Raw genomic sequence first — 72,089 nt, forward strand, 5'->3', positions numbered from 1 at the left:
TTGTCAATTAAATTTAGACCACAACAACAATAATATTAAAAATAAATTTCCAACAGATTTGATTGGATTAGAGGGTAGAAATATACATGTCAAGGGGAGGTTGAAATATCTCTGTGAGTCTTCGTGCCCCCAGAAATGTTAGATAATCGTGGCTTGCCACCAGTTGTCCCCCTTTTTTAAAAAGGAAAAAAAAAACATTTTATATTAACTTTAAAAAAAATAAAATAAAACAACCTAAAATTGAGTTTATCTCCTAAATTTAAGGCAATTAATTATCAATCTAAATTTATTATATTCTTAAACGTTACATTCTATTTCTCACGTTCGTTTTGAATGTAACGTTTAAGAATATAATAAATTTAGATTGATAATTAATTGCCTTAAATTTAGGTGATAAACTCAATTTTAGGTTGTTTTTTTTTTTTTAAAGTTAATATAAAATGTTTTTTTTTCCTTTTTAAAAAAGGGAGACAACTGGTGGCAAGCCAGTTTCTCTACACTTATATATTACGGGTACAATTCAGTTTCTCTATACATATATTTCTTCGGATGCAATTTTCTTTTATTGCTTAAATTTCATTATACATATTCTATGGGTACAATGTTTTTGGGTTGTTTTAGTATATGTTCCACATAATACAGGTACATTTCATTTGGTTCTTGCATTTTATGTACCCATATCCCGACATATCATTATATGTATATTGTTTTTCATTGTAAAATGCATCCATTTGTCAATAGATCACTTTTGGTACATTTTTATCCATTTTTTTATGCGGATTATAGGTAGCTTACGTATACTTTCGTGGGCACTATATTTGTTAGAATGTATATGGGTACATTCTTTTTTGTTAATTTGAGAACGTATCCATGTGGAGTTTGTTATTAGGTTCATTCTTTCTTTTTTTCCAAGATTGTATCCATGTTTTTGGGTTTGAAGAATCTACCAATGTTTTCTGGTTCTTTTTCGTTGATTTGAGAATGTATCCATGTGGAGTTTGTTATTAGATTTTTTTTTTTTTTTTTTTTAAAGTATGTATCCATGTTTTTGGGGTTTGAAGAATCTATCGATGTTTTGTGGTATATTATTTTTTTTCGGTGATTAGATGAATGTATCCATAGTTATATATGTATCAATTATTTTTCTTATATGTAAACTTCTTTATGGCAGACCATGATCTTGTAGTCACTTCTAAGTTGTGGTTTTTATATCTATAATTTTTTATAGGTAATTGCAAATTATGATTTTTAAATTTTTAAAAAAAATAAAATTGGTGATACAAAAATACATTTAATACTAGTATGCGTTGAGGTGTAGAAAAGTCAAGGACCTTGACAAAAAAAACTGAAAACTAATATAGTTTTAGTCCAAGAACGGTGGCTAGGGACCACATTCAAAGTATCTCTTGTTTTTATTCTGACTTTATGGTTCACAAAGTCTGTCTTGGGTACAAACTATAAAGGAAACAAAATAGCTTGAATTGGAGGGCTGACATTTAGGAATTTCAGTTGCAGTACTCTCCAATTATTTTGGTGTGAAAATGAGTGACATGAGGAATAATTTACAAATTAAAAATTTTAGTAAGTAAAATAAAAGGTTGACATGGAAATATGTGAATAATAAAATGCTGATGGGTACAAAGCCTAAGGACCTTGATCAGAAACTGAAATTCAATATGGTTTCAATCAAAGAATTATAACAACTAAGGACCGGATACAAAGTGTCCCATAAATAAATAAAACATAGACAACATATTAAATTTAGTTTACAAATTTTGTCTATTTAACATTACTCTTATTATCTTGTATTGATTGAAAAACAAATCAAGAAGATTATTAAACCGGGCACAAACGAAAAGCTATATTTTGACAAACTTATTTTTTCGAAACAATAAACAAACTTACAATATTAATATTTTTCATTGGGTTTAGGGTTCTACATACGGATAGTGCTAAGGAAACTAAATTTGTAAACCAAATGATTTGGAAGTTGATAATTGAATTATTACTTACGTGTTAATTAGTGTGCTTATTTCTTTTTGGTGACACATCATTTAGTTTGCATATTTAGTCTATCTAACATACATCTTGATGTATAAAAAAATTCTTGGGTGCCTAGGAGTATCTGCTACTCAGGGTATTTTAGTTGTTAGATCTTGATTTTTGTATTTAAAATAAAGATTTAACGATTAAAACATCCAAAATACCGGTTATTATGAAGCACCCAAGAAAGTCTCTTTGATGTATATTCTCTCTACATAATTCTAGTGTCTTGTCACATAACTTGTTTGCGAGTATAAAAGCATCAGAGTTTTTCCGTCATATAACTCTAAGGTCTTGATATATAGTCCCTGCATATATCATACATCGAGTTTTTGTCATACATACTATGTCTAGCCACAAAATCTTTCTTCTCACACCTTGATATTTGATTCATGTCCATGTTGTTAAAACTTTCAGTCTGGTGGTATTCCTCTTAGCTTAAAAGTGAGAGGTCTTAGGCTCAAATCTCATGAATGGCAAATTCGATACCAAATTAGGCTGTTCATTGTTTGGCTTAGCTGAACTCCCCTTCCTCCTAATATAAAAAAAATCGATGTACTCAAAAAAAGAAAAAACTTATGCGTATGTTTCACTTGAACCCTAATTTTATTAGATGTTAAATAGTTGAGGTATTTGGAACGTAAATAGAGATGGCAATGTTGAACCCCAAATAGTTTTGTGTATTTGTTTTTTACCTTATATGAGCATTTGAACATATACTTAGTGCCAAATCGCTCAATTCAAAGCATATATAAAGGAGATATCAAATTTAAAATATCAAAATAATATGTGATGGCTTATGTGGTAGTATGACATTATGTACAATTTTTTACTCCACTATGTTAAGTAATATTGTTATTTTATAATTTTTTTCATCTCTTTGTGGGGTCCAATTATTGAGACTAGGAACCAAACACTTAAATCACACAACATTTATTATACATTGTTGTTGTGACATATGTTCTAATGCATATTGTGATTGTGTAAATCCTACGTAGAGATAGATTAGGAATCCTTTGGAGAGAGATTAGGAATCCTTTGGGATCTAGAAGATCTTTCCTAATAGACTTTGTATTACTTGGAGAGCAAGTTTCTCTCTTCCTTATTACTATAAATAAAGGCACAAAGGCTAGGGAATTAGCACACAATTCCTCAAGCCCATTATCCACTCTCTTTCTCTCCATGCCGCACCTCTCAATTAAATATAGGCCACAACACATTATCAGCATGGTTTTCACGCTGTGCTAAAGAGAATTTATTTGTCTTCAATCAAGGGAGTATTAAGTTTCAATTATTTTTAATTGATTAAATTTTGATTTTATTGAATTCATATGCTTTTATTGATTCAATTTATTTTTTTCGTGAACGTGATACAAGCTTTGGAGATAGAAAGCCAAAATTGAAGAAATAATTTTTTGCATCAAACCAGTTCACCAATATCATCACACAATCAGGTTCTTCCAAAACAACAATTTTTATCTTGAAATTTTTGCAGCCCTGATAGCATAAACATTCACACTAATGCATAGCCAACTTTACGTTTTTCAAATTTTAGATTCTACATAAATTATGAATGCATTATAATCATAATCCTGTTGAAGTATATGAATTGATATTGCTATGAATTATATTGAATATGCATAAATTAAATTATATATATATAAATCTGGAAATTAAAAAAACAATAAATAAATAAATTAGGGTTTGACAACCCCTCCCACTGAGCGAGCCGTAGCCTTCGAGCCGCCGAGCCCAGCATGCCAGGCCAGCAACCTAAGCTGCTGAAGCTGAGCCAAGCCACGGAGCTAAGTGCTCCACGCCTGAACCCAGACCCGACGCCATGAATGGGGTCGCCATCACCAAAACCACGGCCAAGTCCGGTCTGTAGCCACAATACTGCCATAGGTCAACATCCCCGATGAAGCGGCGGCGCTGATTTTCTTCTTCGGTGAGCACACCCAACAGCGGTTTGGATGTTTTCTTGGTCCACCCGAGACCAGTTGGGCCTTGGTTTCTTTTCGACCTGGAAAAAAAAACGTTTTTTGTTCCTTTGGGCTCGCGTGCTATGGCCCATTTCTTAGGCTTGGCCTGCGTGACATCAGCCCATGAGGCTATGGTGTCTTAGTGCACTGCGAAGCACATGATCGCTACCCATTTTAGGCTGTTGGATCTTGCCCAATTCTGGGCCTGTTTCTTGCACTGCTCGGCCCGAAATGACTCCAACCCAATTTTTTGGGTTTGGGCTTCACGATTCTATGTTTTTTTAAAAAGCCCCCGTGGGCTTTGGTCCAATTTGGGCCACCAATTTGAATAACCTAAACTTTTTTTTTATTGGGTTTATATTTTTTTGCCCAATTCTTCCATTGGCCCGAAGACCAATAATTAATTAAATCACTATATATTCTTGCCCACATGCATTTTTCAATTGCTATATATTCTTGCCTTATATATATTGTATTTGTGTACAGGTACTATGAACCTAAAGTTCAAAATTCCAAACCGAATTTCCAAAAAGTGGCATAGAAACCTGAAGTTTCTTAATGCGCAACATTCATGTTGATACCCGAAGTTCTCTATGCTTAACTCTGTTTAAACCAAACCATGTCTTAAACCCTAAATGTGTTAACTTTGATGTTTATGGAAATTTTATTTCCTAAAAATACCAATCACATTCTTGTTTTTGCCATTCAGTGTAATGTCGAACTGTAACAAATTCGATTTCACTGATTTGGAAGTTTCGAACAAGAAACTACTTTATGTGGATACAAGACATGACACCCCGCTTGACTATGACTAGTTGCGAAATCATTGTAGCTAGTTATGGTGTGGAAGAGCTGAATAAGCCTCCGTCATGATCTTTATTCGAAAACTTATGCTTGAAGCATATCAAATGGAAGTACCTCATTGCTAAGGACTTCATGGCTCTTTGACTCACTATGGACTGTTTCAAATCATGCAAAGTTGAATTCTTGCCTGAAGCAAAACATGATTGAAACCTTTACGTCCATGAATAAATACAATTATGAAGTTTATATCTGATCGAATTTTGACTGGAAGAAAATCTTTCTAGTCCTTCTATATCTAAATTGCTCCTGAAGTAGCAGTATAGAGAAAGAAAGTTTACCAAATTTTCAGATTTGATTACTACCACACTTGTGAGAGAAAGGTACCCCAACAATTCAGTTAGGAGGTACCGAACGGTATAAACCCAATTTTAGCTGAAGTCTACTGAATGGTTGTACCCTGCTTCAGCAGGGATGCACCAACTTCCATGCTCTGATTTGGCAGAGGTGCACTAAACGGTATTGCTCTGCTTCGGAAGAGGTTACTGAACAGACCCCTCCAGTTTCGGTTGGAGCCTACTGAACCCAAGTCTAGGTCTGTCTCTCTCTCATACAATCTAATTTCGAGTTTGTTTTACAATCTATGATAGAATCTAAGCCTACCAAGAGGTAGTATCATGCTCGAAGCATGATCCTTGGCACCTAAGACCTAAAAACTTTAAGAATACGGGATAGTATTCCCAAACCTTAACCCTGCAGAATCTAACTTCGTTTTGATGGAATAGATCATTGGTTATGCACTTTTCTATTCTTTTACCAATGTTGTTGCAGAGTACCATTCCCATAGTCAATCTGTGTGACTAATTTTGCTCCTAACACATTTGGCAGACAAAATTTGACATGGAAGACCATATTGGCCAAACCCCCTTGTATATTTGGTTTACTTTGCAAATAATTTATTTTGTTGTTAGATTTAAGATTTGTGTTTGAATATCACTATTATTCTCGAATAAGAGTTAATTAACGAAAATTACCACATGTGACTAATACAATTAACTCTTGCTTACGTATGTTTTGTGGGGAACTTAGCAGTCTGGTTCTATGCTAACTTTATACCTAATCATCCCATGACAACCTTTCGAGGCTTATCCAACCTGAGTGTGGGGCATGGTACTGTCCTATATTGTCCAATGGTACTAATTTTATCATAAAGGGAAGTCTTATACTCACTTGTTCTAGAAGAACGCCTTTTGAGCTTTAAGGATATTCGAGAGCATTATTACCATATTGAAACCAATGTAGAAAATGGAGTAAAATTCCTTGGCTTATTACCATATTGCACTTCTTACGAATATGGCTAAAAGCATATTCTAGAGAAGATGGAATGCTTAACGAGTAGATTATACCATTCAGGCCCACTAAGTGGCCGGCCAGAAGCTCGTGATTTCAAAGGAATTTTCACTGTGGATGTACGTTTAGGATATCTAGGATGATTTGTGATGCGCTGTTTTGGGCATCCTCTTACCAGAAGTAAAGACATCATCCCGTTACCTAATCTCTGAATGCTTTTTTTTTTTTTTTTTTTTAACGATTTTTTACGCATGCTATCTCGGAGTGTATACAAACATATTTGACGGTTGGATCGTTGAAACTAGTTTCGTAGAATGCATATCCTATCAAATTGATAGATTTAACAAACACTTAAAGAGTTAATGTTATATTTCCATTAAGTGTAAAATACGATTATCCACTAGTGTAAATATTTTAAATTGAAGATCGAATTCATTCATTGCATTCTTATAGGGTCGAGGAGTGTAATTGTAAAAAATCATCAAAATCGGAGCTAAAATCACCGTTAAATTGTGATTTTTCGTTTTTAACCATCGAAAACTTTTGTTCCATTACCTAATATCTGAATGTTTGTTTTTTTTGCGATTTTTTACGTATGCGATCTCGGAGTGTGTACAAACAAGTTTGACGGTTGGATCATTGAAAAACGTTTCGTAGAATGCGTATCGCATCAAAATGGTGGATTAAACAAACACTTAAGAGTTAATGTTATACTTCCCCATCAAGTATAAAATAAGATTTTGTGGTATCCACTAGTGTAAATATTTTAAGTTGAAGATTAAATTTATTCATTGCATTCTTATAGGGTCGATGAGTGTAGCTATAAAAAATCATTAAAATCAGAACTAAAATAACCGTTAAATTGTAATTTTTCGTTTATAACCGTCGAAAACATTTGTTCTATTACGTAATCTCTGAATGTTTGTTTTTCACGATTTTTTACGTATGCAATCTCGGAGTGTGTACAAATAAGTTTGACGGTTGGATCGTTGAAGAAAGTTTTGTAGAATGCATATCGCGTCAAAACGGTAGATTAAACAAACACTTAAAGTTAATATTATACTTTCATTAACTATAAAATAAGATTTTGTGGTATCCACTATTGTAAATATTTTAAATTGAAGATCGAATTTGTTCATTGCATTCTTATAGGGTCGAGGAGTGTAGCTGTAAAAAAATCATCAAAACCGGAGCTAAAATACCCGTTAAATTGTGATTTTTCGCTTATAACCGTCAAAAACTTTTGTTCCGTTTTTTTTTTTTGCGATTTTTTACGTATGCGATCTTGTAGTATCTACAAACAAGTTTGACGGTTAGATCGTTGAAACTAGTTTCGTAGAATGCATATCTCCGTTAAATTTGCCTAAATTTTGAATCGGGAAATGTAATTTTTGCTAAATTTTTATTTATATTTTTCAAGTATTGATTAGACAATATTTAGTTTGTGTGATGACATTTGCATTGTACAATTATCTTTTTGTTTCTTTATTGCATATTTTACATGGGCTATTATCTATTAAACCAAACAATTATTTATTTAATTTTTAAAAACGTATTCTATTTAAATACATATTATTTATTTATTTATTAAACCAAAAAATTATTATTTTATTTTTTAAAATCATAGAGGGGGGAATTTAAAATTTTGGGAGGATTTTTGCTGCCATTTTTTTTTCTGTCGGTTTATATTTTAAAAAATGTTTATGTTAGTTTTAACCGACAGTAATAAAAATTTTCCAAAATAAAACCCCTCTATCTCTTTCTTGCGTCGATGCCTTCTCCCTTCCCCCTTCCTTCCCCCTTTTCTCCTCTCCTCATTTCCTTCTCCTGCTCTTCTCTTCTCATTTACTTCCAGTTCAACACTTGCAACTGAGAGCCTTTGGGAAAGGACAAGGTGAAATAATTCATTCACTTATATATATGCGTGAGCTAGACATGAGTTCAAGCACTATTGTCACATTACCAAATTCAGTTGGGAGGCTGAAGCTCTTGCGCTACCTCGATTTATCGACAACTGAAATCAGAAAGCTCCCTGCCCGGTATGCAACCTCTTCAATTTGGAGACACTGAAACTTTTGCGTTGTACTTGGATTTTCAGTTTGCCCAAGAACTTGAAAAATCTTCTCAACCAAAGACATATGGAGCTAGATGAAATTTTCTAGCTGAAGAAATTGATGTTGCCACGAAGCATGGGGTGTCTAACTAGTCTGCACAACTTGCACAAATTTTTGGTTTGTCTTTTCTTTTCTTTTTCAAATATATTTTTCTGTATTTCCAATCCTTTTCTTGTTGTTGGGGGTCAAACTTCTGTCTAACTATATATATATATATATATATTCAGGTTAGTTGCGAAACAAGAAACAAACTTGATGAATTGAAGAATATGTTACTGTTGTTAAACTTTGTGATGAATGTTTCTTCTTCGTTGGATTGTTCGTTCTCACTTTTTTTTTTTTTTTTTAAAGATAATTTAAAATTAAGCTCTGCTAAGTTTCTTCTTCGAATGTGTTTTTTTGGTATTGAAAAGTAATAATTTTGGCGGTTAAATTGGAGAACTTGATTTTATTGCTCCTTCCTAATACACCTAGTTGACCCCTTTTTGTTTAACTGGAAAATCATTGTTATAGTGTAAAGAATAGTGCTAGGAGAGTCTTTGAGATATTTGATCATGGCCAAGAAGAACAAGAACCGGGAAGGGGAGGGTACTATGGTAGTGCTTTTGGGCAGGCTAGTGAATGCTTTGGTAGCTTTAGGAAGAATTGACGCAAAAGTTACTGGCTTGAAGGATTCAAGTGCTCCGACGAGGAAATCTATTAGTTTGAATTCTAGTAATGTACCCATACAAATTCTTCCCTTGTCAAACATGTTGTCATCAAAGAGGAAGAATTTGAAACATAGGTTGAATATGGAAAATGCAGTGAATGCAGGGGAGGCGAAATTGAAAGGGAAAGAAATATTCAGAAAGTGGTTTATATTTTTTTATTATTAATATATTTTTTGTTGGTTTTATCCGACAAGAATGCTTTTATTTATTCATTATTAATAAATGATCTGTCAGTTATATCCGACACAAGTTATGTCGATTTTAGTATTTTCTGTCGGTTTTAGCTGACAAAGAATGCTCTTATTTATTCATTATTAATATATTCTCTATCGGTTATATCCGACACAATTTCTATCAGTTTTAAAGTATTTATGTTGGAAAATTCATTTTTTGACGCTGGCAATTCTGTCGCTCATTATATCCACCACTGCATCCATTTTCTGTCAGATTTTGCTTAAAATCCGACAGTAATATACGTTTCTTGTCGGTTATCCTAGATCAATCTCGTGTAACTTTGTGGGTTTTCCTGACAAATCCAAAGGGTATAGATTCTAGTCGCCAAACTTGTTGAATAGAATTTTTTAGGCAGGATGCGCCAAGTTCATTGAAGATGGAGAAGAAGCAGTAGACCTTGTTGATCAAAACGAGGGATCATGGTTTGAAGAAACTGGTAATGTGTAGCCAGAGAAAGAAAATGATAAATTACTTGACAATGAAACCTTATTTAATGCCCTACCACTCTTCGAGTTGCGAGCCCACAATTTTGATCATGATCCTGAAAGGATTGAGCCAAATGCAATGATAGAATCTTTAACTGACATAGCAAGCTCTTCAACCAATGCAGTGGGGTCATCATCAATGAATCCAACCCAACAAACTGACCCAATCACCACTGTCGTGAGGAGATTGCAGCCACCAAGAACCAAAAAATTTGCAATTCCTGATGATTATTTAGTGTATCTCCAAGAGTTTGATATTGCTAAGGAAGTAATAGAGGAACCAATGACTTTCGAGCAAGTTATGAACTTTGAGCAAGCAATATTGTGGAAAGATGCAATGGTAGATGAAATGAAGTCCATGGAAACAAATAAGGTAACGAGTCTTGTTCAAGCACTAGAAAATGTTAAACCAATTAGGTGCAAATGGATTTTTAAAACCCAGAAAGACTCAACTGGTAAAATCGAGACGTTCAAGGCCAGACTTGTGGCCAAGGGCTACACTCAAATGGAAGGGGTTGACTGCTCTGAAACATTTTCCCCAGTGTCAACTAAAGACAGTCTTCGAATCATGCTGGCATTGGTTGCACAACATATATTACTATTGGATATTAAGCAAAATCAAACAGAAAATGGATGCAGTGGCGGATATAATAAGTGACAGAATTGCCAGCGTCAGGAAATGAATTTTCTGACAGAAATTACTCTAAAACCGACAGAAATTATGTCGGAAAAAATCGACAGAGAATTTATTAATAATGATTAATAAGAGCATTCTCTGTCGGATAAAATCGACATAAAATACATTACTAATAAAAAAAAATATATAAACCACTTTATGAATCATTTCTTTCCCTTTCAAATGTATCAATTTCTGCATAACAATAAAGAACCAAGCCATTACTGCTGCTTAGAGAAGACACAAAATTCCTAGTTTTTTTCACTATGCTCAGAGAAGGCAACAGTACGAGATTTATTGCATAATGATTTATCAAAACAAATCTACAAAAAAGATTATGGCAGCAATTGCATGTACCTCAGAGACACATATTATGATTTTCACATAAACATTCATGGTGTTAATTCCTCTTGTGAACAAAACGTATCCGATTCTGAAAAGTTGGTTAAGATTAGAAGTTTCTTGCACATTAAGTGCTTGTGCCTCTGCAACAGCAACAAAACCAAAATGGTATCCATTTTACAATGTCGTATCCTGCTTTTTTATACATGTTGAATGGAGTTGTATCAATCATCATGCAATGCAAGTACACTTCTCTTGATGAACTCATCTGCGAGATTAGTTCCTCGCTTGCCTTCAAAAGATGCCATCCAATGCCCCTCCTGAAAATTTACGAAGTCATAATCTTAAATCTGTTGGAGAGTTGACTTTTTGTAATTAGTTTAGTTACCTTTTTTTGAGTCCTTATAATCAGATTGTAATTAGGTTATTTGATGTTTATTTCTTTCCTTGTAAATCACTCTTGTACATTATATATTTTCCTCCTTAGTGCTCTGATACCAATGTAGAATTATCAGAGAGACGGGCCATACGGCCCACTTCCAACAACACCGATATTATCTTCAACTTGGTAATTACCACCTGAACTATCCATCAGGTGTGGGGTTTTATCACAAAAGGCCTCGGTATTAGTTAGAGTGGAGTTATGATATTTAAACTATTACTTTTCTTTTTGTATGGCCGATGTGGGACTCAACAAAATCAAGTCTCATTTGAGACACAGTGAACTAAAGCCTTGTCTTTTCAAATCTGGTGTTATATGTGAGTAGTTTTGTGATTATTCAGTTAAAAAAACAATACAATTGCGAAAACCAAATGCATTTAGTCTGCAAATTACGACAAGAATACAATGCAATGCAATTATGCGGAGCACATAACATGCGCAAGAAACAACAATTTTCGACGGTTGTAAACGAAAAGTTTTCGACGGGACAAAAGTTTTCGACGGTTATAAACGGTTGTTTTAACTTCAGTTTTGATGAATTTTTTTACAACTATACTCCTCAACCCTATAAGAATGCAATGAACGAATTCGATTTTCAATTTAAAATATTTACACTAGTAGATACCACAAAATCTTATTTTATACTTAATGGAAGTATAACATTAACTCTTAAGTGTTTAATTAATCTACCGTTTTGACGCGATACACATTCTATGAAAATTTTTCAATGATCTAATCGTCAAACTTGTTTGTACACACTCTAAGATCACATACGAAAAAAATCACAAAAAACAAACATTCAGAGATTAGGTAACAAAACAAAAGTTTTCGACGGTTATAAACAAAAAATCACAATTTAACAGTTATTTTAGCTCTTATTTTAATGATTTTTTACAGTTACACTCATCGACCCTATAAGAATGTAATGAATAAATTTGATCTTCAATTTAAAATATTTACACTAGTGGATACCACAAAATCTTATTTTATACTTAATGGAAGTATAACATTAACTCTGAAGTGTTTAATTAATCTACCGTTTTGACACGATACACATTCTACGAAACTTTTTTCAATGATCTAATCGTCAAACTTGTTTGTACACACTCCGAGATCACATACGTAAAAAATCACAAAAAACAAACATTCAGAGATTTGGTAACAAAACAAAAGTTTTCAACGGTTATAAACAAAAAATCACAATTTAACGGTTATTTTAGCTCCGATTTTGATGATTTTTTTTATAGCTACATTCCCCGACCCTATAAGAATGCATTTAATGAATTCAATCTTCAATTTAAAATATTTACACTAGTGGATACCACAAAATCTTATTTTATACTTGATGGGGAAGTATAACACTAACTCTAAGTGTTGGTTTAATCTACCGTTTTGATGCGATACGCATTCTACGAAACGTTTTTCAATGATCCAACCGTCAAACTTGTTTGTACACACTCCAAGATCGTATACGTAAAAAATCACAAAGTACAAGCATTCAGAGATTAGGTAAAGAAATAAAAGTTTTTGATGGTTATAAACAAAAAATCACAATTTAACGTCTATTTTAGCTCTGATTTTGATGATTTTTTTTTGCAGCTACACTCCTCGATCCTATAAGAATGCAATGAATGAATTCGATCTTCAATTTAAAATATTTACACTAGTGGATAAATCTTATTTTATACTTAATAGAAGTATAACATTAACTCTTTAGTGTTTGTTAAATCTATCAATTTGATAGGATATGCATTCTACGAAACTAGTTTTAATGATCCAACCATCAAATATGTTTGTATATACTCTAAGATAGCATGTGTAAAAAATCGCAAAACAAAAACACATTCAGAGATTATTTTGGCGGCCGTCCAAAATTTTGCTTTGTTCGTGTCGGTTATATCTGACAGGGCCATGAGTGAAAAAAAAAATTATTTAAAACATGTGTTTATTTATTTATTTATAATCAATATAACATTTTAAAATAATAAAATCAGATATGATGGAGTACACCAGAATCTAGATGTTCATGTGTGTTTATGTGCCATACAATGTGCTTTGTGATGCATTGAAAAAAATTGTTTGAATTTCTTTGTATCTTGTTGCTTGCTTGTGAGGGAACATAATCCTTGTTACAAAAATGATCGAGCTTCAGATTGTAGTCTGTTGTTATTATTCTCTCAAAAAATTTATGGCCCGTGGGAATTGGGTTCATTAGACTTTAGGGTCATGAGTGAAAAAAAAATAAATTAAAATGTGTTTATTTATTTATTTTTAATCAATACAACATTTTAAAATAATAAAATTTTCATTTGTGTCAATTATAACAGCGGAATACTAAAATAATAACCACCAGAAAGTAAAATAATAAAATAGTCAATTTCTGTCGGTTATAACCGCCACCATTAACTTAAAAACCGCCAGAATCTGCCACTGAATATCCATTTGGACTTTATGTCGAATATAGTCAAGATTTTTCTATTATCCACCACTAATTAAATGATGTGTCAGATATAATTTATCCGACATGATTTTTCTAATATTCGCCACCATCATCCGCCACCTAAAGCTAATATTGTAGTAGTGACACTATAATCTCGAACTTCACCAAATGGACGTGAAGACGACTTTTCTCAATGGTGATTTGAATGAAGAAATTTTCATGGAATAGCCAATTGGTTTCATAAAAGAAGGAGAAGAAAGAATGGTTTGTATATTGAACAAATCAATCTATGGAGTTAAACAAGCATCGAGGCAATGGTTCTTAAAGTTTGATGAAAAAGTGACAGCTCCCGGATTTCAACGAGAACAAAGTCAATGACTGTGTACACTTGAAGGTATGTGGCTCGAAATTCATATTTTTGATTCTATATGTGGATGACATCCTTCTAGCTAGCAACTATTTGAATTTGTTGGTTGAAACTAAGGCTCTACTATCCAAGAATTTTGAAATGAAGGACATGGGAAATGCCTCTTTTGTTTTGGGAATTGAAATAATCAGGGATAGGGCAAAAGGGTTGCTTGGACTCTCACAAAAGGCATATATTGATAAGGTGCTCCAACGCTTCAATATGCAAAGTTGTTTAGGTGGTGAGGTTCCAATGGGCAAAGGAGATAGGCTCAACAAGTCACAGAGTCCACGAAACAAACTGGAAAAACAAAGCATGATGAACAAGCCCTATGCATCTTTAATTGCGAGCTTGATGTATGGTCAAGTTTGCACAAAACCTGATCTTGCTTATGTCATAAGTTTTTAGGTAGATATCAATCGAATCCGGAAGAACAACATTAGGTAGCTGCTAAAAAGGCATTAGGTATTTGCAAATGACTAAATCGTATATGCTGGTTTACAAAAAGGTGCAAAACTTGGGCCTTGTGGGATATGCAGATTCTGACTTTGCTGGTTGCATTGACAATAGAAAATTGACGAATGGATATGTATTTCTTCTTGTAGGAGCTGCAGTGTCGTGGAAAAGTGCTAAGCAAAAGGCACTTGAAACCTCAACAATGGAGGTTGAATTCATAGCCTTGTTTGAAGCCACGAAGAAAGGGATGTGGCTGAAAAATCTCATCACATTCATGACATTGGTTGACACCATTTCGAGGCCATTAAACATGTTTTGTGACAACAAAGCAACTCTGTTCTTTTCAAAGAACAACAAGAAATCAGAAGCAACTCGTTTAATGGATGTCAAGTATCTATCAGTGAAAGATTATGTGAAGAAATGAGAGATTTGTGTTGAGCACATAGACACAAAGTTGATGATAGCCGACCCATTAACAAAGTCACTAGCTGTGGGGGTGTTTAAAGATCATGTTGCAAACATGGGGCTGCACAAAAACTTTGAATCTACAGAAATGTGGGAGTAAATAAGGCTTTCATGTACAAGTTAATTTTCATTTGTTCATTTCAAGTTTATGGCTAACAATGTGTTTTCATTTTGAACAATGATTAACATCAAATAAATGCATAATCATCATTCCAAAGAATGAGTTATTCGAGTGTTTATCATGCAGGAAACTTGAATCGGAAAAGTCTAGTGATTGAAGACAGTGGTTCTGAAGTTAATCAATAAGGTAAACTGGACAAAATGTGGGAGAAAGTAAAGAAATGCCAGTTATTTATTGTCATTAGAAATGTGTATAAATGGATGAATACACTTGCATTATACGGCATGAGTTTAAGGACTTTGATCTCAGGGTGAATACAGTACTAGTACATGTATTATTTTCTGAGGTTCAATCCCCAAATGATTGCTGGTAAATGTGAATACGACATTAATTGCGTAAAACTCAACGTGATCACATAAGGATGAGTTTATATTAGACATGGAACCTTGAAACCACAACTAGTTAGCGCCCATGTGAGAGAATGTAAGAATCCTACGTGGACTTAACAAGTTGTGATAAAGGAGAGTTCATGTGTTGATAATATAATTCTTAAGAGTTTTAATATGTGGAAAAGTTAATGTCCAATTATTGTGGAAACACATTCTAAATATTGGGAAATAACTTCTTTGTTTAACTGATATTCCATCACTCCACGTCTACAAGGATTTGGGGCAACGGGTTAATAACCACACTTCCACGATAGATGGAAGTTGGCTGCGTTGCCTCTATAAATGCAAAAATGCTCCCAAAGACACGTTCTGAGATTAGGGTTCTATCACCATAAGAACATAAAGGCTTTCAATGAGTAGAAGAGTTTTCTGAAGCAACCATTAACGATGTCTTCCTCAGGTAAACATGCGTTGATCTTTTCTTTCTTATGTGACTAGTGTTATCAGTTAGGTGTGTGAATCTTCCAACATGCACCATGTATGAGTGTGAAGCAATACACATGGGCAGCAAAGCAGATCATGTGAAGAAGAGCTGCAAGAGCTTTCATAAAGATGTTGTGTACAAGGTTGCGGTGAAGGTAGCGGTGGCGCAGGAGGACATGATTAAATGCATGTTTGAGAATCCAAGGTTTGGGAACTTACAGGAAGAGGAGGAAGAGTATTTTAGTGGCAGTATTGTGGACTCCATCAAAGATCAGGATCGAGTTTCGACTGACCCTGCGCCTGTGCTTAACAGATCAAATTTTTACCATGAAGAAAGGTTAGTTTTCATGATACATAGAAAATGGTCATTTTTGTTCGTAATACATATTAGCATGTTTTGCATAATTTTAATGTATTAACTAACTGTGGTGTTTGATTAATAAATTGATAAGGAGTAGAAGGCTGGGTTTGCTGCAGAAATAGTAGGCAAGGCTGGGTTTGCTGCAGAAATAGTAGAAGAGAATAGAGAGAAAGCAGCGGTAAAAGGAAAATGCATACCTCGTAAACTATCTTCTTCTGCTGCATCAAAACAAAGAAAACAAATAATTGCTCGGCCTTATAATATGTATGTCCGAACAAAGTTGTAATTACCAGCACTTTTTAGGGGTTTTACTTTTACTTTGGCTTCTTATAGTTATGAAGAAATATGGTAACTGTTGGGTGGAAAGTAAAAGCAGTTGGGAAGATAAAATCATTCCGTCGAATTAATTTGAAAATGACGGGTGGGGTGATTCCCTTTGCGACTGTTCCTCTGTCCATTGGTTTGTTGCGGTAATCAGAAGAAAAATTATGCATGCAACCGGGATATATCCTCTAATTGTATAAAAATTATTATAGAAACAGGATATATTTGTTTCTCCATTTTGGCCAAATGGGTGTCCGACGACGACGATATTTTTGTCCTTGTGAATGTTGCGTAGGTGTACCAAGCTATAGATTGGCCCTTACCATGTTTTGGTTCACTACTACCATTCCAGATATTCTTTACTTTTGTTTGGGCTTGAAATACAGGATTTGGACCGAGAAAAGATAACTCAAGTTAGAAGGTCGTGACTCTCGGCCCAAAAATGATTCCTTAGGGCAATTCACTCTCAACCCAAAAGGGCATCAATTCGACTGAGCCCTGATAAAAGTAGGACTACTAAGGGATCAAACTTAGACGTGACTCAGTTGAGTCTTGGTTAAGTTAAAATTGTCAAGAATTAGGATGAAGTTTTGATAAGATTTGAATTATTCTAGGAATTGAAATCTATGGCTGATCAAATAATGAATTAAGTGCACAAAGAGACTAGGTTCAGAATCCTAGTTCAAGCAAAAAAATCCGAGATTGGATGGAGATCAAGCTTCAGTTAAGGAAGGGACCAAAAGGATAATTTCAAAGGATATCCAAGTGGGTGTCGAGGAGGCGTAGTCCTATTAGGACTATACCTTAGTAAGCTTGGTTATCACAAAATACATACCTACAAATAAAAGTAGTTCTACAACATGAGAGACCCCTTAAACTCAACAAACTGCTTCGCAAAAAAGCTTGCTTTACGCGAAACCCTTCTCACAACCTTGAGAACAATTCTAATTATCCTAACCCTTTGGTCAGGATATATTCATTTCGTTGGAACATCAATGTGTTCTTCAATTCGTTGGAACATTACTAGAGTCATAAAACCAATTGTTATGGGAGTACCTCCAGTTCGGTGGAACAACACTACTTCTATTTCAGTAGTTATCTACCCAAGTCTTAGCTAGTGAAGAGTCTTCAATTCTTTCGCCTAAAGAGGTCACTTCATTAGCTTCCCCAACAAAGTGAGGTGTTCTATGATCAGTCACTTGAAAGTACATTTCAGAATTCGGCATTCAGATGGCCGAACAATATTTACGATAAAGACACTCATCTCCTTAAAGTATCTTTGCCCTTATAGCCTGACACAGACTTGACGCACTTATATTCTCACGAACATAGTTGAAGTTGCCTAAGCTGGTGCTGAAAATCCTGAACTTCGCAGTGAATTAAGCAACATTGTCTTTAGGTTTTAGAACTCTAGGCTAAGAGGCGTTCTTTCCTCAACTGTAGTTGCTGAAGTGTAGAATTCAGCAACGCATTCTACACCACCATCACATCTATTTTACTCGTCAGACCAATCTCGGTCGCGAGTGGGTAAGCCTGCATTCACAAGAATGACGTAGTTAGCTCAATAATTTCTCAACCTGTGGGCCATGTAGCTTTGTAATTTTTAGGGTCAACATTTTGGCACACTCAGTGAGACTAAGTGGTAAAAACTATGAAGTTTATGACCATCAAAACACGCTCTGTGAAGAAGAAAACAATGATAGGAAAAAACCTCAACAAATCAAGCAATTGTCCCTTCCTGCGTAAAACTGGCACATGATACTCTTATTGCAGTCACGCAAGACTTTACGGCACGTCGAGAAGTGGAAATAAATCTCGACAACCAGAATTAACGATGGTAGCTATTACAAGGACCACTAAGCCCGCTCTCTTTAGACCTCCAGAATGAATGGTCAAGAAAGATGATGATGAGAGTAATGAGGCTTGGATGTACTTCCTTAAACCCATATTCGTTGCAAGCTCAACGAACACCAGATATCTTTAGCTTACTTTGGAACGTGAGATCGGCCGATTTAATCGCAAACAAGATACATCAAACCACTACTATGAGGGAATACAATAGTCTCATGAGGAAATGAACCATTTGTTAACAACATTTATTCACCAAGCTTTTGTGACATGTATGAATTGCCTAAGCATGTTAAGCAATACTATTCTTTGCTTCGACTGAGGATATAGAGGCATAGTATGTCAACATTAACGTTGCAGAAAACATTAACGACGAGCCATTCATGTGTAAAGCATTGACTCATCCCAACACAAAAGATGTCAAAACCTGAACAGCTTTAGCTAGCGGCAGTCCAAACGTCTAAGGTCTACACCTTTGGTATCACCCATGCTGATGTTATTTTTTTATCAGCTCTTTGTAGCAAAAATAATCAATCTTCAACTAGGCCATGTCGTACTTACGGCCGAAGATTTGAAAGAAAAAAAAAAAAAAAGAAAAGGTCAATTGCAAGGTCCACAACTCCAACAAGCATTCCACCAACAACTGTGTAGCCTTTAATGATGCTATTCAAGATTGGATAGATAATAGAAAGATCAAGTTTCATGGGAAAGCATAAATATTGGTAGATACTGACCCTTTCCTAACAGCAATGGTCAATATGGTAAACGGCTACATACCCAAGAAGAATGGTTAGCCGAAGTTGAAGATTGACATCATTCCTTTCCTAGCAGCAATTGTTCATATACCTAAGACGAATGATCAATCAAGGTTAAAAATTAATCATGCTTAATATAATTCTCCTGTACAGTAACGTGTGGCCACCCAGCATGCCAAGCGCAATTCGGTCAGTCAAGAATCAAGCAAATAAGATTCGTCAGTGGTGTTGTGCAACCGATGCAAGTCTATTGTAAAACTTACAAGATCACGTGAGCCATCTGACCAAGGTTAGGAGCAAAACACATTAGGAGTTTTTAGCAAATTAGGACCACGACTTGAAGATCAGAAGCCTCGTGTTCGGTGATAACTTGAAGTTGATAAAGCATTTTACGATAAAGACACCCAGGTGGGTGACATAAGCACATTAACTACACAAAGGACTTTCAAGCCATTGAAACCAACATATACTCAGTTGTATAAACACAATCTTCCGACTGATGCATATAATGCAAGGTCCAAAACACAGAAATCATCTTCCAAACGAAGTCTCCAACGCTAAAAAAGAAGCATCTCATGTATGGTAGCCGGAAGCAGAAATTGAGTTAAATTATGTGGAACAAGTCCCTACAATTCTTACTAGATAGCCGAAGGGAAAAAGGTTCAAGTTCCAACAATGGAAATTGAAATTGAGGAATCCAAGAAATGGATCAAGCTATTACTTTGGCTAGACAAGTTAAAAGCAAGGATTGAACCTTTCGCCAAGAAAGCTCTTCCTTTGATTCCCCCATAGGAACCCTTGGTCAAGGTTCAACACCGTAGGTGAGTTCGGCCAACGATCGGTATGGTTTTCCCAAAGAATGCCAAGATTGTATGGACATGGCTTTGACTAGTCCTGCGGCCAAAGATGCCATGATCCAAAGGAATTTAGATCTAACTATTTTAGCCAGTTTCCAACACATGCGCAAATCCAGAGTGCAGGGATACCTTTCTGGTATTTTTAAGTGTTATCGGTCATCACATTGTTCAACCTAACGCAGAAGGAAGTAGAACGAGTCAGGCGACTTCATTCATATCTAGACGCTCTGGATGCCAAGATTGTCTTCCAATGCCAAATGTGCAAAAAAGCTCAATCAGAAGCAACCGAGTCCAAATTTAGTTTGTTAGACAAGAGGGTTGTGTTAAACTCGGCTGAGGAGGATCAAGATGATACCATGAGACCCTCACTTTTAGATAACATGGAGATTAGCATGGTTCTTCTTTCTGAATTTCGAACAGATGTTAACCAGCTGAATTTGTTATATTGAGATGTGACAGTGAAGGACATGACTCATGTCAACTTTGTGGTCACTAATTCAGTCAAGACAATTAATCAGGAGGAAAGGCTAAATGCTACTTTATCTTATATTTTTCCTTGTAGTTCGACCACTAACACAACATCTCAAGTCTTTGTAAGTGACTGATTAAATCGAAGGACTTCCAATTTTCCCGTTGATGGCCAACGCATGGCTCGGGTAAACTACTTTCCAACCACTCATGGATAAATGCTGTGATTGAAACATGTCTACCCATGCAAATAGCCATGTGTACATGTCAACGTGTGGCTCGGGTAAACTACTTGTTCTTACAGGTTATGTCTCTTCATAGACTCCTATTTCTGTTGATGGCCAACGCGTGGCTCAGAGTTGAAATATGAACATACTTGTTCTTACAGGTTATGTTAGAAAGTTGTCAGGTCAACCAACTATCTTGAGCGGTCAAAAAGTACTTTAGGTTCAACGTTTTTCCCTTCTTGTATGTAGACAATCCATGCTAGAAGCGGTCATTGATGGCGATCGTCTTCTGTTGTTGCAATAACCTCTATCTACTGGATTACTTGGGCTAGCTTGTAAACCCAATGTCTTGATCTTCTCATACTTTTGTACGCTTTCTCAAGGTCCATCTATTAGGTTAAAAAATAAGTATAAATTATCTTAATATGCTTAAAAGGACCCTACGATAGTACAACTCAATCTGAGGATGCAATGTGGGTAGTCAGTTCTCTAATTCACAGAAAAAAAAATTTGGTTCATAAAAAAATTAGTGTCCATTCCCAGTAATGTTTTACAAAACAATTTTTGAATAACTATTTACAAAAATAAAATGACAAATAAGATTTTACATTTTTGTGATTTGAGAATGCATCTGGTAACTTAATCCGAGAATTGTTTTTAAAAATGAAAACATTGAAAATGTGTCTAGTACATGTTGATGCACACAAATAAGTTGTATGGTACATGTTGATGCACACAACTAAGTTAACTTTGGAATAATGTAAAATGTCGTATATTGAATTTGTAAGGGTGCTTTGGGTCATCAAGTGAAGATGATATGTAGAAAGATAAAAGGTAAAGAAGTAGACATAAGGTGTAGATGGTTCAAACTAAGTTAATTAATCATTTACATATAAATATTAAAATGATACCTCGTTAGTAATTTTCACCTTAGGCCTCATTGGGTATTGGGATGGCATTGCAACCCAGTAATTTTCACTTCTTTGTTGTGTAGTTTAAGGTCTAAACGAAACCAAACTGAACAATACCTACCTTTCACATTAGAGACAATGTTGATAAACATGACCCAAAGTAATAATAATTTAGAGAGATCAAATGTTAAGTTTAGGTCTTAGCTAAGTCTGGCTTTCCTTGATCCAAAATGTAAACGTTAAACTTCTATTATCACACCAACCTCAACGTAGGGCTAGCATAGTAATAGAGTTCTTAGAAGATGCAAGATGATGAAGACTAAGGCTTACTCTCCTAGGAATTCACGTTTGGTTCATGCATTGCATAACAATCTGCATTTGTGTTTCATGCCTAGTCAAGTTTGTACATGCGTAATTAACTTGTCACGCGACCTGACTTTTACGCTGGACGTATCATGCCACACCTCAGCTTATAGCTCGGTCCTTGATGAACCTTGATGAACCCATCTCTGCATTTTGATTGAAACGTTCTAATTAAGAATATCTCAGTCCTTGCATTCATTTTAGTAACTCAGCTTATAGCTCTTATCTTTAGAACTCTTGGTACATATTCCTTCTAAATCTTCTTAGTCTGTTGATGTTCGATTGAGGAGATTTATGCTGTTGTTGGATCTTCATCTTTCATCGGTGCCACAAGTGAAGAGCTCGTGCTTGAGTTGTCATCGTTGTGAAGACCGTCATTTGATGTCGTGCTTGAGCTTGTGTTTGAATGATAATTGTATGAACTTGATATTCTGCTAGTGACTGGAGCTCTTTAGAGTTCACTCGATTTTTCACCCAGTTATGTGTTTTCCGGGCACAAATCTTGCGTGATGTTTAGTTATTTGCCTATTAATTACTTGCCTGACTAACATTGTGTAATTAGTCAAGTGTTTATGCGAGACAACTGTATGTTTAATTGTTGTTATACATGAATGTCAGTCTGGGGTGGTCCTACATAGGAATAGGAAATATAGAATCTATTACTGCATATTATTGCAGGAGATTCCGCCGCGTATGAATTTCAGGAATAGGAACCAGACAGTTTATTACTACATATTATTGCATGAGATTCCACCTCCTATCAATTTCATCAAGTACTCCTTAATTAAAAAAATTAAAAATGCACATTGATAAAAATTAAAAATAAAGGAAAAAAAATAAAAACAAATATATATATATATAAACTCTCATGATTGTTGAAAGATGGAGTTGAATCTTAATAGAAACAGTACCCGATATATAGATTACTAGATCCCATGTGGTGTGAATAGTTATACACCGGTTGCTGAGTCCACACCCAACGAGCACTGCATCTAATTACACGCACATGCTTTTCTCGCTGGACGTGTGAAAGATCCCCCACAATGTATGTAAAACGAACTGTTATTAATTCAGCAATCAATATAAGATGTTGGATACAACGATTTTGTCTCTTGGATACACAACACGCAATAGAATTCCTCTTAATATTTTGCAACTTCTTTCTACACGGGTCTGCATTGGAAAATCATATATAATAATAGGATTCTTCTATATATTACTATGGATTTTTATTCAAAATAGTTCTAGATATTTGCATAACTTCTTATTTTGGTTTCTAAAATTTGAAATCGATAGAATTCGTCTCAAAGATTGTCCATCACCAATCATTTAAGTCATTCCATGAAAAATCTCTATTAAATAAAGATAAAATGACAAAAATACCGTCAATTTTTGTCAAATCATTTTAGCCTATTGTTTATTAAACTGAGGGTAGTTTTGTCATTTTAATTTTTATTTAACATAACTATTCACGGAATGACCAAAATGATTGATAGTGAATAATCTTATGGACCACTTGTATTTATTTCAAATCTCAGGAATTAAAGTGAGGAGTTGTGTAAATCTCAAAGACTATTTTGGCTAAAAAGCCTATTAATATTAATGCTTTTCCATCCATTCCTTTAGCTCGATCATATGCACATGCATGATATGTGTGTGTGTGTGTGTGTGTGTGTGTACACATGCGCGCGCACACACAAAGGCCCTTTAAGGAAAGGGATTCTTATTTTTTTGAAAGAAATAGGGATTAGTTGTGAGACTCACTCTACATTGAACTTCAACAATCTGAACCTTCTATTTTGTAAATCTTAATTCATAGATCATCCTTTCAAAAATTCAATTCAATCCGAAACCATTTGCATATTTAATTATTACAACCAAATTTCATTGTTTCTTATAGAACAAAGTTCTTTGAACTCAATTAGATGTCGCAAATATTTCCGAGTTGACTAATATTTTGCAAGCAATGATCTATGAAGTGCGACTTGGAAAATAGACAGTTCGGATTGTTGAAGTTCGATGTGGTATATGCCCCACAATTAATTCTTATTTAAAAAAAAATATATATATATATAGATAAGGGGTCTGAAAAAAAAAACTATATATATAGATAAGGGATCTCATCTTTTTTTTTTTAAATGGAGATGAGTTGTGGGGCCTATTCCACTTTGAACTTTAATAATCTGAGCCATCTATTTTGTAAGTCTTGATTCAAAGATCATCCTTGCAAAAATTTAATTCAATCCAAAATCATTTGCCTGTTTAATTATGACAATGAAATTTCAACGTTTTCTTTGAACAAAGTGTTCTTCAATTTCTTTGAACTCAATTAGATGCCTCAAATATTTCTGATTTGGCTAATATTTTGTAAGGATGATCTATGAAGTGCTATTAAAAAATAGACGGTTTGAATCATTAAAGTTCGATTTGATGAGCCCCACTACTAATCCCCATTTTTATAAAAAAATGGAGATCCATTTCTTGAGGCCTCATATATACATATATATATATACATATACATACATACATATATATATATATATATATATATATTTATATATGAAGTACTATTCAAAAGAGGAAGAAGAAAAACATCCCACTCACACTTCTTTGGAATTTGGAAACATGAAAGTTCCATGGATAGTAGTTATTGGATATTTTGAAGGATAAAGAAATTAAAAGAAAAACAATTGTTAAAATTTTAAAGAGACAGGTTAAATAATCTAACAACATTATTGCTTTCAACTTAACCACTTGTAGCTTAAAAGGTGTAGGATCTTATATTCCCCTCTAAGGTTCCTTTTTTCTTCTAAAACTTTGGTATTCTTCACTATTCCCCTCCACCATAGTTACCCAACAACAACAACAAAGTCTTATTCCACTAAGTGGGGTCGGCTATATAAATCCTAGAATGCCATTGCGCTCAGTTTTGTGTCACGTCTTCCTTTAGATCCAAGTGGTTCAAGTCTTTACTTAGAGCCTCTTTCCAAGTCTTCTTAAGCCATCCACTATTCCTTTGGTCCTAAGTCTCTATCTCGTAATCACATCGTATAACCGGAGCGTCTGTAGGTCTTTGTTTCACCGTCTTACAAAGTTATTATGCATTTACTTTATTTGTATTTTTACATAATAAAAATTAAATTCATAGTGAATTTTTTTATATAACCGCAAATGTCATGTTGTCTTACTAATCTAATCTATTATAACAAGAGTAAGCAACACATATTTATATTTCAAGCTCTATATATGTGTGAATAATATACGCTTATTATAACATGCACCAATTAGCATCAGTACATAACGGTGTTACAGTAGCTAATAAAACTAAATGTTTCTCTGTACTGGCAATGGGGCAGCTACTTAATTGGACGTGTGAACGAACATGGGTAAGACTTTCTCCGTTCTTTCGCATGCAATATATATTTAACATAGGTTCTAGTTTTATAATCCCTCATGTCCTACAAATTATACAATAATATTGGAAGGACGAAATGGATCTCATCTTACACATTGAAATTAATGCCAACTGCGGAGGAGAGGGCATAAGAAATGGCCCGCAAGACTCTCTTTGTTTCAATGACTCTGCATGTGACTGGTAGTGTATGTGCTCCCTCCCTTCCTCCGAAGTCCAATAGCCTCACTATATATATATGTGTGTGTGTGTGTGTGTGAATGCATTACGTTTCATTCCATAGTTTCCACTCTTGTTCTTCACGTTCGATTTCACTTAGCCTTTCCCTCCTCTCTTGGCACTTGTCTCAGCCTTGCTAAAAATAATATTCTTGGCCATGGCCATGTCTAGGGTGGTCGTGTTGTTGGTTCTCTGCGTGCTTCCGGGGCTTGTTAGCGCACGCACGTTGGGCAATCCCTTCCACGTTCAAGGTCGCGTCTACTGTGACACTTGCCGATGCGGTTTTGAGACGACTGCCACGAATTACATTTCTGGTAGTCCTTCTAAACTGATTTGATTTTTGTTTATATGTTAAAACTTACCTGTAATGATAAGTAGCCTGGCATACATATCTTATGATCACATAATTAGCTCACCACGTTATATGTCAATCAAATGGGATCAGAAAATATAAATAGTTTCTTAGTGTACAGTATTATAACAGTTATTTTCCTAAAACATTTATATGCGTATTGTCTGTTGCGATGTGCTTGTTATTAGGTGCAAGGGTGAGAATTGAGTGCAAAGACAGGAACACCTTGCAGCTTGCATACAGCGTGGAGGGAGAGACTGACTCGACTGGAACATACAACATTTTGATTGAAGAGGACCATGAAGACCAAATTTGTAAGTCTGTACTTGTTAGCAGTCCCATAAGTGACTGTAAATCGGCAGATCCTGGACGCAGCCGTGCGAACGTTGTAGTCACCCGTTACAACGGTGTGGTTAAGGACAAGCGTTATGCAAATAACATGGGCTTCTTCAAGGACGAGCCATTGGCTGATTGTGAAAAAATCCTCGAGCAATACAAGAACTACGATCAGCAGGAATAGAAGAAGAGCTAGCTTCTTGTTAGTCCATGTGGCCTCACTTTAGAGTTAAGTTATGTTGTTCTTTGCTATACGTATATGCCTATCATTGATCTCAATGATGGTATTAGTTTCTTTTCAAGTTTGTTTAGTTTGTGGACAATTATAATGTTTCTATCTTAATGTTCTGTTTCATCTAAATATATGTACTTTGGTCACTTAATTTGTGGCTTTCAATACGGATCCAGCTTCATCTTTAAACACAGTTTTCATATAAAAACAAAAAAAAAAACAAAGTTTAGCCCATAAATTCACAAATGTCACTTATTATATAAACTTTCAAATATAACCAAGAAAATAGACTCAATTACCCTCAACAACAATGAATTACAAAAATGAAACATAAAAATGATAGGGCTTTCGTCAAGCAGGGATGTGATTAATACAGTTAGATTTGGCAATTTCTTGCACGACCTGTTAATCCTGCAAGAAATAACGAGTTTCGTGTAAACACGTTAACTAGTCGGGTCGTTATCTGGTGACAACATAATCCATAAACCCTAGATGTATATTTAATCGTCGATTGTGGTTTATTTTTACTCTCCATACTCCTCACCAGATTTCGTCCTTTTATTTTATTTTTTTTTTTTTTTTAAAAACATGATCTTTTAGTAGATCCAAGAAAGATGAATGGTTTGATAGGCGATATCACCAACCAATATGATGCATTCAGGTGAAAGAAACCATTTCCAATTATGATGAACGACGAAATCCACATTGGCTGGTGGATCAGCTATGGACGGTACACCCTGATGTCCGCCAACTCGTTGCTAAACTCTAGATTGAGAGAAGGGAGAGCTCTAACCCTAACTTCATTTGTCGTGCCCTCCCAATCTCCATCGACGACCAGTATGTTCTTAAACCAATCGCTATCCTGGCAAGGAACATCCTGAATGTATGAATCCCAAACGAGACTAGGTCTGGCTAAGAAATAGTGACATACGCCGAAACCCATCCTGATGATAAGCAGCATTCTAAATTCTTGAATGCCCAGGCCAGCCCCATACCACTGGTTTAGCAATTCAAAACACGTGACGAGTTTGAAGGTTGCTGGAGAAATGTCGCAGATGACAAAGTCATAACAAAAGGCAAGATACTTTTCAAGAAATCAGAAAGAGGGAAACAAAGGCCCAAGTTTAAGAACCAAGGATAAATTTTGGTGCTGGGGGTTCAGACGGCGTTGGGAGTGTAGCATGAATATCATGGGCCGACTCCCACCAGACTCTACATTGGCCCAAGAGATCTCGATGGTTTTCATCAAAGGTTCGGCCTTCCTCCTGATTGCGAACCTTCATTGGAGGAAGATTGTAAGGCGTAATCCTGGGTGATTTGGTGCTCTTGCTTGAAGATGCCATAGATAAGACTTTTAAGAAAACAAGGAGAATTTTGAAATTAGTACGAAAAGAGAGTTGGAGCCTTTTTTGCGACAGCAAGTGAATCATTTAGTTGTCGAATATTGAAGAATATTTCTTGTTTTTTGTGTAACACCACCATCGCAAAGTCTCATCATTACAAATTTTATGGCACAATATTCAAGATCGCACGTCTAAATCCAAAACGCCACCATTTCAAGGCCCAAAAGTCGAATTAGACATAAATAAAGATTGAAGACTAAAATGGTATGTATTCTAGCTTACTCCGAAAGACATGGTCTTTGGATAACAATACACCCTCAATGAGGAACGGGTTGCCTCTCAGATGCATTGTTAGGGGCAATTATGAGACCATGATTTACCAAGGTTGGATTAAGGCTAATCCGAATACAGCTACCGCAGAAGTCTGGTCATAGACTCACTAGCTCCATGCAAAGCTGGATCAGATGGAGTAGTGGTGCCATCATCACCTTATTCTGGGACAATAGACAAAGTCTTAGCGACTTTGCTAGATAACCATGCTTGTTCAGCGAGACACGCAATTTGGTCTTGATACGGACCCAATCAGATGGAGTTCCTACAATCTAGGAATTGGCGTACGCCGCAAGTAATCAGGCTTTTAAGAGGGTGCAATATCTACTTTTAGATATCTTTAGGATTCTCCCAGCTTAAAATGAGGAATTTATCCTAAAAAGGTCTCTCTCCTAAAGGTATAAATACATCTATCTAGGCTTCATCTCTGGTAATACAATCTAAACACTTCAATTTTCTTGACCACTGTTTGAGTCTAAAATTATTCACTAACTTGATTCTCGAAGAGCCTTTAGCCGACACCCTATCCCTACAGTTTTAGGCTTGCTCATGATTGTTTATTGTTTTGCAGGTTGCTCGAGTTTATGCACAACCACTACTCACAACAGTGCACGAATTTGGTTCCAACAAGACCTTTTTAGGATAAAATCCTTGTTCAAAGCCGGAAGAATCTTAAAGGATATCTAAAAGTAGATATTGCACCATCTTAGGAGTTATTATTACTTACGACACACGCTAATTCCTAGATTGTAGAAACTCCAAGACTTATAAGGATTTGATTGAGTCCATATCTAGATCAGATCGCGTGTCTTGCGAAATAAGCATGGACATCCAGCGAAGTCGCTCAGACATCGCCATTTGCCCCAGAATAGGGTGATGGTGTCACCATTGCTCCGTTTGATCCAACTTCGCTCGGAGTTGTCCAAACTTCTAAGGTAACTTTATTCGAATCAACCTTACTCAGGTTGTTGGAAATCAGGTCCCACACCAACAACTCTATTCGTTGGGCAAACTCTATTTCGCCCAACGAATTTGTGTTTTCGTTGAAAAAGGCCTCAAGCGACAGGTTTTGCTCGACTAATCTTTACCAACGAACTTCCATCGACTAAAGTTCATAGCGAAGAAAACCACTTTGACACGACAAAACCTTTTTGTCTGGCAATGTGTTTTGCAGTAATAAATTGTTTGCGATTAACTCATTATTTATTAATTTCAAACCTATAACCTTTTATTTATAAGTGCAGAGAATTACTGCGTTTCAGTTATAACTTGCTATAGTTATCTCTTATTTAGTCAAATAAGTGTTTATAGTACACAATGATTTGTTGAGAAAAGTGAAGTTATTGCGTGTAAAATTCACTTCTCTTTGTGAATTAGATTAAAGGACTATGATTATTTCCTCTCCTTTTTTTATTCCCTTTCATCCTCTCTTCTCACGTTCTCTATTTTGTTTTTCTTTTCCTATAAAAAACTAATATAAGATATTGATCTGGTTTAACCGTGATCCTTCAAATAAGAGGGAAGGGCATCTAGCTCTCACTGCTGCCCCCAAAGCTTCCAGAACTCTATGGCATGGACGGTTGGGCCATCCTTCTGTCGCCATTCTCAATAAGCTAGCTTCTACTTCTAGTATTTCTATGCTACAGAATAAAAGTACTTCTCTTTGCTCATCTTGTGTATTAGGCAAATGTTCTTGGTTGCCATTTGTATCTACCATTAGTACTACAACGAAACCACTAGAACTCATTCATACAGATGTTTGGGGACCCTCCCCTATTACTTCTAAGGAAGGTTTCAGGTACTATGTCATATTTGTGGATGACTTTACCAGATACTGTTGGTTCTACCCTCTGCGATACAAACCTGATGTACTCTCTTGTTTCATGCAATATAAGTCTTTGGTTGAAAATGTTCTGTGCACAAAAATTATTGCCTTGCGATCTGATTCTGGTGGTGAATTCATGAGTAATCCATTTTCCAATTTCCTGGCCCAGCATGGTATTCAACGTCAGTTATCCTGTCCTTACACCCCTGAACAAAACGGATGTGCAGAACGTAAGCATCGCCATCTTGTGGAAACTGCAAGGACTCTATTGGTAGCCTCTAAAGTCCCTCATCTATATTGGGTTGAAGCGTTTGCAACTGCAATCTATCTCATAAATAGGTTGCCTACTCTATCTCGACCTTCACCTTGGGAGTCTATTTTCCAGAAGGCACCTAGTTACAGTAGACTGAGAGTCTTGGGCTGCTTATGCTTCCCATGGTTGAAGCCTTATATTTCTTCCAAGCTGGATGCTAAGAGCAAGCATTGTGTTTTTCTGGGGTACAATCTCAACCATAAAGGTTACAAATGTCTTGATCCTGTCACAGGGAGACTTTACATCTCTCGACATGTGTTATTTGATGAGATCACTTTTCCATTCCATACTCTCCCTCATACTTCTATCTCTTCCCACCCTCCATCTACCATCTCAACCCCTTCCATACCATTTTCTCTCACTTTTACCTCAATTCCTCCCATTTCATCTCAACCTGCACCTTCCCCTCATCCTGTACTATCCCATCAACCTGTTCCTCATCCTGCCTCTTTCCCAGATTCCCCACCCCTTGCCTCTTCCCCACCACCATTGAACACTCATCCTCTGCAAACCCGCTCAAAGTCTGGTATACACAGGCCTCGAGCCCTCACTGCCACTAAACATCCACTTCCCTCTCATTTGTTACCAGATTATCTTCCCACCACTTATCTCCAAGCATCCAAACATCAACATTGGCGCAATGCAATGTAGGAGGAATTTACTGCTCTATTACACACTCGTACCTGGTCTCTTGTTCCTTCACATCCATCTCAAAACATTGTTGGTTGTAAATGGGTTTTTCGGATTAAACGGAAACCTGATGGATCTATTGATCGTTATAAGGCCCGGCTGGTTGCCAAGGGTTTTCATCAACAAGGAGGTCTTGACTACATTGAGACCTTTAGCCCTGTGGCTAAACCTATGACAATTCGTATTCTCCTCACTTTAGCTACTCAATTTGACTGGTTCTTGAATCAACTTGATGTCAGCAACGTTTTCTTGCATGGTACTCTCTCTGAATCGGTCTTTATGCAGCAACCTCCTAGATTTACAGATCTCACTAAACCGAATCATGTCTGCCAGCTCCATAAATCCTTATATGGTCTGAAACAGGCTCCTCGAGCCTGGTATGATAAACTGCATGTTGCCCGTCATTCTCTTGGCTTTGTTGGTTCTCAAAGTGACCACTCACTCTTTGTCAAAACAGACCCTTCCTTAATATTCATCCTGGTTTATGTGGACGATATTCTGGTTACTGGTCCTTCATCTGTTGCTTGTCAAGATGTGATTCACAAACTCAGTGATATGTTTCCCATTAAGGATCTTAGAGCTTTACACTATTTTCTTGGCATTGAGGTCAAGTGTTCTTCTACTGGTATTTTCTTATCTCAAACCAAATACATTCTCGATTTCCTTACTAAAGCAAACATGGTTGGTGCCAAGCCCTGTAGTACACCCCTTAGCACCTCCAAACTTGATCATGACTCTCCTCCTCTTGAGAATGTTACCGAGTATCGATCCTTGGTAGGTGCTCTCCAATACTTAACCTGGACAAGGCCCAATCTCAATTTTGCTGTCAATCTTGTCTGTCAGTTCATGCATACTCCACGAGTGTCTCACTTTCAAGCTGTCAAGCGCATCCTTCGGTATCTTAAGGGCACTATTGATCTTGGCCTTTGGTTTACTAAATCCTCCTCACCTCCCTCTCTCACGACCTTCTCTGATGCTGACTGGGCAGGTTGTTCGTTAGATAGGCACTCTACTGGAGGTTATTGCATCTATCTGGGACACTCTCTTATCAGTTGGAGTGCTAAAAAGCAACTCACTGTTGCTTGTTCCTCCACCGAGGCTGAATATCGATCCCTTGCCAACACTGCTTCTGAAATCACTTGGATTTGTAAACTGCTTACTGATATTGGGTATTGTTTACCTTGCTCTCCTCAACTTTGGTGTGACAATGTCTCTGCTCTGTCCCTTGCTAAGAATCCTGTTTTTCATGCTCGGACCAAACATGTAGAGATTGATTATCACTACATCCGCCAACAGGTCCTGGCACAGCAAGTCTCTCTTCATTTCATCTGCTCACAAGACCAAGTGGCTGATATATGTACCAAGTCTCTGTCCAAGCCCAGATTTCTATTCCTCCGTGACAAACTTCCACTTCGAGCTCTCAAGTTTCGTTTGAGGGGGGATATTAAGGATAATATTGTAAATTCATCTTCAAGGGATAATACTTAGAGGCTAAGGAAAACTGTTAGTCTGTTATAGTTAGTTTTCTCTTAGTTAGAAAGTGTTGTGATTTGTTTGGCTCACAACTTGTATATATACTCATATTGTAATCTTATTCATTTTGTGAAATGAAAATATAATTTCCAAACAGATGGGAAGGGAAGGAAAAAAAACAAAAAAAAAAAAGAAAAAAAAAAAAAAAAGGGGGATTATCTTCTCTTAGTTAAAAGGAGCTACTACGAGTCTACGAGGTCATTGCGGTAGGGGTTGGTAAAAAGTGGAGTTTTTGCAGTGGGGAAAACTGAAAAAGAGTTCCGCCACCTCTTTCCGATTATGTGTTTCCCTTCCCCTTCCCCTTCCCCACACCCTTCACAAAGCATTGATCCCTCCAAAGCTTTCAAATTTCCCAGAGGTCACAGACCCATTTTCTATTCATGTGAGTAAGTTTACCTCTTTATTTTTTCTTGTGAGATTTTTGGATTGAAATTTCGATCTGGACACTTTCTTCATTTAAGCTGGTTGGTTGTGTCCTCACTGTCCTGTGTAGTGAAATCTAACTCTGCAGCTTTTATTCCCATGAATCCGAACTTCTTTTATGTGTTTTCATTGAATTCAACTTTGTGTAAATTTATGTAAAAAAAGCCCAATTGAATGATGATGTTTGGTTATGATCTTGATGATGGAATTATATTCCATTCTCTTACTTTTTGTAAACTCTGCATTGTCCAAAGAAATGAAATAGTTTGGTTTTTGATGATGGCGTTTTTCTGGATATTATCAGAATGGTTGCCACGGCTTTCCGCCGTCCTGTTGGAGTCATTCAGCTCCGTGGTTCTGTTGGTGAGACTGGCTCTGCTAGAAATTGCAGGCAGTCATCTTTCAGATTTATTTCTAAGAATTTGGCGGCCGATGTTGGCTTGCTTAGAAAAGAACATTGTAGCTCTAGACAATGTAGACTGCATGTAATTCGTTCATCGTCTTCTCAAGCTTCGACAACTGATCCAATTTTATCCACCTCCCACGGTATTTCCAACAATGCTCAAAAGACATCAAGTGTGTTTATTCTTTTGTGTGACTCAGCGAGTTCTCTGCTAATTCTTGTGGCTACACTCTTGTTTGCAGGTGAAAGTTCTTTGATCTTAATTCGTCATGCTGAATCTTTGTGGAATGAGAAGAATTTGTTCACCGGTTGTGTTGACATGCCTTTAACCAATAAAGGTGTTGATGAAGCAATAGAAGCTGGTAAGAGAATCAGCAACATCCCTGTAGATATGATTTACACATCTTTGCTTATTCGTGCACAGATGACGGCAATGCTTGCCATGACTCAACACCACCGCAAGAAGGTATCTTTGCTCAATTTTCGAGATTTTTATTTGCACAAATTTTTCCTTCGAGATACTGAATCCTTACTATGAAAAGGAGTAATGTGTTAAGTAAATAATTGGTTCATTGATCAACACATGTGGAGGGCGTTAAGCATCAATATGTTAGTGTATATGAATATCATATTTATGGCAAGATTTGAACTTAGTTTTAGAGATAACATATATTTTAATTTTAGAGATAACATGTATTTTGTTGTCGCCATCCACTGATTTATAACGTTTATGTATAGAACAGAGTCAACTGTTCATTTTGAGATTGGAAAATGTTGTAGAAGTTCATATGAACCTTTTCAACAAGATCTTCAAATGCTGACGTTCATATGAAGTTATATCCATTTTTATTTGGTATCCAGACTTTTGACGTTTTGTATCTAGACTTTTGACTGATGTTGCTTGGAACTATCCACCCAAATGTTCTTGTTTCATGCTTTTATCTACCATGCAGGGACTTTTAGAGCCCTCTGTTGCCTGTATGATGTGGATCATAGAAAACCAGTATAATGCACATTCTGGAAAATGATGATTTTTGTTGATCTGGTTCCTTAGCTCATTAATCTATACTCTTTGCAATGCTAACCTTGAAGCTTTAACAACAAAACATGTATTAGCTACTTAAACCATGGAGGTCAGTTTAAACGTCTTGCCGCACTCACAAGCTTGTTACCATGATTATGATCTGGCAGGTTGACTGTACTTGTGATTTTAATGTTAAACAGTGTTACAAGACAGATTCAAAGGAAAGAGGGCAAGCAAGCCGACTTTTGGCCATACCATTTAATATCTAGAGTTCTAGATATTCTAACGTTATGCTTACCTTATGACTTTGACTGCTTTTTCTTAGAGAAAGACATATAAACTATTATTTGAAGATCAAATTCACAAAAACATCTATGTTATGCTTTTCAGGTGCCAATTGTTGTGCACAACGAGAGTATACAGGCAAAAACATGGAGTCAAATTTACAGTGGAGATACTAAAAAGCAATCAATTCCAGTTATAACTGCTTGGCAATTAAACAAAAGAATGTACTTTCTTATTATTAACTTATCATCGATTCATCCTAGATTTAACAAAATTTGAGAAGATAGCATTACCAGCTGTTGTATTCTACAGGTTTGGTGAATTACAGGGTCTTAATAAGCTGGAGACAGCTGAAAGATATGGAAAAGAGCAAGTGCATGAGTGGCGTCGGAGTTTTGATATTCCTTCCCCCAGTGGTGAGAGTTTGGAAATGTGTTCTCAAAGGGCTGTAGCCTATTTTAAAGAACAGGTAGGCAGATAAGTTCCAATATCTGATTTTAACATACAATTCCCATATAAAGCTGGGTATATGTTCTAGAGGTTCAACTCATGTTGATGTGTAAGTACCTGGACAAAAAATTACATTGCAGATTGAACCACAACTACAAACTGGAAAGAACGTTCTGGTTGCTGGCCACGGAAATTCATTGAAGTGTATTATTCATATCTCGAGAGATTAACTTCTCAAGAGGTAACAAACCATACTTCCAAAATTTTGTACCACCTATGAATATTTTATAGGGAACTTTAACGAAAAGCTTTCGGTACTGTTCACATTAACGAAAAACCACATTTTTACACTAAAAAGTCAATCCTAGTACTATTCATTTTACCCTTTATTTTGTCCTTATTGTTAAAATTCAAAGTTTTCAAGCCCTTTTCATTAGTTTTCCTTATTTTATATTAGTAAAAGTAATTGTCAGTATTTCATGTCAAACAGGTTATTAGCTTTAGAGTTATCAACCAGTGTACCACTGCTCTATATTTTTAAGGAGGGAGAGTTTATGAGGAGAGGAAGCCCAGTAGGACCTACAGAACCTGGTGTTCATGCTTATACTAAGGTGTTAATTTTTCTGCTCATATAAGTTGTTGCAATCCTGAAACCTTATAGCTTGCTGTGTGTATCCTTACATTATAAGCTATAACGGTGTTAATACCTTCAAATTCATTGCAATTATTTGGGGCTTTCGAGGAAGTGGGGTAGTGGGTTCATTCAAACAATCCCGAGCAAGCAGAGGTTTGGAGACTGTTCAGGCTATATATTTTGAAAGCTCTTTTATCAAAAGAAGCAGGGTTAAGCTTTACTTGAAGGGGTTAAAGTATGAACACTGGTTTCAATTCAAAATTTGAAACTTTTATAGGCAAAGTAATCTTAAAATTAATTGAAAATTCACACTACATTTTGCTCTGGTTGTAATAGTCCTTGACTTAAGCTGTGGCCAATTGAATTTGATTTATTAAATCGAATGGCTAGACAAATGGAGGGTGTGCAGGAGGGGAAAAATCGGTTGCAGAAGGCATTTCAGTAAGACTAAATGGGTATTTTTTTGAGTCTGGGACAGATCCAGGAAGTCTGAGGTGGGTTATAGCCCATCCTAGTATTAAGAATTAGAAACAAAGCTAGTTGAGTTCCAGCCAGCCCAATTCATATCTATGATTAACTTGTTTCTTCTTCAGCATTGCTTGTTTTATTCTTCTTAATACTCCAATTTGTCTTCTACTATTATTCTTCTAATATGGTTTATAATTTTGTTTCTAAATTCTAATTGAGAGATTTTTCAGTCAATATCTACTCTTAGGCTTTTATTGGGGGGAAAATTGGCTTAAAAAATTAAGCCATCGTTGTTTTTGAATCTTGGACCTGTCCCTTGTTGGGAGATCAGGATAGTAATTCAGTTGAAATAAAATTGTCTCTAGTACTCTGATCTGTGTTTGGTTGGCACAAAACAGGTCTTTTTGGGTCAATCGACGACGGTGATGAATGTGAGAAAATTACTTTTTCAGGTCTCATTACTAGATGTTTTATTTGCTGCTTGCTACACTTTTTGCATGCAGAGTTTAGCACTTTACAGGCAAAAATTGGAAAAAGGGTTGCATTGAACTATATAAAAGCAGGTAAATTCTGTGCAGTATTGCTGAGTTTAGCACTTACATGTGCACTTCACATTTTACCTGTTTACTGTTTTGGATTAGCTATGCCTATCTCACTCAGTATAACTGTGTTTTACGTTGAATGTCAACCTTCAATTACGCAAGAATTGATTCCGTGGTCCAATATTCGTATGATGCTAACCTATCTTGTATTCATGCACTCACTTATTTATTACCCAATTTATACGATTCAGTCTCATCTCTGCAGTTGGACCATTATTTCGCTCATATATTCTTGTTTTCGCAGGGGACGACCTATTTTTGGTTGTTCGGGCTTTTCCGGAGTTTATTTGTAAGTTGCAGATCTGCGGTCACTAACTAAATGCAAGACATTGTTCCAGTGCACAGGCCTAACGTTGAAAGACTTCAGAAAAGCAAGAAAAAAACAGACCATATGTATACCGTTGGATTTTTAGAGAAAGGTCCGTTGTTGATGACCATGGTAGAGAGAGACTAGTGGAGGCCGACGTGTGCAATGCGTGGAGGGCAGATGGTGAGTGCCGAGACAGAGTAAAAGTCGAGATCATGCTCTTGAAAATGGCGGATCCTCATCACATTGATACAGCTCTCAGTCTTCCTCCTCGCACACATTGCCTGCAATTCTCTATCTCCTCACGACGCCGATTGGATTTCTGTGAAATTTTATAATTTTTTGGCTTCTGGCTTGTGCTTTTGGTGTGGATTTGTAATTGAATTTATTGGTGTGGATTTGTTATTGAATGTATTGGTTTTGAAGGCAGATCTGGGTTTGTATGTAATGTGCTCTAAAATTTTGATGAATTTTGCAATTTTTGAAGTCTTGAATGTTACGTGGTGTTGTTTCATGTTTTTGATGAAGGAAATTTGGCTGTGTTTAAGGAGGACGAGGAAGAAGGGGGACGGAGGAGGGAGTGAGGGAGAACGAAGGGGGACGACCCGCGATCTGGGGAGATCGAGGGAGAGTTTTTGTTTAGGTTAAATAAAAAATTAATAATTTATTAATATTTAATTAATTTCTTTATTTCAGTTGGCAATTGAGTGGGTCCCGCTCTTGCCATGTTATTATTTAAGGTATGACATTGTAATGTTTAAAACATGAGGAATGAAAATATTGTTCAACCTATAGTTGAAATAGTTTTATATAATTTACTCCATTTCTCAAGTTTTAGTCAAAGTGTTAGGGAGTGGTTGACAAGCATTTGAATCACCTGTGAACCTTGGTTGAATGCATGATCTCGACTTTGAATCATATTATTGCTAATTCATTGTTAATTTGGTTTGATATTGTTGTGCTTTGAAAAAAAACTGCTTCTACTATGCTGTGAAAATAAGCTCATTTTTGCTACTTTACGTTTTCAGCCTTTTTTTTTTCACCAAAAACTATGAAAATAAGCTATTTTTAAATGTTTACCAAACAATTTTTTGAACTTAGCTTTTTATGATACCTACATTTTATAAAAGCACATCAGTAGCAAACCAATATTAAGTCCCCCCCTCAAAAAACAAAAAAAAAATTTTTTTTGAACCATCGATCGAATCAATGTAAGAATTTCTCCTCAAAGAGGCCCGAGTGGACACCTGTCTTTATTAGCCCCATGATGAAAAATTCTTAGACCCCCCATTAGCCTCTAATACCTTATAACTACCATTGATTGTCAATAAGCTTAGCAAATCAGGCCTCTAATCGTCTCTTCGACAATGAGGGAGAACTTTGAGAATTGGATTTCTAAATAGAATAATGCTGAGCTACTCATGGTTGACGAGGACCTCATCTTCAAAATACTCTGTGGTCGATTTACAAAACTTTTGTTTATCATCAGAATTGTTTATATTATTAATAGCTCTAAAAATATCAAATTCTCCAAGAGATCAATTAAAGCTAAGATTGTTTTCGTAACAAATAGATATATGATTTGTAATGCATTTACAGAATCTGTCTATTTGTTTTTAAACAATTAAATGACTACATGATCTTATTGATATATGATTTATACAAAATGATTTAAAATATTAACGGTTTCGATGATAAACACGAAATTTTGTAAATCGGTCATAAAAGTATTTTGAGAAACTCCTCGTCTTTTAAGTAGCCAAGTTAATTCCTTATAAATCTCACTTTGTTATATCGTAAATCTTGCATTGGAGTGAATGTTATAGAGAAGTTTTGTACATACTGTCGGATAAGAAAATATGAACAGAAGCATAGTGTTAATTTATGTGTTTAATTAATGTGGTTGGTATGTAGTTTAGTAATCAGTCATGTCAATAACTAACAAGCTAAATGTTACATCTCTCTAGAATCTATGGATGAGTTTTTTTCAAACTGAATGGGACACCCTTCAAGCGTATGTGCTTGAAAAAACCTGTATGTTTACAAAAGCCAAAGCCTTTTCTTTTGATCAAAGAAAGCCAAAGCTTAACGCTTGAAAAATAGACAATGTCATCGGAGGTGATTTTCACATATTCATTTTAGTTTCTCACACATCTCTTTTAATTTATGATCATTGAGTTGAATATCAAACAAAAGTAATAGATAGAATTTAACAGGGTCATAGAAGAAGCTAAAAGGAGTGTGTGTTTTTTGTGGCTTATTTTACTGACAAAGAATAGAGGGGTGTGGCAAAAGAGAGAGAGTGTGGGGATTTCTCTATGTGTGATGATCCCCCTATACAATGCCTTTATTTATAGTAGTAAAAAGGAGAGGAATTATTTGTTCTCCAAGTAAATACAATCCTATAAGAAAATAATAACTAGTAACCAAATCTATCTAGGATTTCTCTGCAATTGTACCATTATTTCGCTCATATATTATTGTTTTCGCAGGGGGCGACCTACTTTTAGTAGTTCCGTCTTTTCCAAAGTTTATTTGTAAGTTGCAGATCTGCGGTCACTAACTAAATGAAAGACATTGTTGTAGTGCACAGGCCTAACGTTGAAAGTTTTTAGAAAAGCAAGAAAAAACAGATCATATGTATACCGTTGAAGCTTGAAATTTGTATGTTCGAATGTGGGCGTGTTGAAGGGGTTACAAAGGACATGTTATTGCTGCTATTTCTTAAGTTTTAGTCAGTGTTAGGAAGTGGTTGACAAGCATTTGAATCGCCTGTGAACCTTGGTTGACTGGCGTGATTATCCACCATGGCCTCACTGGACTGAAGATGTACTTATCTTTTGTATCAAAATGATAGCAACAATTTATATTTCAGTTCCTTCCACTCTTCACTTGCTTTAGTGTAGATATAATCGTTTAGTGTACGTTTTATGTACATATTGCAAACCTATTGTGAGGTTAAACCCACCCTCTTCTTACTTTAGTACAGATAATATTGACCAACTTATTTGTTTTTTCAGTGCTACTTTATAAACAGAAAAATAAACCACCGATCGAATCAATGTAAGAATTTCTCCTCAAAGAGGCCCAAGTAGGCGCCTGTCTCTATCGGCCCGATGAAGAAAATATTTTTACATCTGACATTGACCTCTAGTTACCTTATAATTACCATTGATTGTCAATAAGCAAATCAGGCTTCTAATCGTCTCTTGGACAATGAGGGTGGAGCTTTGAGAATTAGGTTTCTAAATAGAATAATGCTCGGCTACTCATGCTTGACGAGCAGGTCATCCTCAAAACATTTTATACCCGATGCACAAAACTTTTATTTTTAATTGGAATCGTTCATGATTAAATCGCTCCAAAATATTAATTGTGCAAAAAAATCAATTAAAATTAAGGTATTTTTTTGTAACAAATAAATATACGGTTCGTAATGCTTTTATCAAATCCGTCCATTTGTTTTTATACAATTAAAAAACTAAATGATCTCACTAATATGATCTATTCATAGTGATTTACATTATTAACGATTTCAATGATAAACACGAAATTTCGTAAATCGATCACAGAACTATATTTTGATAAACTTCTTGTCAAAGTTGCCAAAGTTAATTCCTTGTAAATAAACCCCCACTCCCTCACTTTTTTATATCGTAAATCTTGCTATGGAGTGAATGTTTTAGAGAAGTTTTGTACGTACGGTTTGATAAGAAAACATTATGTGAAAAGAAGCATAGTGTTAATTTTATACGTGTTTAATTAATGTGTTTGGCATGTAGTTTAGTTATCAGTCATGTCAATAACTAACAAGATAAATGTTACATTTCTCTATAATCTATGGATGAGTTTTTTCAAACCGAATGGGACGCCCTTCAAGCGTAAGTGCTTGAAAAAACTATATTTTTACTAAGGCCAAAGCTTAATGTTTGAAAAATAGTCAATGTTCCCTGAAGGTGAAGGTGATTTTTCACACATTTATATTAGCTTTTCACACATTTTTTTTTTAATTTATGATCATTGAATTGAATAAATCTAACGAAAGTAAGACATAATTAAACAGGAGTGTGAGAAGCTAAAATGAATTTTTTGTGGCTTATTTTACTGACAAGGAATAGAGGGGTGCGGCCAAAGAGAGAGTGGAGAAAGTGTAGACATTTATGTGTGTAATATTCTCTTACATAGTGCTTTTATTTATAGTAGTAAAGAGGAGAGCAATTACTTGTCCTCCAAGTAAATACAATCCTATAGAGAGAGAAAATAATTATTCACCAAATCTATTAGGATGTAAACAATCACACTTTAATATAATATCTACAATATATTTATCATTTTTCATATATTCATTCATAAAGAATAATTATCAACCAAATCTATTACGATGTTTACAATCACGCTTTAATATAATATCTACAATATATTTATCATTTTTCATATATTCATTCATTTTTGTAATCGTACATGTGTCCTCATTAAAACTTGAAGACCAATTTCTCTCCCTACGGAGATAGAGTACTCTTAGTGGGAAAGAGATCCTCCGGATCTCTTTCATCAAGGCCACCGGATCAAGTGATTCGGACTTTTGAAATTTGATTCAATGGCTAAAAACAGGGACCCCTTTAAAAGGTATAATAACTTTAGCCGTTAGATCAAATTTCAAAGACCCGGATCACTTGATTCAGTGACCTTGGTGAAAGAGATATGGAGAGGATCTCTTTCCCTTTTAATGGGACCTTTGTGGTGAAATTGTTACTTAAAGACCTATGATGAACCCCATCTACAATTTTTAATTTTTTTGATTTTTTTTTGAATTTTTTTGAATTTCCGTTAATCCTCTGTTAAAAAGGGGTTAAAATTGTTACTTTAAACAATTGATTTAACTCGAAACCGCAAACATGAGGATGGTTTCCATCGGCATGATGTAATCAATCACAACTAAGGAGCTTTTGAATTGTATAGATTTGTTTCTATGCTCCAGAGTAAGTGTTTGCATTAGACATGGCAATTTCTTTCGTAACCAGCCCAATATGAAAATAAAATCAACACGTTAACTAATCGGATCATTATTGGATCATCCGTTTAGGCTCCGTTCATGTAAGAAACAAACCAAACTTAGTCCGAGCTCGAAAAAATTTAACAAACCAAACTTGAGCACAATGATATTCAGTTGAACTCAAATCATTTTCAGCCCTAAGTGTGTTCGACAAACTGTGCAATATCAATAAAACCACCCCTAGTCTAGACTCTCTAGACACACACATGTATTTTTTTTAAACAATATTGTAGATAAAGTAATTAAAGAGAAAATTTGGATGAAACATGACAACGACTGCGTGTTGTGTACAGTTGGTAGGGTATGGGTTTAAAGTGCACTGTGACTAACGGTTTCTCCTCTTAACCGTCCTAAGTTCTCCGAAAGCTTTGCCGCCAAATTCTCATCCTTCCAAACAGAATGGAAAGGTTTTTCCCAAAAAAAAAAAAAAAAAAACAGAACGGAAAGGAAAAAAAAGGATAATGGAAAAAAGGGAAGAAAATCATTAATCTCATTAAGCAAACTCCCAAAAATAATAATAATAATAATAATTACAGCCACATTATTGATGAAGAGAGCAAATCCAGAAAAGAAATTTCAGAAGTATAATATCGGAGATGAGATAATTACAAATTAACAAGATACTTACTGAAAGTGCATGTCTAACAAAATTATTTGATAGAGAACATCAACGGATGAATGTCTTCCTCTGTTGGAGATGCCAACCTCGAAATGACCAAAGACGACGCCGATTCCGCCTCCGATAACTCTACCAAGAATGAAAAGAAGAAGAAGGTATACATTTTTCGTTTTCTGGTTAAACTTTTATTTCTTTTCCTACTTTCATTCATTTAGCTTTTCCTAAAATTATTTTAATTTTAATTTTAACCATGTATGTTCTGGGATGAAGTCTATCATTCCTAGGATTTTTGGTTCAAAGAGAAGTGGGAGGGACGGCTCAGATGAAGATATATACAAATCAGATGGGGATGGGATAATTGATCTTGGTATCTCCATCTCTCAAATATATATAATGATATCTGTCTTCCTATTTGTTATTGATCTTTTCAAATAATTATTGCTTTTTTTTTTTTTTTAATAGAATTTGAGAAAAAGATTGCTGCAAGGAGAAAAGCTTTCATGGAGGCAACTCCCTTCATTAGAAAGAATTTTTCAGGTATGCTGTTTAAGCATATAATTGAAGATTATAGTGCATTATAATCACGTTATAGATGAAATTAATCAAGCTTAGAAAATGCTTTTATCTATTTTTTTAATTGATGGATGATTGGTCAGACTTAGATTGAATCTAAACGAAAGAGACAGGCCACTTACCTCAAACGGAGGGACTCTAGCTTACATAACAACAATCTGTTTTGATAACCAATTGAAAATATGTTTGTATTTAGAGGGAGCAATAGTACATACACCAAATGTCAAAGTTATAGTATTTGGATAGCAAAATAGATTTGTTATGTCAGGTAGGAAAAATGCATTCAAACGGAGGTAGCAACTCAATAGCAAATTAAAGAATTAATAACTCTTTTTTTTTTTTTTCAAATTAACAAATTGGGTTCCACAGCATATTTAATTCAAAATTATTGTTTAGTAAAGAGTTTGAAAATAAAATTTGAGCCCCACAAGATAAAGTTAAGATATTAATTTTTCAAAGTGAAAGATAAAATTTGAACAAGTTGGTTTGAAGAGTGGGTAGGAGTGACAAATATTTATAGTATCATAACAGTGGGAAATGGGTCAGAACTTAGCAAATGATACTTTTAAAGAACAATTTTGCTAATTCCTTTGGAAATGCTCTAAGGATTGAAATAATGCAATAAAGGTTTATTTTTTGGAGACTGGAATAGGCGAGAAATTGTAAAGAATTGCGAGCGTGCTACTAGTAATGCTCATTGGAAAGTGCTTTTGATGTAGAGAAGAAATAGTAAAAAATCTATGAAATATTTTTGGGATCAGTTGAGATGACTTGCGTGAAACCCATTGCTTTTTATTCAAAATGTTCTTTCAAAATTAGCATAATTCTTCACTTTAATTATCGATAATGAAGATCAATAGGAGTGGTCTCTGAATTTATCCACTGTAAATTATTTCGGTCCTTCTGTAAAAAAAAAAATATGTCAATATCCTCGTTAAATTGTCACATGAACGATCAAGTGACCCATCTTTTAAGGTATTTTTGTCAAACCAACTCCTTCACTGAATGAGCATATAGATAGATTTTTCACAGAAGAATCAAAATGATTTACGGTAAACAAACTTAGGGACCACTTCTATAGATTTTCATTGTTAGAGACCAATTAAGTGAGGAGTTATGTGAAGGACTATTTTGGCTAAAAAGCCAAACCCATCTCTTTGAGCGACTCGGAAACTAGTTTCCTATTTGATTGACAAAAAATCCTTGCCAAATCGGCTTATAGAGGAAACAATTAGGCCTTATTTACCAAATAAATTAGGAAAACAATAACTACATACCTTTTTTTGCACACCTCTATTTATTTACATCCGGCTTTGCAGATGGTGGAGCAATAATGCTTATACACTCTGATGCAGATTCGATCTCTAGAGATCCCCTCCCCCTTATCATTTAACAATTTAACACACTAACGCTATCGTTTGTCAAAAAATAAAAATCACGTCCCTCCTTTAATTTATCTAGTCCAAAGAGTTCATAAATAAAGTAAGGCCGGTGTGAGGGGTGCCAAAATCATCTTCTATAAATTGTAGTATCATTGGGCGTATTCTGACCTGAAGGGAGAAAAAAAAGTTTGATTTTTGGCACAACACTCTAAAGTCAGGATAAATAATTTAAATAATTCAGATATTAGTAAACGCATTAAAGTCAAAGATCAAATAATTCTAATATCAATTTCATATAAGGAAACATGTCTTAAGTATTATTATTTCGTGAATGAGAAAGTTGATTTAAGTAGACTTTGTGGTTCATTGCTTTATTTCGACCTTGGACCTTTGTCATATAGGAAAACTTGGTTATAAGTAGACTCTGAGATTTGAGCAAATTGAAAATTTTAAAGACTAAAGATGGTGTTCCTTTCTTATCTACTCTCAGAAAGACAGACTAGTCCGGGGATTGAAAGCCTAAACCTATCAAACTTCGAACTCTCTATGGCGCCAGCAACTGAGACAAAAGAATTCCGGTAAGACATCATCTTCTAGCTATATATGAGACTAAGACATGAGGTTGTATAAATAAATAAATAAAAATACGTATATCCTATATATATAGGATTTATTAATTTATTTGTTGCCTTCAATGAATATTGAAAATTGTGGTTCATTGCGTCGCAGTATATTTGTTGCGACATGGAACGTGGGAGGAAAGTCACCCAACAATGGCCTGAACCTCCAAGATTTCTTGCAGGTGGAGGGGTCTTCCGACATCTATGTTTTAGGGTACGTAAGAAAACCACCATCACTCGTTTTTTTTCAATTAAAAAAAAAAAACCACAGAAAATTAACCTTATGGGCGGCTAATTAATTAACAGTACTGTATTTTTCTTCTTATATATCATAAGGTTTCAGGAAATTGTTCCTTTGAGTGCCGGAAACGTTTTAGTGATCGAGGACAATGAACCAGCAGCAAAATGGCTAGCCCTCATAAGCCAAGCACTTAATAAACCCCAAAATGCGTCCTATAATATGCATTCTTCCTCCGATTCATCAGGCCATGGTTCCAACAACTCATTGAATAACAACAAGGAATCCAAGTCCCCAGGCAGTCTCAACATCTTCCAGAAGCCTTCTCTCAAAGCTCTTAGCAAAAGCTTCAAGGCAAATAGTAGCCTTCTCAAGTCTTGCAACTGCCCCGTGGAATTTCCATCTCACGAAAGGCGGCGAATAAGAAAGCTCAGTGATCCTACTAGTAAATTAGGCTCAATTTCTCCTCGGCTTACTTCTGGAAGCGACACTAGTGTAGATGAATTTCTTGCAATTGCTGGGATTCAGTCCCCATCTTCCTCAAGCGACATGAATTACCGCCTTATAACAAGCAAGAAGATGGTAGGTATTTTCGTATCGGTTTGGGTTCGAAAGGAGTTAGTACCTCACATTGGCCATCTCAGAGTCTCCACGGTTGGAAGAGGAATAATGGGCTGCCTCGGAAATAAGGTTGGTAAAACTTTAGATAAAAATTTATATGCGATGTCAACTTATACCATCTAGTGTAACATCTCATCTCGCTAATAGAGATATGAGCTACATGACGTTTGAGTCTCCTTATGTGGCTTCCATCAGTATACAAAACTTTAGTGTCACTTTTGTCCATCGGTCTGAAATACAACTTTTCGAATTACAAATCTTGATTATAATATATATAGTTGGGTTTCAGTTCTATTCGGAGATGTCATTAGTCTGCAATGTAATGAACAAATATGATACAAATATATAGTCTTTGTTTATGATAATTAAAAGGATGGCAACAAATCATGATTCATCATTTTATTCCTATGGTAAATGTAGCCTTGATTGTTAAATTGTCGCATTAATTTGCAGGGATGTATATCAATAAGCATGACATTGCACCAAACGAGCTTTTGCTTCGTGTGCAGTCACTTGGCTTCCGGGGAGAAGGAAGGTGATGAGCTGAAAAGGAATGCCGACGTGATTGAGATCCTTAAAAGCGCACAATTTCCCAAGGTTTGCAAGAATCCATACCGTCGCCCTTGCGAAAGAATAACCGATCATGAGTACGTACATATTACTCTATATGAAGATGGTTGCAGGATAATTGATGTTGTTTTGCTTTTCTTTTTCGTTCAATACAAGTTTTCAAAAAGCTATTATTTACACTCCAAAAAAATCTGATTTATTTATTCATTCATTGAATTGATAGTATGTGTTCAGCTTGGTTCTGATCAATAGTTAGTGTTCCTCTGATTATATATAATTTTGCAGAAGGATAATATGGCTTGGAGATTTGAATTATCGAGTGGCTTTGAGCTATGAAGAAACAAGAGTTTTGTTGGAGGATAATGATTGGGACACCCTTTTAGAAAAAGATCAGGTTTGTTTTAGTGCCCCATTCTAGATGAGTATGTTAGCCTAGGTCACATCTATGAATGACATTTAAAACCACATTACTCATAAAATAAATTATTCTTCTCGTCGTGTATACCCTTGTCTTATTTTGGTGCTCAAGTAATTAAAAAGGGTATACACTAAGTTTTCTTTCATTAGCTAGAAGTCAAATTCAGAAACACATGTGGCTCTACCTATATATGGATGCACACACATGTGATCTAAATAGTTTATTGCCTATCGCTTCTATATAACTTGAAGCTATTTTTTGGGAATAAAACTATTTCTACAAACTCAAGTAATCATATGTATCATCTCGTTAATAATAAAGATAAGTGTAATCCACTTATACGAAGAAACCCATTTCATTTAGAGCTTAGAAGACAAGATGACACATTGCGTGATCAGTTATAATACTCTTATAAAATAGTAGTGCTCAAAACTTCCCATCCAATATTAAATGATTCACTTAGTTGATTTGCTTTTGTTCAAACACATTTCCTGTGGATTAATTTATTCGCATATGTGAACTACACTGAAGAATGGCCTTAATTAGTCTTCTTATAAATTACACTTCGTGTGTTTGATTTTGATTAACAAATGCATGCAGTTGAATATGGAGAGAGAAGCTGGGAGGGTATTTAATGGGTTCAAGGAGGGACAAATCTTCTTTGCCCCCACTTACAAGTACTCTCATAACTCAGACTCTTACGCTGGAGAAACTACCAAGTCCAAGAAGAAACGACGAACCCCAGCATGGTATAATCCTCTCCCCTTAATTTACTACCAGAAAAAAATTAAGTAGAATATTAATTTGGTGGGAAATGTTCTCTTGTCAGAATGTCTAGATATTTAAGATAATTAGTTCTTGTCAAGCTGTGGATCTAGACTGTAATCTGGCAACATAAATTTGGCAAGAGAACATTAATCCTAATTAATTTTTTCAATTAGCTTAAAATTAGAGCGGTGTTTTGATCTTTGTGAAATGAATTGATTATAGGTGCGATCGGATACTATGGCGCGGGGATGGCTTTGAGCAATTATCTTATATTCGCGGGGAGTCGAGATTCTCCGATCACAGACCCGTGTGTGCTGTGTTTTCAGTGGAAGTGAATGTGCTTAGAAGCAAAAACAACAGATTCAGAAAGGGTTACTCTTGTGCTGCTCCAAGACTGGAATTTGACGAATGCATGCCTCAAAGACATAGCTTCTATGAGTACTAGTACAAACACAATATAATATACTACACCAAACTTTCTTTTTGTTCATATTTTTTTCTGGTTAGTGAAAAGAAGTTAGTGAAAAAAAAGGAAAGAGAGAACAAAGAGTAAGCATTGTTGATTACATCTCTCATTTGTAAGTGGATCTCGATTTTGTATGATGTTTGCCAGTGAAGCTAGCACAAAAATGTTTAGTTCTAAACCAAATGTACAACTATCTAGGGAATTAAGAAAATCCATGTACTATTGATTACTGAAATTGTGTTAAACTCATGTTAAATTGGCTATTTAATAGAGTCAAAAGTTTACAATAGCTAGTTAATTTAACTTAACATCTTCAACAACATTAGCTATTTTAACAAATACAAAAGAAGGACATTATATTTTGAATTCACCGTTTCCAGAAGGCTGGCTCACATTTCTCATCGGACAAATCAAGTTAAGGAGTCAAAATAAGAATTTTTGTTATTTAATAATAATTTAACTTTCTTTATATTTTAGGGAATTGTTATTAGCACTCCAAAAATCTCATTCTACACTCCTCACATGTGTAATTTTCTTTCTAATTATAGAAAGTATGGAGTGCAAAATGAGATTTTTAGAGTGCTAATAACAATTCCCATACTTTATTTTATTATAAGTTATCGACCAGTTTTTTTGTTTTTTTTTCCCTTGAGACTCTCTCATATGTTGCTGGAAGCATCCATGCTTCTTTCTACCAAAATTGTTGGGATATATATTGGAGGACCTTCTATAATAGATGCGATATGGTTAAAGATTTCTTTGAAAGTTGCTCAAGATTGAGATTAATTAATCATACGAATATTGGTCTTATTCCTAAATTGGAGAATCTTGAGGTTGTTGCTAATTTTAGACCTATTAGTATATGCAATGTAATCTACAAGATTATTACTAAAATTATGTTAAATAGAATTAAACCTTTACTGGTTGACTGTATTTCTAAAAATTAAAGAGCTTTTGCTTGTGGAAGATCAATTCATTACAACATTCTTATTGCCCATGAGGTTTTTTCCTCTTTTAAAGGTAAAAAGGATAGCATTACGGTCTGATGGTATTTCTCTTCACTTGTAAGTGAAAGGTCTTAGGTTCGATTCTCGCCAAAGGCGAATTTGAACCATATTATTACTAGCCCATTGTGAGGATTAGCCCAACCCATTCACCTTAGTGTAACTAATATCGTTTGTTCAAAAAAACAAAAAAAAAAAAAAAAAAAAAAAGGTAAATGGGTAGAATTGGAGCAATGACTATTAAATTAGAGTTAGAAAAAGCCTATAATTTCATTAGTTGGGATGACATTAGGGTTGTTTTACAAAAAATTGGTTTTAATAACCATTGGATTAACTTAATCAGGGAACGTATATAACCTCTACTTCCTTCTCAATTCTTATGAATGGTAAAACTCATGGATATTTCTATCCCTCTACGGGAATTAGGCAAAGTGACCCATTATCACCTTACATTTTCATTTTATGCGCGTAACCTTTAATTAGACACTTAGATAGGATTGGAAAAAGCTCAAGGACTAATGTGGGGCTCATTACCTCTCCCAGAGAGGTTATAAAATAACTAATCTAAAGTTTGCAGCTGACTGCTTAGTTTTTGCAAGGGCAACTGGTGTGGCTGCTATGAACATTTTAAAGGTACTGAATGCTTTTTCCGCAATTTCTGATCAGAAAATAAAGTTTCATAAATCTTCTTTTTATTTATGTAATAACACTAATAACTGGTAGATATTTAGGGATTCATAATATAATCTTTTGGAAAGACCCTATAAATGTTAACACTAGTACAAAAACACACTTGTGTACGGAAAATTGCACGACAAAGCTTATTACGTCATGCAAAAATGTTTCGCTCGACATTGACAACACTACTAAATTAAACAGTTTGCGCGACGAGGAAGATTTTGTTGTGCAAATCATTATTAGGTCGCACAAAAACTATGGCGACCAGAAAATCGTTGCACGTATTTTGTCGCGCAAAGGTCGTGAAAAAAGACATTGCGCTACAAACAATTTCAAACTCTTCGCGAAAGAAAAAATGGCGCGACGCTTTACTACTCGTCACGCTAAAGTTATACGGATGAAGGTTTTTGTCGTACGATATAAAAAGGTACGAGTGCACTTTGTGACTAGTTCGTCTCAAAAATTTTGTGCAATGAAAAATGTTAGAGGCGTGTGGTAATGCGCGACAAAGTTATAAGACGCGCTTAATTTTGCGCAACGACTGGTCGAGGTCGTGCAAATGTAAATTTTTATTAAAAAAAATAAATAGTATAAAAGAAAATTAAAAAAAAAGATTTCATAATAATGACAAAAAAATAAAAAGTAAATTTTATTTATAACATAAATAAAAATGTAAGTGCAAATATAAAGTTTTAAAAGAAAGCAGGAACAAAACTATGAGAAAAAAGCGGAAAAATCTATAGGAATGTCGTTCGAAGGATCTTGCTACTGGTTGGGGACGGGGTCGAAGGTCGACGGGCCTGATTGTTGTGCTTGCTCGGTGTGGAAAGGTTGTGAGGGCGATGGTGCAGAAAAACCAGAGAGATGTATTTCGGAGGAACTGAGGGCTTGTACAAGCATCAACATTTGAGACTTGTATGATGCCCGCTCACTTCTTAGGCCAGCTCACTTCTTAGGCCAGCTCACTTCTTAGGCCAGCAACTTCTTATATCAAAGCCGTAACCTGGCCCTTTGACTGCGAGGATGATGAGGCTCTACTCTCCCGCCGCCTCACATTTCCTATCCCCCGACAATAAGTCCCTGGCCTCCGACCAAAAGTCTGGTCCAACGTCTCTGTCATGATGTGAAACCTTGCATCCTTTGGGGGATCGACAGACTCAGTCGGCGTGTCCGAAGGAAGCTGGGAGGTGGACTCTTGAAGCACTGATTAACTCTTCTCCACCATAGTCGTCTGTGAAAAAAAACATGGATTATTTATAGAAAACTATTTGAAATAATTAGTATAAATGTTGAATGCATAAGAAATTATTTACATGAAGGGACTCGGTCAACTCATGCCCAAGCCGAACATAAATGTCAGCAAAGACGTCGATTGCTGGAAATTTTGAACCCTCCTGAAATTGTAAAAGATAAGGGAAATGTTAGTAAGAAAAAAAAAAATATTAGCGACATTTTAAAATTGGAAATGAAAGATGTAATATATACTTTCCGTCATGCCTCCATCTTATAGGAGAAAGGCCTCAAACCCGAATGGTGGAGAAAAATCTTCTTCTCCTGATTGATCTTGTTCGCCTTCGCCTTCTTCTGTTATAAAAAAAATAAACGTATTAGTTGTAATACTTAAAGAAAATTAAAAAAAATAATAATAAACATTAGTAAAAATTAAAAAAAGTAAAATGAAAGAAGTCGTAATTAAAAACGCACCATATAGTCTGGCTCCTGAAAATGACCGCAAAGCCAAACCCAACTATCTTGTCGGTCCTTCAACTCCTTCGGACAACCCTTCTCGAGAACAACCTGCAGATCATCAAATTGTTGGAAATATTGGTGCAGGTCACTCTTCCACTGCTTGTAGTGTTCGGAGAAGAGCCGATTGAGGTATGCGAACAAGTCATTGTCCATGTCCTCCAAATTGTAGTTTGTCTGCAATGTAACAAATATTTTGAAAGTATTACTAATAAAAGACAGTAATAAATATAAATATATAAATTTTACATGAAAAGCATTAAAAAGGCAACGCTACTTATGGATAATTGGTTGTGCACCGTGTTCTCCAGCATCGCCTTCCAAGACTTAAGTTCGTCTCCTCCATCATTGCCTTCCAAGACTTCCACCGCATAGGGCAAAAGGTTCGCACGACATGCCCAATGTCGTGGGCCAATGCACTATGCTGCTCCGCCATTGGTGTTGCCCGATGTCGCTCATCGTATCCCATTAGGATACGACAGTTGACCTTCGCCGTCTTCAATTGCTGACAAGGTCCCCAGGTGTTTTTCTTCGCTGCAAAGAGATGAAAAAAAATCATTAACCCAAAACTACTAACAAATCATACTAAAATTTCGGCATAACCTCCCCTATAATTAAAACATTTCCCAAAACCCTGAAAATAACATAAACAATATACGCATCCAACACAATGATCACAACAATTTAATAAAAGGTTCAAAACAATGACAACTTTTTAATCCTTACATGACATGACATATAACAAATTGAACCTAAAATAACAAAATTCAATTAACATGGGAACGAGGGAGTGAATTAGGATTGTATACCTGGCCGTGTACCTGAGGCATCGGTTGTGGATCCCGATGGTGACATCTGGTCAGTAGTGCAGGGGCGCCAGTTAGTACGTTGGGCGCTAACAGGCAATGCCACCGAAGAAGTCGATGATGCCTGCGCCTGTGGGACTGAAGGACCAACTGGGTCAACCAGATTGACCAACCTATGGTCTAGCTCTGCCGGAGCAGTAGCGGCAGTAGTAGGTGTAGTCGTCGGACTAGGTGTAGGAGTCATTGCCCTCCGGGTTCTAATGAGGTGTGACATCTACAAAATTGGAAATGAATTTGTTTCTACACAGAGATTTAACTTACCATACACATGCTAATAATTTCAACTTAAATTTAAAACGAAATTTAAAAACCCAAATTTAAAACCGCTAATTCTAAACCAATTCAAGTTAGGCAGAAACAAAACTTAAAATTGATATACTATACACAAACTAATCAATTTAGATAGCATATAGACCCATCAATTATAACTTACAAGAAGAAACTAGCATAAATGAGTAGTTGGAGGCAAAATCTATATGTACGTGCTCTGTGTGTGTCAAGGAATTCAAGTGACAAATAAGCCATAAGCTAGCAATTTGGCTCCTTGAGGGTAGGCAGAAACCAAGAACATGCACCCAAGTTAATGGATGGAAACAAAATAGTATGGCACATATTCAAGAATAACCAGGGATACAAGCATCATAGCCAGAAAAAGAAAGCATTAGACATCTTAAGAGTTACAAAGTCCCACACCAATACACACAACAGGTGCTATAACACAATAAAAACAAAGGAAAGCAGAGGATAACTGATAACCTTCTTTGCATCTCCCTAGAAGCAGAGATGATAACCTTCTATTTTCAAAAATCGAAGCACAGTATTAGTCAATGAATACAATCAAAAAACCAATGAACAGAGAGTAACCAAAACATCTAATTCTGATATGTAAGCTCTCATCAAATGAACCTTAAAAAAGCAAGTCAACCACAACAATATCAAAATCCATGGGACTACTTTCGAGCAGACCACTTGAACTTGAAGTCAAACAACAATACTAGAAAGCAATGGAAGGTAACAAAATTATGGAAATAGTAATTAAAATTACCATAAAGTAATGCAAGTGACCAAAGTGTACGTCCAAAAGCTAGTGGATTTTTCTCCTGAAAATTGAAAAAAATCAAGAATGGCAATCTTATCATATGAAAGCATTTTCGTTAAAGAATGACATTATTAGGAATGAAAGTATTCATTGATAAAAAACCTCACCCAGTATCCAAAAAAGATAAACAAATTTCTTCAAGACAGCAAATAAATACCCATCTAGAATATAAGAACTTACAACACAATATCATTCTCCAGGAAACACAAATTTGGATGAAAAAAATCCCAAATTGCTGAACCCTTTCTACAGTAAACAAAATTTTGAAATATGAAAAATGCCAACTCGCTCAACCCATGTTCTAGATGTGTTCATGTCTGCATATTTTATGAAGAGAGCAACGTGCAATCATAGAGAAAACAGAAACAAAGGGAAGCACATCTAAGTTTACAGAACTAATCTCCGCATGTGCACTTTCCATCATCAAATCTATGAAACCTATTGTTATCCCTCACTATGATAACCCTTCCTGAGCACTTGGACATAAGCTTGACTGCAGTATGACAATCGCCACCATTTTAAGAACCCTAAATCTAACCCCCAATTTAAGAAAACCTAATCTAACTTCATTGCCCAAAATCATTCCCCTAATTTAAGACCTAAACCTAACTCCAATTAAGAACCCTAAAAACTCTAATTTAAGAACCTAAATGTAACCCCCAATTTACGAACCCTAAATCTAACCCGACTGCCCTAATTCTAACCCCCAAAAAGTTTTGTACCGTTACTTGATCTCTAAATGTTTGGTTTTTACGATTTTTGGCGTATGCGATCTTGGACCATATACAAACAAGTTTGACGGTTGGATCGTTGAAATTAATTTCGTACAATGTGTATCCCATCAAGAAGATAGATTCACTAACACTTTAGAGTTTATTTATACTTTCATTAAGTATAACATAAGATTTTGTGGTATCCACTAGTGTAAATAGTTTAAATTGAAGATCGAATTCATTCATTGTATTCATATAGGGTCAAGGAGTGTAGTTGTAAAAAATCATCAAAATTGGAGTTAAAATAACTGTTAAATCATGATTTTTCGTTTCTAACTGTCTAAAAGTTTTGTACTTGATAGGAGCATATTCATGCGACTTAATTAGCTTGTTCTCGTGCATTTATGTTGTGTTTACTTAATTGTTTTAGTGTTTAAGGCCACTTTTGTGTATTTTCAGATTATAAGGCCAAAGTGTGCAAGAAGACGCAAAATGGAGTCTTTTGGAGCGAAAGAGGAACGAATGAGTTGAAGACTTGAAGAAACGACGAAATCCTACTCCAACGATGAATTCTTACCAAAACGAGGAATCCTACTCAAACAAGGTTTCCTATTTTAGGAAAGTTAACCCTAAGTTTCCCGTTTTGGTAACCTTTCCTAAACTTAAACGTCCGTATTTTCTAGCCACTTTGACGGCCTCATAGGCACTTTAGGACACAAAACCAAGGCCCTAGCCCTATTTTCCTTCCTATCTGCACCTTTATATTTATGTTTTAATTTCCTATTTTCGTAAGCCATTCAATCCATTCATTCCCATTATTCTTTTCCCTAGCCGCCATGATCCCATAATTTTCCTTGTAGCCGCATATCATTCCATAAACCTAGCCGTGGCATATTTATCCTAATATCCCATGTTTAGTCAGCCACCATCCATTCTTTTTCCTTTTTAGCCGCATGCACCCACACACCATAATTCCAATTCTTCCCCCCTAAGCCGCAAGTCATTTCCCATTATAAAAACCATAATCCGTGCAAAAACATGGCAGTCCATAATCTAATAACCTAGCCGCAAATCTCATGTGATTCCAGTTTTTTTTAATCAGCCACTTTCTTCCCATTATTCTCCCCCATCATCCGTAGCTACCCTAATTCCATATAACTCTCTCACCAAGCCGTAGCCAACCTAATTCTTTTTCCAGCCGCACAAAATCAAAAACAGCCGCAGCCAACCTTTCCAGTTTTCCCCATCCATCCCGCAGCCACCATTCTCCCCAAAAAAACCCTAAGCTATTCAGCCACCATCCCATAATTCCCAGATTGCCGTGCCTTTCACCATTCAAAAACTCACCTAGACTTTCACTGCCGCAGCAAGGAGAAGAAGAAGGAGGGCTTAGACGCGCAGAAATTCAAGTGGATTCGTTGGGCGTTCTAGGTGTAATCCATCCTTTGTTCTTTATGTTTAAATTCAATTTTATTTTTCTTGTTGTGAACATGAGAGGCTAAATCCCCCTAGTTAGCTAGGGGGTGATTCGAAACCATGTTTATGCTTGCAATATGAATTGATTATATTTGGTTGGAATTTCATAAGTTGTGAATTCAATTTGTTTAACTGCTTGATCGATAACTTATTTATGTATGTTGATTGAGAGTGCACGCTTAATTTTCATGCATGAATATGACGCTAGAATATAAGTGAATTTCACCTAATAGTTATGAACTTATTTTCACAAGTAGTGGAGGTTGCTTATAAACAATCGCGTTAAATAAATTCTTGGCATAAGTTTCATGCAATCATAGTAACGAATGCCTCGTCAATACTTATAGTTTTCAATGTGCTTAATGATTCTTGCTTGTATCTCTATTATGCAATTCATGTAGGGAACTTGTGGGGAATGCTTTGGGTTGTCGTATGCAATCATCCAATTCATTAAATTAAGGAAAACTTGACGGTTAATTTAAGCGGACCTAATTAACCCGGGGTGTTGAGTATTTATAATTTATCGAAAGACCAACTGAAAATCAAATTGTATGCAAGTGTAACATGTGTGGAGAAGAACCTTCTAGCTAGCATTCATTCCATATTTCATCACATTCATATTTAAATTCTGCCTTTGAATTACAATTTGTGCATTTAATTTATTTTCGTAAAAATCTCAATCCCCTTTACCTTAGTGTCTAATTTAGTTAAAAAGTGTCTTAAGTTGTGTTTATAAGTGTTTTGTATTCTTTGAGTCTTTTGATTTGTTTGAGTGTTTTTATTGTTAGTTTTGCATTCTTTGAGTCTAGTTTAGTGTTTCAAACTTTATTTTACGTTTTTGAGTCAGTTTCCAAGTGATTTTGCAATCCCTCCTAATCCCCGGTTAAGAACGATCCCTACTTATTTATATACTACAATTGTCACAAGAGGGTTTTAATTTGTGTGCTTACTTAGTAGCCATCAAATTTTTGGCGCCGTTGCCGGGGATTAGCAACTTTGCTAATCCCTTGGATTGTTTAATTTTTGTTTATTTATTTATTTTGTTAAAGTTTCTGATTTTGTTTCGTTTTCCTTGTTTTAGGTACTAGTGCATGACTCGGAGTTCTCAACCGATTTGTGAGCGTATCTCGGACTTTGACAGTGACTTTGAGAGGACTTTGAGACGAAGGAAGAAGCATCACGAATCAAATCCGCCAAGCCCGGAACCTGAGCTTGACGAACAAGGCCTAGAAGAGGAAGAAGAACCCACGGCGGGGATCTTTGAGGAACCCACGGCAGGGATATTTGAAGAAGTCCAAGGCATGGCGGTGGACAACCGTACACTCAAGGAGCTTTCCGCCTCAGGTTTGGATAATGCCGCACCCTTGTGCATTCAATACCCCACGGCTGCCCAAGGTAAGACGGATGAGTTTGAATTAAAGTCAAGTTTGCTTCATCATATTCCTAAATACCATGGCTTGTCCATGGAAGATCCTAACAAACATTTGAAAGAATTTGAAGTAGTTTGTTCTAGTATGACTCCCGTTACTGTTGACGGGAATATCTTGAAGATGAAGGCTTTTCCATTCTCTTTGATGGATAAAGCCAAAGATTGGTTGTATGACTTAGCTCCCGGAACCGTCACATCGTGGGAGAGCATGAAGAGGGCCTTTCTGGAGAAGTTTTTCCCAACTTCTCGAATCATCCTTTTACGTAAAAGGATAAGTGGCATTCAACAAGATGAAGGTGAGTCATTTCCTACGTACTATGAACGTTTTAAATCTCTTGTTGCTTCTTGTCCACAGCACCAGATGAAGGAGGAGTTGCTTCTGCAATACTTCTACGAGGGGCTCCTGCCAATTGAACGACAAATGCTTGACGCATCGGCGGGTGGAGCATTGGTGGACAAGACGCCCATGGCGGCCAAGGTCTTGATCGCGAACCGAGCGTTGAACGCTCAACAATATGAAGGAGTGGGACAAAGAGGACCTTCACGGCAGCAGGTTCATGAGGTAAGTTCCGCACCTGATATTCAGTCACAGTTAGCTAATCTTACCTCCATTGTGTCTCAGATGGCCGAAGGCATGAGGATGCAAGGACCAGTTGTATGCGGGGTGTGTTCGATCCAAGGACATGCGTCGGAGAAGTGCCCACAGCTCATAGAAAATGGTGGATGGGAAAGCGCCAACGCCATTGGATTTCAAAGCCAAAATCAGTCAAGACATGATCCATACTCCAACACGTATAATCCGGGGTGGCGAGACCACCCAAATTTCAATTGGAGGGATTCCCAGCAACTTCAGAACCAAGGAGGCTTTAGGCAACAACCCCCGGGGTTCTTTCCCAAAACCTACGGCCCACCCCAAAATCAAGCCCAATCCGGCCCAAGTGCCTCAGGTACGTCTCTTGACAATGATGCACTTATTAAGATACTAACTAAGTTGTCTAATGGGCAGGAAGATCAAGCAAAGGCTATGCAAAACCAAGATAAGAGGGTGGATCAACTTGAGAAACAAATTGGCCAGATTGCCGAGTTTGTAGGTAAGTTTCGAGATCCCGGACAACTCCCTAGTTCCACCATTCCAAATCCGAAGGGAGGTTTTGAATCAGCTAAAGCAATCACCCTAAGAAGTGGTAAGGAAGTTGGGGCAGGTCCTACATCAAAAACAGGTCATAACGAGGATGAAAAGCTGCAACATGAAGAGGAGGAAGAGAGCAAGCCCACGGCAAGGGTACAAACACCTTTGCCGCAACTACCAAGGGACATTAATGCACCCAACTCATCTCATTCGGCCACCAAAGGTAAGTTGGGGTCAAAATTGATTAATTCTAACTTTGTTCCACCCAATGTTCCTTTTCCTAGCAGATTTTTGCAATCCACGAAAGAAGAGGAGGAAAAAGATGTTCTAGAGACATTCAGAAAAGTTCAAGTCAACATACCCCTTTTGGATGCAATCAAGCAAATCCCGAAGTATGCGAAGTTCTTGAAAAAGCTTTGTACAACAAGGAAACGGATTCAAGAAAAAGAGGTGGTTCATGTAAGTGAGAATGTCTCTGCCATCTTGCAACGCAAACTACCTCCCAAATGCAAAGATCCAGGTAGTTTCACTATCCCTTGTGTAATTGGAAATACAAAGTTCGAACATGCCATGCTAGATTTAGGTGCCTCTATTAATGTTATGCCATATTCTGTTTATGCATCTATGAATCTAGGAGAGCTTAAAAAGGATGGTGTTATTATTCAACTAGCCGATCGATCTAATGCATATCCGAAAGGAGTTTTGGAGGATGTTTTGGTGCAGGTAGACCATTTGATTTTTCCTGCAGATTTCTATGTGCTTGACATGGAAGATTCGGCACACTCTCCATCATCACCACTCTTACTTGGACGACCTTTCATGAAAACAGCTCAAACCAAGATTGATGTGGCCAAGGGAGCAGTCACTATGGCCTTTGGTGGTGATATGATTAACTTTAAGATTCCTGAATCGATTGAGACTACTAATGATGTTCGTTCTTGTTGTGCCATTAATGTAATTGAACACATAGGGACGGAGTGTTCAACAAAGATCAAGAAGGATGTTTCTCGAACTACCACCGAGAAGGAACTTGGAGTAGAGAACAAGGAGTGCACGGCTCCAATCTTGAAAGGACCACAATTGGCCATGAGCAACCCTTGTGCATCTGTCCATTGTGCTACCACTTCTTTGCCGAACAAAGGTAAGCCACCTATTCCAAATTTGATTCCCATTTCAACTAATAGGTTGTTACCTCGTGTGGTGTAGGTACCGAATCGAATTAAACGTCGTGGGAGAATTCGTGTTGATGTAGAAAAGAAAAACACGACAATAAGAAAGGATCATTATCCCACTCCATTCAAGGACCCAAAGCATGAAGTGGTTCATCGGACAGATTGTAGTTGCACCCCTCTATGCCGTGGGGTTCCATAAACCTTCAAGGGAGCATCGTCCGGCTGGAAGACGTTAAAGCAAGCGCTTCTTGGGAGGCAACCCATGTATTCGACAAGGAGAAGATGGAACTTTCACTCCAAACCCAGATTTGCGTTTCTAAACCCTTCTCCTTGCTATTTATTTTATCATGCTTAGTTGTTTGTTATTTGTTTGCTTTTATGTGAGTCTTTGTGTGAAACATTGAGGACAATGTTTGATTTAAGTGTGGGGGGGTAACAAGTGTTTTTATGCAAAATTCGTGGGATTTTATCACCTATCACTTCTAATGTTGTTTCTCACTGTTTTTAAGTGTTTTTAATGCATTATGAGCTGTTTTGATGTGTGTTGAAGTAAAAATCCGAAAATTTGAAAAAAATTGAAAAAAAAAGTGTTTTGAAAAACCCAAAAAGAGTTGTTTTTGTGTGTTTGTTTGTGTCGTAGGTCACCTTCCAACGCAATGATGAGGATTTGGTTTTTAATTGCATGATGGTTAAAGAAAGTTACAAACATGGATGGACGTTGGATATACTCTTTTTTTATGCTTGGTTGTAGTTATAGTTTACGAATTCACATGTAATCACAAATGATAAAAATCAGTTTTTGTAACATGCTTGAAGGAAGGAACTTAAACAAACGCTACATCCCTGTGAGACTTGAGCCTAAACATTATTTGGGAGAGTTATAATCTATGCATCATTGTTTTCTAAGTCGTTGCATGATCTCATTATTCATTGCTTGGTTACTACTTAGAAGGCGTTTCATCACTTAGTTCCAAATGCTAGAACTCATGCCCATTTCATTCAAAGCATGTCATTGATTTGCATAACACGTATTCAAGATGAAGTTGTGTAGTGAACACCATAGCCAAATTGCCATATTTCCCTTTTCATTTGTTTTGTAGGATTTAACCCCGTTGAGCCTTGTGTAGCCTACTTTCTTTGTTAACCCGCATTATCCTCACCTAGCCTAGATTAGGACCATCCTTACCCTTGTTCTTGAAGCATAGTAAGCAATGAATTCCTTTTGATTAATGTGTTGCAGAAAATAAGTGTGGGGGAAGGATTATTGATGTGAGTTATGTGCCATAGGCACGAGTAGAAAAAAAAAAAAAAAAAAAAAAAAAAAAAAAAAAAAAGTTGAAAATAGTTGAAAAGTATTGGTTGTTGAAGTAAGGGCCCAAAACAATGAATTAGGCCCTAAGAGTTGTTTGAATCTCCCCTATTTGTTTAAAAGTTGATTTCTGCATTCTAAGGGAATTCTAGGTCTTAATTTCATTACTTTACTTATTATTGCTTAAAGAACGTTTGTTATTCCTTACCTACCCTTGTTAGCCAAAACCCCAAGGCCCGTTACAACCCTTGACTTCTATCTTGAGTGTTGTGCATTTCAATTGTGGAGTTTGAATTTGGTATGAGCATATGGTGTCACTGGTTCTCGCATCTAAGTAGTAGCATTCCATTCATGAGATCATATCCAAACACGTTTAATTACTCTAGAAATTGCTTTCTTGGTTATAACATATGTGAGTACTAGTCTTTCATGTTTACATCAATCTTCTCACATATAACTAGTGTAGGGTGTGTAGTCAGAAAAGCTGAGTGAAAATTGAGTGCATAACTAGTGAGGAATTGAGGGAATTCTCTAAGGCATGTTACTACATTCAAAATGTGTTTTATTTGATTAAATGCGAACTAGTGAATGGTGACTATGATTAAGGATGTGCTTAAGGGGAAGTAAGACTAAAAGCTATGTGAGTAATGATTTTTGACATGTCATGTTTCATTGGAAATCCTTGAGGCAAACGTTGGAAGGTTTAGGTTATGTTTTGTTTGTTGTTTCGTCTTGTTTAATTTAGTTGTTTTGTTTTGCTCGAGGACTAGCAAAAGTTAAGTGTGGGGGAATTTGATAGGAGCATATTCATGCGACTTAATTAGCTTGTTCTCGTGCATTTATGTTGTGTTTACTTAATTGTTTTAGTGTTTAAGGCCACTTTTGTGTATTTTCAGATTATAAGGCCAAAGTGTGCAAGAAGACGCAAAATGGAGTCTTTTGGAGCGAAAGAGGAACGAATGAGTTGAAGACTTGAAGAAACGACGAAATCCTACTCCAACGATGAATTCTTACCAAAACGAGGAATCCTACTCAAACAAGGTTTCCTATTTTAGGAAAGTTAACCCTAAGTTTCCCGTTTTGGTAACCTTTCCTAAACTTAAACGTCCGTATTTTCTAGCCACTTTGACGGCCTCATAGGCACTTTAGGACACAAAACCAAGGCCCTAGCCCTATTTTCCTTCCTATCCGCACCTTTATATTTATGTTTTAATTTCCTATTTTCGTAAGCCATTCAATCCATTCATTCCCATTATTCTTTTCCCTAGCCGCCATGATCCCATAATTTTCCTTGTAGCCGCATATCATTCCATAAACCTAGCCGTGGCATATTTATCCTAATATCCCATTTTTAGTCAGCCACCATCCATTCTTTTTCCTTTTTAGCCGCATGCACCCACACACCATAATTCCAATTCTTCCCCCCTAAGCCGCAAGTCATTTCCCATTATAAAAACCATAATCCGTGCAAAAACATGGCAGTCCATAATCTAATAACCTAGCCGTAAATCTCATGTGATTCCAGTTTTTTTTAATCAGCCACTTTCTTCCCATTATTCTCCCCCATCATCCGTAGCTACCCTAATTCCATATAACTCTCTCACCAAGCCGTAGCCAACCTAATTCTTTTTCCAGCCGCACAAAATCAAAAACAGCCGCAGCCAACCTTTCCAGTTTTCCCCATCCATCCCGCAGCCACCATTCTCCCCAAAAAAACCCTAAGCTATTCAGCCACCATCCCATAATTCCCAGATTGCCGTGCCTTTCACCATTCAAAAACTCACCTAGACTTTCACTGCCGCAGCAAGGAGAAGAAGAAGGAGGGCTTAGACGCGCAGAAATTCAAGTGGATTCGTTGGGCGTTCTAGGTGTAATCCATCCTTTGTTCTTTATGTTTAAATTCAATTTTATTTTTCTTGTTGTGAACATGAGAGGCTAAATCCCCCTAGTTAGCTAGGGGGTGATTCGAAACCATGTTTATGCTTGCAATATGAATTGATTATATTTGGTTGGAATTTCATAAGTTGTGGATTCAATTTGTTTAACTGCTTGATCGATAACTTATTTATGTATGTTGATTGAGAGTGCACGCTTAATTTTCATGCATGAATATGACGCTAGAATATAAGTGAATTTCACCTAATAGTTATGAACTTATTTTCACAAGTAGTGGAGGTTGCTTATAAACAATCGCGTTAAATAAATTCTTGGCATAAGTTTCATGCAATCATAGTAACGAATGCCTCGTCAATACTTATAGTTTTCAATGTGCTTAATGATTCTTGCTTGTATCTCTATTATGCAATTCATGTAGGGAACTTGTGGGGAATGCTTTGGGTTGTCGTATGCAATCATCCAATTCATTAAATTAAGGAAAACTTGACAGTTAATTTAAGCGGACCTAATTAACCCGGGGTGTTGAGTATTTATAATTTATCGAAAGACCAACTGAAAATCAAATTGTATGCAAGTGTAACATGTGTGGAGAAGAACCTTCTAGCTAGCATTCATTCCATATTTCATCACATTCATATTTAAATTCTGCCTTTGAATTACAATTTGTGCATTTAATTTATTTTCGTCAAAATCTCAATCCCCTTTACCTTAGTGTCTAATTTAGTTAAAAAGTGTCTTAAGTTGTGTTTATAAGTGTTTTGTATTCTTTGAGTCTTTTGATTTGTTTGAGTGTTTTTATTGTTAGTTTTGCATTCTTTGAGTCTAGTTTAGTGTTTCAAACTTTATTTTACGTTTTTGAGTCAGTTTCCAAGTGATTTTGCAATCCCTCCTAATCCCCGGTTAAGAACGATCCCTACTTATTTATATACTACAATTGTCACAAGAGGGTTTTAATTTGTGTGCTTACTTAGTAGCCATCAGTACTATTACTTGATCTCTGAATGTTTGTTTTTTACGATTTTTGGCGTATACGATCTCAAACCATATACAAACAAGTTTGATGGTTGGATCGTTAAAATTAGTTTTGTAGATTTAAATTTATTTATTTTGTATGTATAACACTTAAGAAGTTGAATGGTATGTATATTTAAGCCAGTCCAACGGTCACCAATTTTTTAAATTTAATTTAATATATATATATATATATATATATAATTTTTATAGTTTTTAGGGGTATAAAATTGTTAAATTAATATATATAATTATTATAGTAATTTCTTTTAGGGTTATAAAACTATTAAATTAATATTTTGCTTGTCATGTCGGGTTATCGGGTCGTGTCAGGAATTGCCAATCTTAGCTTGTGCGACCAAAAATTGTTATGCGTCACACAATTATGTTTTAAAATGGTTTTTAAAATTTTTTTTATTTGTTTACAATTTATTATAAAATACAAACATACCAAATTTATTTACAAAGTAATTCACATATAAAATAGGAATCATTCATACCATTTTTTCCATTACTCTATTTAATGCATCAACCATTTCATGTGTTTTACAAAAAAAAGTAACAAATAAAGTGCCTTAATCTTCATCCAAACAATAATAACTTTCCCTTTCGTCGTTATCATCATTTTCATTGTCCCATTCCTCATCATCGATAAGTACGTCACCATCGTCATTTGTGTGCACTGGACCATCGTATCGTGGAATATTACCGAGGTCAATTGTGATCGAATGAATTGGTATTTCAATTGAAAATACTCCTTTTATCTGAAATGGTTCTTGGATAAGATTAGTATCTTGAAGTGTTTCCACACCACTTTCCATCAAAGATTGAAGACGTTAGTCAGCAACATTGTCGATGTCGTCGTCAGTACGATCTTGTTCTGGTATAGCATACATGTTCCTATGATCCATCGTCTGACCAACTTTCCAACCCTTCCCGGCTTTAGGGTCATCTATATACAAAATTTGTTTTGCCATGGTTGCTAAGATGTAAGGGTGGTCATCGTACCAAGTTTTGGTAGTGTTCACTGATAGTAATCCATGATCTCTTTTCACACTTCCATGCCTATTTGGGTTTGTATCAAACCATTGACACTTAAATAGGATCACTTGGCACCGGTCTTTGTAAAGCAATTGCACGACATTTGCTAGTTTACCATAGAATTCAATGTCTGTACTTTCGCCTCGCCCGGGCACATGAACACCACTGTTTTGCATACACAACTTGTCATCTCCCGCACCCGCTAAAAACTTGACGCTGTTGACATTGCAACCCAAGTACAATTCAATGCGAATTGGTCCGAACGCCAAATTATTTAACTCTTCACTATACGCGGGGGAATTTGATGCTTTTAGTTGATTCACCTAATATTAGACAAACATTTAAATTTTTTAGTTTGAGCAACTTAATTGGTACAATATATATGTCCAATACAAAACACTTCAAGCTTACATATTCGACAAACCATTGAGGAAACAATTCACGGTGTTTCTTGGCAAACAAATGTGAAGGATGTGCCTGCTTCATCATATTTTCATGCTCGTCTAGGCATGACAGTGTCTCATCACAATTGTTGAGTACGAACCACTGTGCTACCTCCGTGTCCTTCTTGGAAAACGACACGCCACAAATCGGATCTCCGAATGGTCGAGTGATTTGGGTAAAAACTGAAAGTTTCTCCTTTCTCACACCCCCCATCATTATTGCGAGGGGGACGATTAAAAGTTGTCTCAACATCATTTAAATACATTCCACAAAATGTAAGGGCCTTATATGCCACCCAAGCTTGTATAATGGATCATTCGGGCTTCGCTTTGTTTCATACATTTTTCTTTAACTCTCCAAGAAGCCTGCCAAAAGAAAATGATACAATACACATATTACTAATCGTAATATATTTAATATTGATTAATAAAAAAGACGAGGAATATATACCTTTCTATTAGATACATCCATCGAAATTTGACTGGTCCAGCAAGCAATGCCTCCTTTAGTAGGTGGACCATCACGTGTATCATACTTGTGAAGAAAGTTAGAGGAAATATCATCTCAAACTTGCATAGAACTTGCACAATGTCATGGCGCAACTGATTAATGTCCGTTTTTTGCAACGTCCTTGATGTCAATTGCGAAAAAAAACCAAACAACAACATGATTGGTTTCACTACATCAGCTGGCAAGAGATGTCGAATACCCACATGAAGTAGGCGTTGCAGAACCACATGGCAGTCATGACTTTTTAGGGCAGCTAATTTACCCCCGTCAATGTTCACGCAATGCACGATATTTAAAGCATACCCATCGGGAAACTTTACAGATGATAAAAACTTTAAAAATTCTTCTTGTCATTTGGTTTCATTGAAAAAAAAAATGCCAGATCCCTTCTGGCTTTATCATTGTCCCTATTCATCCATAAACCCTGTCGTATTCCCATTCGTTCCAAATCAAGACTGAGCTTTGATCGTGTCTTTTGTCTTGCCTTCAATATCTAGAATTATGCCGACCAATGTGTCAAATACATTTTTCTCAACATGCATAACATCGAGGTTGTGTCTTAAATTTAGTTTGGACCAATACGGGAGCTCAAAAAACATAAACTTATGCGTCTAGTTCATATGTGTAGAAGGTCTTGTCTTACTAACATTGGTCCCGAAAGGAGCAAAATCCAAACGGTTAAGCTGTTCCAAAATCTGACCACCTAACCATTCTCTCAGTCTGAAGCGATGCTCTTTCTCCCCATCAAACTCTTTATCCTTTTCTCACCACTCATGGTCCCAAGGCAACCATCTTTGATGACCAAGGTAACAAACTTTTCCGGTATGCCAACTAGATGTTACGTCTTCCTTGTATACAGGGCATGCCATATAACCCCTAGTGCTCCACCCGGAAACCATTGCATATGCGGGGAAATCGTTCACAGTCCACATCATTGCAGCCCGCAAAGTGAACATCATGCCAATACATTTATCGTATGTGCGCACATCGTGTGTCCATAAATCTTTTAGCTCATCCACCAACGGCCGTAAGTATACATCGATTGACCTACCAAGATCCTCAGTTATCTATGGAGTCATCATCATTTATTCTTTTTTCATACATTTCCATGGCGGTAAATTATATGAAAATACGAAAATCGGCCAAGTACTGTGGTGTTGGTTTAAAACCCCAAACGGATTAAATTTGTCAGTGGCAAGTCCTAATCTAACATTACGAGAATCAACAACAAACTCAGGGAACGTTCGATCAAACTCTTTCCATGTCTCCCCATCTACAGGATGCCGCATCACATCATCGTCTACCCGTTTTTCCTTATGCCATCTTGTGTCTGTGGCAGTATACGTCGACATATACAATCATTGTAGCCTAGGTTTCAAAGGCAGATAACGCATAATTTTTTGTGGGATCTTAGTCGTTTTATTCTGAGATGTCATTTTGTACCTCGACTCATTGCATATAGGGTATTTATCCAATGCTTTATTCTTTTTGTAGAATAAAATACAATTGTTTTTGCAAGCATGAATTTTTTTCATAACCCAATCCAAGACCATTCTACACCTTTTGCGCGTTTCTATGGTATTTCAGCAAAAAATTGTCCTTTGGAAGCATTCTCTTGAAAACCCCCAAAAAGTAATCGAAACACTGGTTCAACATACGATACTTTATTTTTCCATGCATTAGTTCCACAATGGCCGTGAGAACGGAAAAGCACTCACACCTTGGGTATAACTCTTTGTCGATGCAAATGGAAAAGCATCATTTATAATATCCATGACTTGTTCATTAGGATCCACAATAGGTTCAACATTATCCACTCTTGTGGCGTTTGAAGACGAAGTATTGTCTAATTGTTCTCCATAATGGTTCCAAGTATTATATGTCTCAATCATTCCATTCCTTACTAAATGAAATCGAACATTTTCAATTGTCTCCCTTAACCTGTTGTTACACCTCATACAAGGACACCGGATTCTAGTTGCACCCGGGTTGTGTGTATGTGCAAAGTCAATAAAATTCCTCGATTCCATCCAAGTATTCGTCCACGCATCTATTCGGGTTCTGTATCCACGTCCTATCCATAATTCCTGGAACCACAACAACAATACAATGATCACAACAACCTCATACAAAATGATAATGTCACCTTATGCCTTCGATAAGGGAACTATCCCATTCGGGAATGCATAGTCATGTTACGTAATTTACGGCTACATCAGATTAGATTTCGACATGGATGAATTCTGGCAACATCTCAATATAGTTCTTTAGGTGTACAATCCGAAGAACATACAAAGATGACACCGAAATCTCCACAATCGAAAACCTAATCCTTCAACCATAAACTACGCATCAGAACTGTGCATTCACAAATTGTCCAAATAATGGGACAATTCAATAATTAATTGGACCGCAGTCATGTTTTCGCATCCATGTGCAAAATCCAACTAATCCTCAAACGGGAAACTAAGTTTTACTAAAAATAAAAAATAAGTACGAAGTTAATTTCAATTAACTCCGTACATCACAACACATATTTGTACATCACGTACAAATTTAACAACATAATATAAATATCATTTCACAACACAATAAACATGACAAACTAAGTTCAATATAATTTAATTAGTTTTATATGTTTAAAAAATAAAACGAAGAAAATACATTCTTAATTGTTCTTCACCAATCACTAATCACACACAATATCCCTATTGACAACGAAATTAATGGCGTTAGTATGAATTTACATTAATATTTTTACCGTAACGAAAAAAAACGCTTACCAGTCACACTGAGATACCTAGAGAAGAAGATGGAGGGAGTATTAGATGATGAAATTGAGAGAAAATGAAAATGACGAATGACAGATTGAGCAAAATCGATGGGATGAGTGTAGAGGCATAATCTGCAATTTTTTTTGCAGTTTGCTTTTGCACATGGCCGAATCCAAATTAAAAAGTTTTCTTTTGGAAGAATGATTTTGTGCGACGAAGAAAGTCTTTGTCAGCCAAACACCCATTGAGCGACGAATATGGTATTTGTCGCGCAAATGTCATTTGCGAGACGAAAAAAGAAGCATTCGTCACACAAACACCCATTGAGTGACAAATATGGTATTTGTCGCGCAAATGTCATTTGCGCGACAAAAAAAGAAGCATTCGTCGCACAAGTTTACCATTTTTTTTATTTTATGTCCTTTACTTTACAATTTATTCTTTTCAACACATGAATGTATCGTAATGCATATTTTTTAATTTTTTTTCTATATTTGTTATTCATTTGTATGTATTGTAAATTTTTTTTTCAAACCTAATTAAACATTAAATTAATTAACAAAACTAATTTACTATCCCAAATAGAAATTATAATTAATGCAAATATTAATACTCATTCACATAACATATATTTATTCATTAAATTAAATATAAAGTCCACAAAATCTTATTTAAAAAACAGAAAAAAACAACCATCATCAATTTCAATCCTCCACCCACAACACATTAAACTTCCACCGCCGAAAACTCTGCTTGAAAAGTCCATCCACATAAATCTGTTGCTTCTTATTGGTTTCATCAACATCCCAATGAACTTACATTAATGCCAATAAGAAAAAATTAGTAATTTAAAAAATATTATGTTTTAACAAAAATAATTATTCATTATTTACCACAAATTTATCGATAACTCTTCTACCATGGACTTCTTCAACTCCTTAGAGACCTTTTTCCAAGACTCAAACTCGGCAAAACAATCCCTCTGCACCAAATTCCTAATGTCATACTTAAATTCGGCGTACGCCTCAGCTAAATTTTTACCTTCAAAGTACAACACTTGCTTTCGTCGATACCTCTCTATTCGCACTACAAGTTTTTTTTTTTTTTGCCAGAACCTTCTCCAGAATCGGTCATTCTTTTTGAAACAAAAAATTTTTGAAAACTAGGGCTCTACTGTGTTTGTATAGCACTAGGACACCTTTGCGCAACGAACATATTCGTCGCGCAAATTTCAAGTTCATCGCGCAAAATGCGTAATGAATGTGCAATTAATTGGAAGGTTTGAACGCATGATGACCGTGCTTTGCATGACAATCACATGTATTCATTGCGCAAAGGTTCCTTACACGATGAAGTATCGCTGCTCAATATATTGCTCGACGAATAAAATATTAATTATTTTTAGAATAAATATTTAAGGTATTATATTTAATACTTTATATATTTATTCTAAAAATAATAAATAATTTAAATATTTATTCGATAAATAATTAATACCTGAAATATTATTATATAAATAATTAATACCTGAATAATTATTCTATAAATAATTAAGGCGTTAAATATTTAGTCTATATATAATGAAGTACTTAATCCATACAATTATTTTCAGCATAAGTACGATATTCATTGAAGATTGTAAACACATATAAACCGAGGATAGAGTGCTTACATTAGGTTTCAATAAAAAAACCAATAGGAATTGAAACCTGATTAAGTCCAAATACATAATTGAAACATAATTAAGTCCGAATACATAACATATAAAAAAACAACTTAAATTTAAATATTGTCATACAAAATATAAATTTAAAACTACTATTTGGATGATCCTGGTCCATTCCGCAAGACTTCATAACGCCATTGTTTGTAACCTCCCTCCAACGCATTATCCATCAACTTCATCAATTGTTCGTTCGTATCATCATCAAGAGTATACTTACACTGTTACACATATATGCAAATAATTAATTTCAACATATAACTAAAAATTTCACAAACTTAATTATTAATCCATCAAGAATAATATACTTACTAATACATCATCCATCACAACCTTCTTCACATTCCCAGGCACATCTTCCCAAGAACGCCACTCAGCAGTGGGACAATTATTCCCATGGCTACAGCGATCGCATGCGCAAACTCAAAAGGATCCCTTAAATCATACAGGTTGGCATCGCGTACACTCTCACCCTTGTTCTTATCCACCATCCTAGCACGAACATAATTTTGAAGAATAAGGATAATAGAATTGTGAAGAATCGGGACAGAAGAAACGAATATTTATAGGTAGGTTAGGACCTTTGTGCGACGAAACCTTTGTCACACAAACACCTGTATTAAATGCGGTATTAATTCCTCAGATTCACCTGTAGTAAATGGTCAAAACTGACAGGAACTTGTGCGACGAACTTTTGGTCGCGCAAAGTCTCCATTTTGTCGCGAAGTTTTTCGTGCCAAACAAAATTACCTTGCGTTTTCTTGCTCACTTTCCGCGATGCCAATGATTATTCATCGCGCGAAGTGTTCTTGTGCGACAAAACTCTTCGTCACACAACTTTTTTTTTTTTTTCTTCTCCTCTCTTTTCTATTTTGCGCGATGAAGTGTATTTTTCGTCGCGCAAAATATCGTCGCACAAGCTGTTTTTTTCTACTAGTGCAAAGAAGTGTCACACAATAATGTTTTGTGTGAAGGGCCATTGGGGATGAAGCTTTCTGTAGCACAAAATGTTTTGCGCGACGAAAGTACACATTTGTCACGCAATGTTTGAAAAAAAAAACGAGGTAAAATCCTGATTTGGTGCAAGAAAATTGCACGACGGACTATATGCGTCCCGTAAAGGGTTTTTGCATGACACGGTTGGTCCATTGCGCAATAATGACGGTGGTGTCAGAAAAGAGAAACTGTCTATTTTTGCCCAGATCGTGTGACCCTTCAGTGAAAGGCGAATCGTTTATCAAAAAGGACATGGAGGTAGCGCATTGGTTCATACCCAACAATTGTGACGAGGCTATGCCATACCTTGAAGAGCATGACCAGTTGATGAAACAGGAACATCCTTCACATTTATATGCCAAGAAGCATCGTGAATTGTTTCCTTGTTGGTTTTGCGAACATGTAAGTTGTATGTGTTTTTTAGCATATTTAACTTTTTGTTACATGCCAACAAGCAAGTCTTTAAATTTTGTTACACTAGCGACTTAACTTTTTGTATATGTTATAACAG

At 35.9% G+C, this 72,089-nt stretch overlaps 3 protein-coding genes across 3 annotated transcripts; all 3 read left to right on the forward strand.

The window, feature by feature from the left end:
- The first annotated feature begins 24,609 nt into the window (after positions 1-24,609).
- LOC103956145 (protein DOWNSTREAM OF FLC-like) lies at positions 24,610-26,769 on the forward strand. Its single transcript, XM_009368084.3, has 2 exons — positions 24,610-25,998; positions 26,225-26,769. Exons 1-2 carry the CDS (start codon positions 25,842-25,844, stop codon positions 26,554-26,556), a joined length of 489 nt encoding a protein of 162 aa, XP_009366359.2. The 5' UTR covers positions 24,610-25,841; the 3' UTR covers positions 26,557-26,769.
- A 5,819-nt stretch (positions 26,770-32,588) lies between these two features.
- Positions 32,589-37,751, forward strand: LOC103956146 (2,3-bisphosphoglycerate-dependent phosphoglycerate mutase 1). The gene is given in 9 exon segments (XM_018649633.2): positions 32,589-33,024; positions 33,366-33,607; positions 33,707-33,930; positions 34,879-34,997; positions 35,086-35,242; positions 35,364-35,433; positions 35,436-35,464; positions 35,714-36,888; positions 37,172-37,751. Coding segments are annotated over 8 exon segments (999 nt in total). The 5' UTR covers positions 32,589-32,917; the 3' UTR covers positions 35,765-36,888; positions 37,172-37,751.
- Positions 37,752-45,392: 7,641 nt separating this feature from the next.
- Positions 45,393-48,541, forward strand: LOC103956147 (type I inositol polyphosphate 5-phosphatase 5). Its single transcript, XM_009368085.3, has 7 exons — positions 45,393-45,439; positions 45,591-45,695; positions 45,818-46,409; positions 46,794-46,987; positions 47,196-47,304; positions 47,929-48,077; positions 48,319-48,541. Exons 1-7 carry the CDS (start codon positions 45,408-45,410, stop codon positions 48,539-48,541), a joined length of 1,404 nt encoding a protein of 467 aa, XP_009366360.2. The 5' UTR covers positions 45,393-45,407.
- The last annotated feature ends 23,548 nt before the right edge of the window (positions 48,542-72,089 follow it).

The sequence above is a fragment of a genome, unplaced genomic scaffold, assembly GCF_019419815.1.
Source record: "Pyrus x bretschneideri cultivar Hongxiangsu unplaced genomic scaffold, Pyrus_bretschneideri_v1 Contig18, whole genome shotgun sequence".
Taxonomy (NCBI): Eukaryota; Viridiplantae; Streptophyta; class Magnoliopsida; order Rosales; family Rosaceae; genus Pyrus; species Pyrus x bretschneideri.

Coding starts and splice junctions, on each gene's coding strand:
- LOC103956145 (XM_009368084.3), top strand. CDS start 25,842: ATGGCCATGTCTAGGGTGGTCGTGTTGTTGGTTCTCTGCGTGCTTCCG. Junction 25,999..26,224: donor TGCCACGAATTACATTTCTG/GTAGTCCTTCTA, acceptor GCTTGTTATTAG/GTGCAAGGGTGAGAATTGAG.
- LOC103956147 (XM_009368085.3), top strand. CDS start 45,408: ATGGCGCCAGCAACTGAGACAAAAGAATTCCG. Junction 45,440..45,590: donor ACTGAGACAAAAGAATTCCG/GTAAGACATCAT, acceptor ATTGCGTCGCAG/TATATTTGTTGCGACATGGA. Junction 46,410..46,793: donor TGGGCTGCCTCGGAAATAAG/GTTGGTAAAACT, acceptor ATTAATTTGCAG/GGATGTATATCAATAAGCAT.